The following is a 65,361-nucleotide window of genomic DNA, read 5'->3' as shown; positions in this document are numbered from 1 at the left end:
GTGACTGTAGGAAGAGGAGTAGGGTTAACACTGCTTTCCTTCTATTAATACTGTGACTGTAGGAAGAGGAGTAGGGTTAACACTGCTTTCCTTCTATTAATACTGTGACTGTAGGAAGAGGAGTAGGGTTAACACGGACATAAGGACATGTAAAGACTGCTGCACTATGTGTGTGAGAGAGATGTGCTCATTGGCCATCACTGGGATTTACCCATACGGGACCTTCGATCTGACATCCACAATCAGTTCCGGATATTATTCCTCCTTTGTACTGAATTAATCTCTGCAGAAATGAGATTAGTACCACATAATGCAAACATGATGCATGATGGTCAGTGCAGACAGCCCTCAATATGGTGCTTTGTGCAGGACCCATTGAGGATGTGTGTAGGCGATAGATTGTGTTTTTTATTTCCTCCGGGCTCATGTACCAAGAATAAGTCCTTTTATAGTGGTTCTCTGTAAATAGAGTGGTATTATTGTGGTGTTAAACGCTAACACGTGTCAATAAGTTGGTCTGTCTTGGTGCCAGTGTTGTTTCAGGGTTAAGGGTTAGACGTAACACACGACCCAGCCAGCATGGCTAACGTGACTCCAGCTGTGAAAACACCAACTCCAATTTATAGTTATTAAACACAACACCTTAGGAATGAGGCACGAGACTTCTCCATGGAGAGAAAAAGAGCTTTGTTCCCTCTGCCGGAGTGTGTGAGGAGCGGTGTTTAACAACACTCAGAGGTGTGATAGCATCACAGTGTGAAGGGGACAGAGAGTTCAGATCACAGTAGAGTACAGTACAGTAGCGTAGAATACAGTACAGTAACATTATCAGGCCAGGCCGTTGCTGTTAAAAATGGATGGCACATTTATCCGATTTGTGGCCTTATATAGCTTATGTCCTTCTGTCTCTAGCTTTCTCTATAGTTCTACCAGGTATAACTATACCAGGTAGAACTATACCAGGTAGAACTGGTAGAACTATACCAGGTAGAACTGGTAGAACTATACCAGGTAGAACTGGTAGAACCTATTACCAGGATGAACTGGTGAACAGGATATACCAGTATAGAACCTGATTGAACTATAAGTAGAACTAGTTAGAATTTATCAGGCTAGAACTAGTAAGAAACCTTACCAGGTAAACTAGTACATACCCCCATATACCAGTAGAACTGGTGAACTATACCAGTAAACCTAGCTAGAACTATACCAGAGATATAACTATACCAGTAGAAACAATATCATCCAGGTTAGAAGCCTATCTGCATAGAAACTATTTTTCACCCCTAGGAAACTTAGGTAGAACTAGGATACCAGGTAGAAACTGTAGGAAACTATACCAGTAGAACTAGTAGAACTATACCAGTAAACTAGTAGAAACTATACCAGGTAAACTAGTAAACCTTATACCAGGTTAAACTAGTAAACTATACCCGGTAGAACTAGTAGAACTATACCAGGTAGAACTAGAACTATACCAGTAGAACTAGTAGAACGTATACCAGTAGAACTAGTAAACTATACCAGTAGGAACTATACCAGGTAGGAACTATACCAGGTAGAACTGGTAGAACTATACCAGTTAGAACGTTTAAACTATACCCAGGTATAAACTGGTTAGACCTAAGTGACCACGTTAGAAGCTAGCTAGAAACTAACCCACATGAAGCGGTAGAAACCATAAGCATGACACTTGTAACCAGATAGAACTATAAGAGAAAACGGGTTATTACCCCGGCGAATTAAGGAAACTAGTAAAAACATTTATTCCAGTGGTTCTAGAAGCGTAGTGAAGAAAGAGCGAGGCTATACCAGGTAGAACTAGTAGAACTATACCAGGTAGAACTAGTAGAACTATACCAGGTAGAACTATACCAGGTAGAACTATACCATGTAGAACTATACCAGGTAGTATTTGACTGTGGCTGTTATAACTAGTAGAACTATACCAGGTAGAACTATATCAGGTAGAACTATATCAGGTAAAACTATACCAGGTAGACCTATACCAGGTAGTATTTGATTGTGGCTGTTATAACTAGTAGAACTATACCAGGTAGAACTATACCAGGTAGAACTATACCGGGTAGAACTATACCGGGTAGAACTATACCGAGTAGGACTATACCAGGTAAAACTATACCAGGTAGAACTATACCAGGTAGAACTATACCGGGTAGAACTATACCAGGTAGAACTATACCAGGTAGATCTATATCAGGTAATAGGTCTATTTCAGGCCTGAGGTCTATTTCATGTTAGTCCCGTCTCACTCTCCCTGGCCCTGCCTGCCATGTGTGTCTGTGTGGGAAATGTGGGCCGAGTTAACCACTCTGCTGGGCATCGCCGCGGGCACACTCACTGGGTTGTGGTTAACATGCTGCCATGGCAACTGCTATTCACCAGCCCTCGGACAAAAATGTTTTTATCCCTCTGTGACACAAAAGGCTACGGGATAAACTTTCTGACAACACACAACTGTTGAATGGCCCTGCTCTGATGATAATATATCTGTTTTAATGTCCTTTGTCAGGCCAGAGAAAGAGGATAAACACTAAAGAACTTTCAGGATTCCTGCCTCGTGCAAGAGGTTTGGATTTCAATGCCCCGTCTCTCGATGACAGAGTTTTACATTGGAATAGACTCTAGATTCTAGAACATGCACCAATGGACTTTTAATGTGATGCTGAAATCATGCCTGTGAATGTATTGAACGCCATGTCCTCTACACAGTTACTAAGCCTCCATTCAGATCATATCCAATGGAGGAAACGGTTGTCTGGAACACGATCAAGGGCAATCTATGAATCTATCCGTACAGTTCTACGGAACACACATTATTAAGACCTTCACATACGCACCTCCTCAACCAGGACCAGGTCACGCTATACATCTACAGTCTGCTGTTTGAAATACAGCATCTTTCTAAATGTATGGATCTTATTGCAAACACATTGTGCTCTGTTGACATACTGTCTGTCCTGAGGCTCTGCTAGTTCATCAGTACTACCATGCTACAGGCTACCACGATACAGTCCACCACGATACAGTCCACCACGATACAGTCTACCACGATACAGTCTACCACAATACAGTCTACCACAATACAGTCATGATACAGTCTACCACGATACCGTCTACCACAATACAATCTACCACGATACAGGCTACCACGATACCGTCTACCACGATACAATCTACCACGATACCGTCTACCACGATACCGTCTACCACGATGCCGTCTACCACGATACAGTCTTAGCCACGATATATTCTCTTACCAACGAATTAACAAATCTTACCACGATCCACACCACGAGTCTACCACGATATAGTCTACCACGATACCGTCTACCACGATTACAATCTACCACGATACAGTCTACCACGAATACGTCTACCACGATGACCGTCTACCACATACAGTCTACCACGATATACAGCTCTGACCACGATACAGTCACCACGAAATCTCAGTCATACCACGAGTACCGATTCTTACCACAATACACGTTTATACCACAGATACAGTCTACCACGATACACGTCGACACGATACAGTCTACCACGATACAGTCGACCACGATACAATCTACCACGATACAATTACCACGATACGTCTACCACGATACCGTCTCTACCCACGATACAGTCTACCCACGATACAGTCGACCACGATACCGTCTACCATGATATAGTCTACCACGATACAGTCGACCACGATACAGTCTACCACGATACAGTCGACCACGATACAATCTTACCACAGTACAATCTACCACGATACCGTCTCCACGATACCGTCTACCACGGATACAGTCTACCACGATACAGTCGACCACGATACAGTCTACCATGATACAGTCTACCACGATACAATCTACCACGATACAATCTACCACATATAGTCTACCACGATACCGTCTACACGATACAGTCGACCACGATACAGCTCGACCACGATACAGTCTACCACGATACAGTCTCCACGATACAGTCCCACACGATACAGTCTACCACGATACAGTCTACCACGATACAGTCTACCATGATACAGTCGACGACAATACAGTCTACACAATACAGTCATGATACAGTCTACCACGATACAGTCTACCACGATACAGTCTACCACGATGAAGTCTACCACGATACAGCCTACCACGAATCGTCTACCACGATCAGTCGCGATACAGTCTACCACGATACAATCTACCCGATACCATCTACCACGATACAGTCTACCACAATACAGTCATGGTACAGTCCACCACGATACCAGTCTACACGATACAGTCTACCACGATCTACAATCTACCATGATACATTACCACGTATAGTCTGCCACGATACAGTCTACCACGATACAGTCTAACCACGATACAGTACCCGATACAGTCTACACGATTACAATTACCACGATTACCATCTACCACGATATACAGTCTACCACAATACAGTCATGATACAGTCCACCACGATACAGTCTACCACGATACCGTCTACAATTAAACAGTCTACAATTAAACAGTCTACCACGATACAGTCTACCACGATACAATCTACCACGATACATCTACCACGGTATAGTCTGCCACGATACAGTCTACCACGATACAGTCTACACGATACAGTCTACAAGATACAGTCTACCACGATACAGTCTACCACGATACAGTTTACCACATACAGTCTACCACGATACAGTCTACCACGACACAGTCTACCACACACAGATCTACAATGATACAGTCTACCACGACACAGTCTACCACGACACAGTCTACCACGATACAGTCTACCACGCGATACAGATCGTACCACATACAGTCTACCACGATACAGTCTACCCACGATACAGTCTACCACGATACAGTCTACCACAGATACAGTCTACCACGACACAGTCTACCACGACACAGTGCTACAATGATACAGTCTACCCGACACAGTTCACCACGACACAGTCTACCACGATACAGTCTCCACATACACGATCGACCTACAACGATACAGTCTACACACGAATCAGTCTACCACGACGCAGTACCTGATACAGTCTACCCACGATTTACAATCACGACACAGTCTACCACAACAATCTACACATTACAAGTCTACCCGAACAGGTCTAGCCACGACACAGTCTCACCACACCAGTCTACAATGATACAGTCTACCACGATACAGTCTACCACGATACAGTCGACCACGATACAGTCGACCACGATACAGTCTACCACAATACAGTCTACCACGACACAGTCTACCATGACACAGTCTACCACGACACAGTCTACCATGACACAGTCTACCACGACACAGTCTACCACGACACAGTCTACCATGACACAGTCTACCACGATCCAATCTACCATGATACAATCTAGCACAATACAGTCTATCACAATACAGTCTACCATGACACAGTCTACCACGATACAATCTACCACGATACAGGTACCAGTCCTCATTCTGCCATTATGAATAGCCATTGATTTCCATTAGGGTTTGGCTGGAACCCACAGCACAGTACTGACCTGTCTGCCGCCCATTAGTGCACTTTAATTCTGCCGATGAATAGTCAGGATAGACTGCCCTTCCTGGCTGCACAGACAGACAGACAGACAGACAGACAGACAGACAGACAGACAGACAGACAGACGAACAGACAGACAGACAGACAGACAGACAGACAGACAGACAGACAGACAGACAGACAGACAGACAGACAGACAGACAGACAGACAGACAGACAGACATCAATGCATCAATGCATCCATGCACACACACACAGATAGATGCCCATACCGGATGGCAAGTTAAGTCTCATTCTATCATGATGAATAGTCCACAAGTTCAAGATTTTAACATCATTCACTCAGAAGTCATTAAAATACCACTCCACTGTCCACGCTACATGTGTGTGTACATAGTTTTTGTAGTGTATTGGTAGGTGAGGAGTCTGGGATGATGAGTCATTTAGAGGAGGTTGAGAAAGTCAGTACATGTTCTTACTGAGTTCTGATGAACAGTGAAGAATTAAATTACCTCGACTGTACTGTCATTGGTTATGCAACAGCTCATTTGAATGTTTCAGGGAGTTGAACTTAAAACGTGTCCCTAAGCTCAGCCCATGGACTACTGTAAAGATGGCCATGTACATGATTTAAGTGCTGGACCAATACATCAGCTCTTCTGCGTACGATGGAGTGAAACACAACCCCCTTATGTGGACTTTGCAATGGTTTAAGAAATATCAGGTTGACCAATATGGCCTTTTTGGACACCAGAAGTGGTATTGTTACTCTGCAGCCTACAGTGAAAAGTGAACAGAAGCATAAATACAAATGTATTGTCTCTCTCAAAAGACAACAATTACTGCTTCGACTATTCTGTGATGAAAGATTCAATCTGTTCTCACTATTTCTCTCTCTCTGTGTTTCCATGGAGGTTGCTTCGAGTGCTGCATCAAGTGTCTGGGCGGGGTGCCGTATGCATCGCTGGTGGCCACCATCCTATGTTTCTCCGGCGTGGCCCTGTTCTGTGGCTGCGGCCATGTGGCTCTCACCGGAACCCTCACCATCCTGGAGAACCACTTCTCCAAAGTCACCTCTGACCACGCCATGCTGACCGACGTGTGAGTGACCGAACCTGACCCCATGAGTATGGCTAGGAGTCTTTGACCCTAACCTGTCTATGAAAAGCAATGTTCCCTAGTTATATCCTATAAGCTATAATTAAGGCCTGGCTAACCGTAAGTATCCTACTGAATGGCCAGAGTAGAGGATTATTAAGATACAACTGGTCCCACTGCACCCCCAACCACGTACATGTCGATCCAGGCAGTAGTAGTGGCTATATGTCTACAACGATATCTTGAAACAATAAACTATTCTACCAGTTATACACTACCGTTCAAAAGTTTGGGGTCACTTAGAGATGTCCTTGTTTTTGAAAGAAAGGCACATTTTTTTGTCCATTAAAATAACATCAAATTGATCAGAAATACAGTGTAGACATTGTTAATGTTGTAAATGACTATTGTAGCTGGAAACGGATGATTTTTAATGGAATATCTACATAGGTGTACAGAGGCCCATTATCAGCAACCATCACTCCTGTGTTCCAATGGCACATTGTGTTATCCAACTTTAACATTTTAAAAGGCTAATTGATCATTAGAAAACCCTTTTGAAATTATGTTAGCACAGCTGAAAACTGTTCTTCTGATTAAAGAAGCAATAATACTGGCCTTCTTTAGACTAGTTGAGTATTTGGAGCATCAGCATTTGTGGGTTCGATTACAGGCTCAAAATGGCCGGAAACAAATAATTTTCTTCTGAAACTCATATTCTTGTTTTGAGAAATGAAGGCTATTCCATGCGAGAAATCTCGTACAATGCTTTGTACTACTCCCATCACAGATACAGCGCAAACTGTCTCTAACCAGAATAGAAAGAGGAGTGGGAGGCCCCGGTGCACAACTGAGACGCCTCACAAGTCCTCATCTGGCAGCTTCATTAAATAATACCAGTTAAATACCAGTCTCAACATCAACAGCGAAGAGGCGACTCCGGAATGCTGGCCTTCTATGCCGAGTTCCTCTGTCCAGTGTCTGTGTTCTTTTGCCCATCTTAATCTTTTATTTTTATCTGAGATATGTCTTTTTCTTTGCAACGCTGCCTAGAGGGCCAGCATCCCGGAGTCGCCTCTTCACTGTTGACATTGAGACTGGTGTTTTGCGGGTAGTTGAGGACTTATGAGGCACCTGTTTCTCAAACTAGACACTCTAATGTACTTGTCCTCTTGCTCAGTTGTGCCCCGGGGCCTCCCACTCCTCTTTCTATTCTGTTTAGAGCCAGTTTGCACTGTTCTGTGAAGGGAGTAGTACACAGCGTTGTGCGAGATCTTCAGTTTCTTAGCAATTTCCCGCATGGAATAGCCTTCATTTCTCAGAACAAGAATAGACTGATGCGTTTCAGAAGAAAGTCCTTTGTTTCTGGCCATTTTAAGCCTGTAATCGAACCCAAAAATGCTGATGTTCCAGATACTCAACTTGTCTAAAGAAGGCCAGTTTTATTGCTTCTTTAATCAGCACAACCCTTTTAGTCTTAGTGAGCTGAGCCTCCTAGATAAGCCCTATCAATGAATTACAGGCACTTTTATATAGATATCCTTTCTTCAATGAGCTCATCACAACAGCTATTTTTATCAAATAATAACCTCTGCTTGCACTTTACCCCAGATGAGACCTCTTTTATATCCATTAGTCTAAAGCAAGAGAGGAGAAACATAGAGGAGAGGAAGGACAGGACAAGTGTTTTGTTATGAGGTTTTAAGGGGAGTCTCTGTGAGTGCCCATTTTAATTTCAATTTTCAAGTGTTAATGTCACGTGTACTTAAGTGATAATGCCAGAGAAGCCGGTGTTTGGAAGATATATTGGCACGGGTGTTGTTAGGCCCGAGACGAAGGTTTGATGCCATTCCATTTGCTCCAGCCATCATTATGAGGCGTTCTTCCCCCAGAAGCCTCCACTAGTGTGTATAAAGATAACGAGAGGTTTTACTGGCTGAGAGCCAACACGTTAGTGTGCTAAATATTAGTATAACAAACTACCCATGTCAATCTCTCCTGGCTAAGAGCTGAGGAGAGACTGACTGCATCACTTCTTCTTTTTACAAGAACCATGAATGTGTTGAAAACTCCAAATTGTTTGTATAGTCAACCTACGCACAGCTCTGACACACACTTACCCCATCAGACATGCCACCAGGGGACTTTTCACAGTCCCCAAAATCCAGAACAAATTCAAGAAAGCGTACAGTATTATATAGCGCCATTATTGCATGGAACTCCGTTCCATCTCAAACCGTGCCAATATATCCTCCAAACACCGTCTTCGAGGGCATTATCACATTTATACAATGGGTTATCAACCTTTTCAAATAATGATTGACATATTTTCATTAAAAACATTATTTTAATTTATTTATTCATACTACTTCATCCTTCTACAAGATATAGTCCCGACACAAATCTAGGGTTGCTAGAGTCTTTCAGTCTTTTTATTCTGTATCTATGGACGCGACCCAGTCGTTCAGTCTTTTTGTTCTGTATCTATGGACGCGACCCAGTCGTTTGTTCTAAATGTTCCATTGCCATACTGGCTGTCAACGTTCTTATCCCTTGCTTGCTAGCCAACTATGGCTAACTTACCATCACTTCAAAAAGTGCAGCTAGAATAACAGCAAAGTAGCCACATTTGCATTTGTTTAAGCTGTTTCCTAGTGACATTTATTTGGATACATCCATAACAATGAGCTAATGAGGCGCGATTTCACYTGGCRTAGAAAATGTGCTCACTCGTCAGGACACTGTTGTTCAGAGGAGCTCGCCAACAACACAGCTACAGTAACACAATCACTTCAAACTGTAGCTGGAAAGACTGGATATTGGCTGCTTTTCCTTTGACCTTTTTTCAATTGAAGGGTCGATCGATTTCTCAGAGACATGCATCATCTGTTTACATTTCATCCACCAAAGTTGTTAATGGTTTACATCTTTTTTTTTTTACTCAATGACAGAATGAATGGTTTAGGTTGCAGTTTTATAACCCGAGTTAAATCTAAACGTATAAGCTAGTCTAATACAACCTGTCACGTTTACGGTTTCTCCTCTTGCCTCATGTTGGAGACTGAAACATAACATAGGCATATTGGATTATCCCTAATGGAAACTATTCATGAACAGAACACAGGGAGTGTTTATGTGGGATTTGCTCCTATACAGAATACAGCTGATGCAGTACGTCATCTATGGCATCGCCTCCTTCTTCTTCCTCTACGGAATCATCCTGCTGGCCGAGGGCTTCTACACCACCAGCGCTGTGAAGGAGCTGCACAGCGAGTTCAAGACCACCATCTGCGGACGCTGTATTAGTGGCATGGTACGTCACTATCATCACCACTGGACTGTGTTAACCTTGCACTGCACTTACACCAAACAACCAACTCACTGCACTCTTGATCAGACCAAATTTCGTGCAACAAGCTAGTCTTTGTTTTTATGTACTCAACCCGAACCACATTGACACCTGAGCTCTGTTTGGATTTGATCAATCAAACAAGCTGATGACATAATGACGACGTCTGAGCAAATACTCTTCGCAAACGAGCACAAAAGCATGTCCTCTCTTTTAGGCCTACCGGGTCAAATAGACGCAAACAACAGCTATGAAAATACTAGTTATGATCCAAGTCTTCCTAATGCCAATATGATGCTGTTTTTGTACGTGTGTTTTCTCAGTTTGTGTTCCTGACCTACATCCTGGGTATCGCCTGGCTGGGTGTGTTTGGTTTCTCCGCCGTGCCCGTCTTCCTCTTCTACAACATGTGGTCCACCTGCACCGCCATGAGCTCACCTGTGGCTAACCTCACCAACGTGGACACCATCTGTGTCGACGTTCGTCAGTACGGTAAGGGAAAACCGGAGTTACAGCCAGGGTCATCTTCATTAGGCACCATGTGAAAAAAAACAGACTGAAACTGAGAGGGACTACCTGAACTTTTCCAATAAGAAACGCTTGTTTTGGCTTCCCGTTGCAACATTATCTCTACGCTGTGCCCTAATGAATATGACCAAATCCATCCAAGGTCCCTTCTACCCATAACACAGAGCAGGTGTTCTAATACTTTATGTGTACAGGAGCCTGTTGAGGCTGTGGATCACTGATTTCTATTGGTGTGTATCACAGGAGGTTGGTGGCACCTTAATTGGGGAGGATGGGCTAGTGTTAATGGCTGGAGGGGAATATGTGGAATGGTATCAAATAGATCAAACATTCGTTCGAGACGAAGGTTTGATGCCATTCCATTTGCTCCAGCCATCATTATGAGGCGTTCTCCAAAACTCCAAATTGTTTGTATAGTCAACTTACACACAGCTCTGACACACACACTTACCCCACCAGACATGCCACCAGGGGTCTTTTCACAGTCCCCAAATCCAGGACAAATTCAAGAAAGCGTACAGTATAATATAGAGCCATTAGAGATAAAGCAAAACCTCACGGCACAACGCCTCTCCCCTATTTGACCTAGATAGTTTGTGTGTATGCCTTGATATGAAGGCTACATGTGCCATTTTTAAATGTACAGTTGAACTCGGAAGTTTACATACACCTTAGCCAAATACATTTAAACTCAGTTTTTCACAATTCCTGACATTTAATCTTAGTACAATTTCCCTGTCTTAGGTCAGTTAGGATCACCACTTTCTTTTAAGAATGTGAAATGTCAGAATAATAGTAGAGAGAATGATTTATTTCAGCTTTTATTTCTTTCATTACATTCCCAGTGGGTCAGAAGTTTACATACACTCAATTAGTATTTGGTAGTATTGGCTTTAAATTGTTTAACTTGGGTCAAACGTTTGGAGTAGCCTCCCACAATAAGTTGGGTGAATTTTGTCCCATTCCTCCTGACAGAGCTGGTGTAACTGAGTCAGGTTTGTATGCCTCCTTCCTCGCACACTCTTTTTCAGTTCTGCCCACAAATTTTATTTTGGATTGAGGTCAGGGCTTTGTGATGGCCACTCTAATACCTTGACTTTGTTGTCCTTAAGCCATTTTGCCACAACTTTGGAAGTATGTTTGGGGTCATTGTCCATTTGGAAGACCCATTTGCGTCCAAGCTTTAACTTCCTGACTGATGTCTTGAGATGTTGCTTCAATATATCCACATAATTTTCCTTCTCATGATGCGCCATCTATTTTGTGAAGTGCACCATTCCCTCCTGCAGCAAAGCACCCTCACAACATTATGCTGCCACCCCGAGCTTCACGGTTGGGATGGTGATCTTCGGCTTGCAAGCCTCCCCCTTTTTCCTCCAAACATGACGATGGTCATCATGGCCAAACAGTTCTATTTTTGTTTCATCAGACCAGCGGACATTTCTCCAAAAAGTACGATCTTTGTCCCCATGTGCAGTTGCAAACCGTAGTCAGGCTTTTTTATGGCGGTTTTGGAGCAGTGGCTTCTTCCTTGCTGAGCGGCCTTTCAGGTTATGTCGATATAGGACTCGTTCTACTGTGAATATAGATACTTTTGTACCTGTTTCCTCCAGCATCTTCACAAGGTCCTTTGCTGTTGTTCTGGGATTGATTTGCACATTTCGCACCAAAGTCCGTTCATCTCTAGGAAACAGAACGCGTCTCCTTCCTGAGTGGCATGAAGGCTGTGTGGTCCCATGGTGTTTATACTTGCGTACTATTGTCTGTACAGATGAATGTGGTGCCTTCAGGCATTTGGAAATTGCTCCCAAGGATGAACCAGACTTTATTTATCTTTTTTCTATGGTCTTGGCTGATTTCTTTTGATTTTCCCATGATGTCAATTAAAGAGGCACTGACTTTGAAGGTAGGCCTTGAAATACATCCACAGGTACACCTCCAATTGACTCAAATGATGTCAGAACTTCTCAAGCCATGACATCATTTTCTGGAATTTTCCAATCTGTTTAAAGTCACAGTCAACTTAGGGTATGTAAGCTTCTGACCCACTGGAATTGTAATACAGTGAATTATAAGTTAAATAATCTGTCTGTAAACAATTGTTGGAAAATGACTTGTGTTATGCACAAAGTAGATGTCCTAACCGACTTGCCAAAACTATTGTTTGTTAACAAGAAATTTGTGGCGTGGTTGAAAAATGAGTTTTAATGACTCCAACCTAAGTGTATGTAAACCTACGACTTCAACTGTATGTAGTTCTGCCTTTGAGCTGTTCTTGTTCATTAATGTTCTGTGTTATGTCATGTTTCATGTTTTGTGTGGAACCCAGGAAGAGTAGCTGCGGCTTTCACAACAGCTAATGGGGTTCCTAATAAAATATCAAATACCACTTGTGGCATCTTTTCTCTGGCTCGATATCCTCCGTCTCCTCTCAGGCCAGGTTTTATAGCAGCAATAAGACATTATAACAGCCTGAAATGATCAGTGTGTCACCTTGTACAGGTTTGATACACTCCACTCTACAAGCATGACATTTTAATGGAGATTCCGTCTAAGTTAAAACCATTCCGTAAATTCTAATGTGATATGGCCAAATAAGGATGGTTCCTTTACTGCGTATCTATATGAATTCTATGAATACTGATGACATGATGTGAGGAATTTGCTGTGTCAATATTAACCTTTGAATTGAACGACTGTCTGCAGGTATCATCCCCTGGAACGCTTCTCCAGGCAAGGCTTGTGGGTCCACACTTGGAGACATCTGTAATACCAGTGAGGTAAGGCGTCTATCCTCCCATCCTCAGTCATTCTTTGACCAGTGACATACTGTACTGTCTATTATGTGGGTGCCATTACTTTGAGATGCATGCTCACAATAACAGTGCAAGGGCCACAGAAAAACATACATTTGTATTCACAATGAGTTACTGTACTACGGTACTGTGTTCAATCACATGAATGTCTTTTTCAGTTCTACCTGTCCTACCACCTGTACATCATAGCATGTGCTGGAGCTGGGGCCACAGTCATTGCTCTGGTAAGTTCAACTCTCTCTCTCTCTCTCTCTCTCTCTCTCTCTCTCTCTCCTCTCTCCTCTCTCCTCTCTCATCCTCTCCTTCAGTCCATCCTTGCAGTTTGTATCTGACTGTAGATCATGAATCCAGTGCTCCTCTCCTCATTTCCCATATGGTTTATGTAACCTGTAAGGCAGAATACCAGTAGACTTTTCCACAACGCCAATCCCATTCTCTGTAAACCATCTGCTTAGATGCCCCGGGCCCCAGACTTATTTTAGGAAAGTGGGAACAGGGTGGACGTTTGTCCTGGATCGGGACACATGGCTATGTTTATACAGTATGAAGGAGAATATCTGTAAGGATATAAACATGTGTAGACTGCATCAGAGTTCTTTGAACTAAGGGCGCCCCATTTCCGAAGAGTATAGAGTCCCGTCTTGTGTGTTTTGAAAACAATGAGTATGATAGAAGAGGGAAATTCTCTGTCAAGGCCATGCAGTCCGTTTTTTCCTCTCTGATTGCTTCCAAAGAGTGTTTCATAAGGTTCCATTTAACTCACATATATAGGTGACAAACATATTAATATTTTACTAATACTTGTGCTTTTTTTTACAAGTAAAAAGTTGAAACATCAGTTGTTGCCAATATGGCAGCCATGCTCCTGGGAAGTTCTCTTACCGCCTGTATTCTGTTCTCTTCCACCAGCTGATCTACATGATGGCTACCACTTATAACTTTGCCGTTTTGAAGTTTAAGAGTCGAGAAGACTGCTGCACTAAGTTTTAACTGGTGTTCAGAGACACAGAGACACAGTCTATGACACTGCTCTGAGTAGACAGCAGCGACTTTACTACATGGACTAAAAATAGACAGCAACATATCTCCATTAGTCTTCACCTAAAGTGTAAATAGCTGATTGTATGCATCATTTAGCATGTGTTATCCAGAGATAGGTCAGCCTGAAGGACCAACGCTACCTGAAGAGAATTGTCTTCAGAATGGGGTTATGCTTTTCTCCATATCTTGTTTAAGATCTGATTAGGACAATAAATCAGTAATGACTCCCTTAAATGAATAGCACTCTGGCTAATAAACAGTAGGCTTGGAAGAGGAAGACAAAAAACACAATCTGAGAACAATACTGTATTATGAAGGAGTTCTCAGTCAGTTGCCATGACCATCGTGCTTAGCCAGGCTTGGAAAAGTGCCTTTTCCCCCATTAATGTTTTAGGATTGATCATGTGTACTTTTGTATTTTCTTGGCGCAAGACACAAAGTGTTACACAGTGAATTGTCAGTATTACAAGCTTCTGTTACAAACTATTTCCTCAGTCGTATATAGATACAGACAGTCTTCATCTGTAAGATGACGCAGACGAGATGAACAGCATTTCAAAAACAAATAACTGCACATATACCTAGTATTGTGAAGGGTAATCCCAGTACCAAGGGTATATTTTCCATCAAGGTATATATAGCCTCAGTTTATGACTTCCTATATTTTATAAAGGACGTTTTCTTATTTTAGAGGAGTAATGTAATTGCTATGTGACCTGATGCCTTCATAGCTTCAGCTGATAGTTTTGATTTGTTTAATCTATCATCCAGAAACATGACATTGTTTAAAGAGCCACTGTTGGTTGTTTTTTTAACACTGAGCCTGCATGCTTACTTTATTTTATTTTGATTTCTTAATCTCTTTATGATTACTTATATTCCATATTTCCATAAATATTTAATTATTTCCTAAGATTTTTGAAGACTGTAGTTATTATTTTTCTCTTTCTATACAAAATAAACAATCTTTGTGTACAAAATATCCCCAATGGTTTATATTTCTTGTCAAATGAAAAAGGGACACTAACTGAGAACAGTACCAGTGACAGAAAACAAGAAGATAGTGCCTGTTCCATCTCACACCACAATCTAATGCCCCTCTAACCTCTACTAACCACCTTCATCATCAAGCTCGCATGCAAAACCTAAAACCCCACTACCCTTCCTCTCCCTCTCCCCTTTTTAAATGTCTCTGTAATATTCTTTAATAATCATGTTAGTAGTGTTGAGGATAATGACATTACTTTGCAAGTGTGTCTGTTGTCTGCTTAACATTGTGTGTGTGTGTGTGTGTGTGTGTGTGTGTGTGTNTAAATATTTAATTATTTCCTAAGATTTTTGAAGACTGTAGTTATTATTTTTCTCTTTCTATACAAAATAAACAATCTTTGTGTACAAAATATCCCTATTGGTCTATGTTATTGTCAAATGAAAGACAGACACTAACTAAGAACAGTACCAGTGACAGAACACAGGAAGATAAGGTTGACTCCATCTCATGTCTCAATCTAATTTCCCACTAACCTCTAACCTTCACTAACCACCATCCTCATCAAGCTTGCACGCAAAACCTCAAACCCCACTCCCCTTCCTCTCCCCTTTAAAATGTCTCTTCTGTAGTATGGTTTGTTCATGGTGTAATAGTAATGTTAGTTGCGTTGATAATGATATAACGTTACTGTGCAGGTTTGTCTGTTGTCAGCTTAACGTTGTGTTATATGTGTGTGTGACGTAGCTCTGACTCTTGTAGCCTGCTTTGCATCTTGACATGCTCACCGGCCATCCACCCTCACCCTTCTCTTCCAGATCCACTTCCTCATGATTCTCTCAGCAAACTGGGCCTACCTAAAGGATGCCAGTCACATGCATGCCTATCAAGACATCAAACTGAAGGAGGAGCAGGAGCTGCATGACATCACGTCTCGTTCAAAGGAACGCCTCAATTCCTACACATAAGGATTACGCTCTGGTCCCCCCTCACACCTCTATGGTCACACACACACACACACCCCCAGGCCATCTCAGGCGGTCTGACCAAGAGAACACTCTTCTCCCATAACCTGCCAGCTGCCCTCATTCAGCGCAGTACTAACACGGCTCCTAACAAACTAATGCATCGATGTCTCTTTCTACAACTAACTGATCAAGATGTCTGTCAGAACCTCTGTTTTGTGTTTCGTGTGTGACTATACTTTTGTTTTTATTTTTCACATTTGTCTAGGACTTTTTTGTAGCTATTATTATTTTGATTTTTGATTTTTTTCTAACCAGTGATTGCTGGTGAACTTGAAACATTGCACTATTCTAAAACATGAAGGAAATAAATAGTGAAACTTGTTTTAGAGTGTTCTGTTATGATTCTGGTCTGACTGTCGGCCATTATGAATAAGGAAGAGCGGGAAGTTCTTGTCAGCGAGAAGAGAATCATTTTTTAATTTTAAAAAAAAATCAAAGATGCAGTTTTGATTACACCTCATAGCACAACATGAAACGCCTTACAACATCACAGATACATAAAAGTGGTGCAATGTGCTGTTGCTAATTGCAAACAAGTTTGGTCCTCCTGGCTCTGAATGGAGAGCATATGAAGAGGAGGAATGTGAAGGCAAAACAACATTCTATTGTGCAACAGAACATGCATGTGTTGGCTTCTTTGACAAAGTGTTTACGTTACCCCTCTGCCCATTTGAAACTGTTTGGGATTAGAATACTTTTTTCTCTTGCTAGCAGTTTGAGTTGAAATAGGTATGATCATTCTGATTCTAGAATTTCATAAGTTACATTCATCACATACATTCCAAATAAAATGTTAATATTTTAATTGAAACGGTAATAATGATGTAAAATCCTAATTCCCTAAAAGAGGAACTACCTCATGCCTACGCAGCTACACTTACTGAACATGCACAGGTATTTTAGTTGAGATAACCACTTGCCCATGTAACTGTACCCAAACCTGTGGGGGTTGGGGTTTTTAATTTTAGTCCTTTTAGGAGGAATCCTTTACATTTTTAGTCCTTACGCCTTTGGTCTTTAAACTTTGAGTCCTTACACCATTAGTCCTTACAATTTTAGTTTATTTCTTTTTATTTCTTTTACTCTGGCAAGTGAATGGTGCCAATAAGAATTATACAGTTAGACTGACCAAAATATTTAATCTTAATACATGGCCATTGTGTGATGCCATGGTTAATAATTAGTATCGTTTTAGTTTTTCAAATGCAGCATTTTTATTGACAGTCTACATATAATAAAAAATGTCTTGTTTAATGTCTTTGTGAGATGAAAAATAAGGTCAAATTTGACTATTGAACATGAGGATGGTATACTACCTTGTTGCACAGAAGGGCTTGTATGTCCAAAGTATTGTTGGGATGTATAAATGCTTCTTATTGTATAGTGTATGATCTTCCACAGTTCATTCCAAATTCCAATGTGTGACTTGAAATTCCCATTTGCGATTGTCAAATCTTCATCCCTATAACTACAAGATACAACATGCTTACATTTGACTTGGTTGAGAGACAACTGGTGATCTGAAACTAAATGTTAATGTGCTGTGTTACCATGGCAGACCTTATGACTTAGACAGTGCAAGTAAGATGTGTGAACGTTAACCGTTCTACATTCAAGCTGAGATAACTCAGCTGTTAGGGTGTTGATCTGTACAATTTAAAGATGTTACAAGTCAGAGTTTTTTTGTGATGTTTCAATCTTGTTTTTTATTGAAGATATAACCACTTAAAGAAGAAAAACCCGTTTCTAAATCTCTTGAAATGTATTTCAGTATTGTTTTTTTTTAACGTGCAGTTGTTAAATTACTGACATAATTACTGATGCAATCTTTATCTGTTATTTAGAGGACTTACAGGAATTTTGATGTTTATTCATTAGTGCATTAAGGAGAAACTGTTTCTGCAGTGATACAGGTGATGTGTAGTCATTTGTACTGACAACTATGGTAGGCAGTGTTTGCCGGTTTCCAGAGAACAATTTAGTCCAGGGTGTTTCTTAATTCTGAAGTATATAATTCCTCTATAGTATTTTCTATTAGTGTCAAGGACTTCCTTGGGAATTTATTTCAGGTGATACTTAACTCGTCACAGTATTCTGAATATTGATCATCACTCCTCACCCTACGATTGAAAATGCCAATCTGACCATGAATGGAATACGGTTCGGCCAGAGTTTATAAGCCACTGAATGTCTTGATTGTTTTGTAAACAAAGTGGCCTCTGAAATATTGTACAACAGATTCAAAAGGTTTGTAGTGGCCTGCAGGAATATGACTACGATGTGAATTGAATGACATACCGTCCCATCATACAGTGTTTCCTGTGTATAATGTACCAAAAAATAATAGTAATCAAAATGGCTACCGATCAAACACCAGGAGGACACCAATCCAACGTCCTGTCTGGCTGGAATCCCCTTTGACATTTCTAACCTCTCTAATTGTTTTTATGAAAATAAAAAATACAAATATGTACTCGTCAATTATGTACTGCATTAATTTTCCATGTCAATGGGCATAAAACCTAATGTCATGGTACACACACACACACACACACACACACACACCACACACACACACACACACACACCACACACACACACACACACACACACACACACACACACACACACCACACACACACACACACACACACACACACACACACACATACACACACACACACACACACACAGTAGTTCTTCAACTTGTGTGTGTGTGTCACACCTGTACACGCTGACTCCGTCTGTTGCTCCATGCCCATCTTATTTTTCTTCTGGAGAGATCTTGTCGAGGACGGGGCCTTCTCTTCTTCAGGCTCCTCTGCCTCCTTCTGTTTCTGGGGGGAGCAGTGAGGCCACCTCAGGGCCTGTAGTGTCCAGAGAGTTAGCTCTGGAATGTGCTGGGCTCTGGAGGAGAGTTAGAGAGACACAAAATGAGGCTCTTTATGCTCTTGTCATAAATCAGTGAGGGTAGGAGGACACAGCATACATCATCAGACAGGATGACCAACTCAGAAATACATCATCAGACAGGATGACCAACCACAGAATACATCATCAGACGGGATGAACCAACACAGAATACATCATCAGACAGGATGACCAAACAGAATACATCATCAGACAGGATGACCAACACAGAATACATCCTCAGACAGGATGACCAACACAGTATAATCATCAGACAGGATGACCAACACAGAATACATCAATCAGACAGGATGGCCAACACAGAATACATCATCAGACAGGATAACCAACACAGAATACATCATCAGACAGGAAACAACACAGAATACATCATCAGACAGGATGACCAACACAGAATACATCATCAGACAGGATGACCAACACAGAATACATCATCAGACAGGATGACCAACACCAGACTTACATCTCAGACAGGATGACTAACACAAGAATACATCATCAGAAGATGACCAACACAGAATACATCATCAGACAGGATGACCAAACACAGAATACATCATCAGACAGGATAACCAAACACAGAATACATCATCAGACAGGATGACCAACAGAGAATACATCAATCAGACAGGGACCAAACACAGGAAAATCATCAACAGGATACAACACAGATACATCATCAAAGAGCAGGCAAGCAGCCATAATATAATGACCAACACAGAATACATTCATCAGACAGGATAACCAACACGAATACATCATCAGACAGGATGACCAACACAGAATACATCATCAGACAGGATGACCAACACAGAATACATCATCAGACAGGATGACCAACACAGAATACATCATCAGAACAGGATGACCAACACAGAATACATCATCAGACAGGAATGACCAACACAGAATACATCATCAGACAGGATAACAACACAAATACATCATCAGACAGGATGACCAACACAGAATACATCATCAGACAGGATGACCAACACAGAATACATATCAGAACAGGATGACCAACACAGAATACATCATCAGACAGGAATGACCAACACAGAATACATCATCAGACAGGATGACCAACACAGTAACATCAGCAGGATGACCAACACAGAATACATCATCAAGACAGGATGACCAACACAGAATACATAATCAGACAGGATGACCAACACAGAATACAATCATCAGACAGGCATGACCAACACAGAATAATCACAGACAGGATGACCAACACAGTATACATCAGCAAACAGGATGACCAACACAGAATACATCATCAGACAGGAATGACCAACACATATACATCAGCCAGGTGTGGCCAACACAGAATTACATTTCACAGACAGGATGACCAACAGCAGATACACATCAGCCAGGATGGCCAACACAGAATACATTCATCAGACAGGATGACCACACAGTATACATAAGCCAGGATGGCCAAACACAGAATACATCATCAACAGGGATGACCAAACAGTATAACATCAGCCAGGATGGCCAACAAGAATAACATTCATCAGACAGGAATGACAACACCAGTTATAATCAGCCAGGATGCGCCAACACCAGGAATACGATCGGACAGCTGTCCACTTCTGAGAGGGCCACTCATGGAGGCAGGTGCACCACAGCCCATTAAAACACAGAGACAGTTTGGAAACAGCCGATTGCAGTTTAGTAGTATGTGTTCGTTGTTACCAGTGATTTTATAGACAACCTTGTGTACATTTTATAGAAAGCATAAAATCTGACTGCAAATTCGTAATAAAGGACACCTTGCATATTTTAAAAACAGATATTTAATTACTATATAGTATTTATTACTAGATTCATTACTAGATGTATTACTATATAGTATTTATTACTAGATTCATTACTAGATGTATTACTATATAGCATTTATTACTATATGTCTAGCGGTCATTGTTTTTTGTCTTGTTTTCTTTATTAATCATTTCTTTACAACACATACAACATATCACACTAACCAAACAACAACACAAAATACACCACATGTAAACACATAATTTAAAAAAATTTTTTTTTTATATATATATATTTTTCTGTATTACTTTGTAACCCTACCAGCCCTCCCTTACTTGGAGTAAACTAGTGAACAACAACTTTTAAGCCTCTACTTCCAGCTTGTACATACTATAGACATTTTACTTTCCTTTTCTTTGCATATCACAATGTCATTCCAACAAAATAATGTACTACACATGTTGCACATATGGGAGGGCTGCAACTAAATTTCAAGAACAAGAAATAAATAGGTAATTAATATGATGAAATGTCTAGCAGTCATTCTAAACAGGAGCCACAGTAAAAGTATGGGAATAAATGCAAAAATTGGGGGTTAGGAGGAACATTTGGTGTGGGCAGACAGATGGCATACTGTATGTACTGTACCCTCTGTTGGTTGGCACTGATTCAGCACTGAGCTCTTAAGATGCTTCACATTCATGGGTGGAAACATGCCTGGATTTGCAAACACTCCCACATCGACTATGGATCTGTCGATCTACTGCACCGGATACAGACAGCCTTTGATGCATCTTGTATAATGAAATGCCACTGGTCAGCAACAATAACAAATACTCTAACAGCATTCCTGCAGTGCTGGAGGTGTTTGCTCCCACTGCTCCACTCCCCTCTTCCAAGGCATGGTTACAATGTGTTCAGGAAGCAAAGCATGCTGGGATCACATAGGGCTGTGTCACCTCTGATCATCTCCCATCCACAGCAGATACACTACATGGCCAAAGGTATGTGGGCATCTTCTCATCGAACATCTCATTCCAAAATCAAAACTAATATGAGTTGGTCCCCTGCTTTGCTGCTTCACAGCCTCCACTCTTCTGGGAAGGCTTTCCACTAGATGTTGGAACATTGCTGCAATAACAGCCTCCACTCTTCTGGGAAGGCTTTCCACTAGATGTTGGAACATTGCTGCTTCACAGCCTCCACTCTTCTGGGAAGGCTTTCCACTAGATGTTGGAACTATTGCTGCTTCACAGCCTCCACTCTTCTGGGAAGGCTTTCCACTAGATGTTGGAACATTGCTGCTATAACAGCCTCACTCTTCTGGAAGGCTTTCCATAATGTTGGGAACATTGCTGCTATAACAGCCTCCACTCTTTCTGGGAAGGCTTTCCACTAGATGTTGGAACATTGCTGCTATAACAGCCTCCACTCTTCGGGAAGGCTTTCCACTAGATGTTGGAACATTGCTGCTATAACAGCCTCCACTTTCTGGGAAGGCTTTCCACTAGATGTTGGAACATTGCTGCTATAACAGCCTCCACTTTTCTGGAAGGCTTTCCACTAGATGTTGGAACATTGCTGCTATAACAGCTCCACTCTTCTGGGAAGGCTTTCACTGTGTTGGAACATTGCTGCTATAACAGCCTCCACTCTTTCTGGGAAGGCTTTCCACTAGATGTTGGAACATTGCTGCTATAACAGCCCCCACTCTTCTGGAAAAGGCTTTCCACTAGATGTTGGAACATTGCTCCAGGGGCTTGCTTCATCAGCCACGAGCATTAGTGAGGTTGGGCACTGATGTTGGTTGATTAGGCCTGGCCTCGCAGTCATGCGTTTCCAATTCATCCAAAGGGTGTTGATGGGGATGAGGTCAGGGCTCTGTGCAGCCAGTCAAGTTCTTCCACGCCAACTCAACAAACATGAAGTAAACAGTAAGATATTTGTATAATATGTTCCCGTGGTGAACCTGGTGCTACCTGCTCTGTTTTCTCGTGCGGAGCTCCTGAGCGCAGGACAGCGAGTGGGAAGGAAATTGAAAGTAAGTCCCGTCGAGGTCGCCACCTTTCGCCGGGTCAGGGCGAGTGGGGAAACACCTCTCAGGAGACAGCACAGAAACGCCACAGTCGATACCTCCTCAGCCTTGAGATGACAGGAGTACAACTGTTAACTAGAGGAATACAGCAAACGACAGCAGATACAGATCTCTCTAACTGTCACTGTCACATGATGTTTCTAAGACATGAAACGATCAAAGAGAGAAATAGGAAGACGACTACACATAACTTAAAACCACTTACTGTGTATAATTATATAATGGTAGGGCTGACTCAATTAATCAACATTATGAATGGTAGGGGCTGACTCAATTAATCACCATTATGAATGGTAGGGGCTGACTCAATTAATCACACATTATGAATGGTAGGGCTGACTCAATTAATCACACATTATGAATGGTAGGGCTGACTCAATTAATCACACATTATGAATTGTAGGGCTGACTCAATTAATCACACATTATGAATGGTAGGGGCTGACTCAATTAATCACACATTATGAATTGTAGGGCTGACTCAATTAATCACACATTATGAATGGTGCTGACTCAATTAATCACACATGAATTGTAGGTGCTGACTCAATTAATCAGACATGAATTTTAGGGGCTGACTCAATTAATCAAACATTATGAATTGTAGGTGTTGACTCAATTAATCAGAACATTATGAATGTAGGGCTGACTCAATTAATCAGACATTATGAATGTAGGGCTGACTCAATTAATCAACATTATGAATGTAGGTGTTGACTCAATTAATCAGACATTATGAATTGTAGTGCGACTCAATTAATCAGACATGAATGTTAGAGGGCTGATCTTCAATTAAATCAAACATTATGAATTGTAGGTGTTGACTCAATTAATCAGACATTATGAATGGTAGGAGCTGACTCAATTAATCAGACATTATGAATGGTATGTGCTTACTCAATTAATCAGACATTATGAATGGGAAATGAAATACTGACGTAAACACCTTAATCGGCGTTCCAGCGGTGTATTTGATCTGCACATGTGCCAGCACCGGTAGTGTGAGCCTCCCTGTTTAGCTTGAGTGAAGTGAGTTCAGACCAACTGAATGTATGCATCTTTGAAGTAGTTTTCACATACAAACTTTATACTCTATGTCCGAACTCAGAATTAAATATACTTCCCAAAAATGACATGGTCGTTGTGGTGTCACGACTTCTGACGAAGTCGGTCCCTCTCCTTGTTCGGGCGGCGTTCGGCGGTCGACACCACCGGCCTTCTAGCCCCCGCCGATCCACTTTTCATTTTCCATTTGTTTTGTCTTTGTTTTACACACCTGATTTCAATCCCACAATTACTTGTTCATTATTTAACCCTCTGTTCCCCCATGGTTTGTGATTGTTTATTGTATTTTCGGTCTGTCATGGTGTGCGTGTATTTGTTACTTTGTATATTTGACATTGTGAGTAAAAGTACGTTGATTACTCATATCTGCTGTCCTGCGCCTGGCTTTCTACACCAGCTACACCTAGGACCCATTACATCTGGTAGAATGTATATATTGATTGGTGATTTTCTGCATTTATCAGGTATAAGGTAGCCTGCTTTCAGATGTGTCCATGTAAACAGGATTATTAAGGTAATCGTTCTTCTTGCAAAGCATTATATTAATCTGAATATCCACAATAATCCCACTATTGTGTGCATGTAACTGTAATCAGTGAAACACATTTACAGACTTGGCAGTAAAGCACTTGGGACATTAAATCCGTTTGAAGTGAATCAACCCATTAAAACAGAGTGGAGACTCCTACCTTCCACAGGATCTGTGCAAAGCTGCCTCCTGGAGAGGGAGAGGGGGGTGGACAACAGGATTCTGGGGGAGAGGAGCTGCCTTCCTGAGGGATTCTGTCTCCCAAGAACAGAGCCTCACTGAGTAGTGTGGAAGTCCAGTATGCTCCTTGGACCAAGGTACTGATGCTGGGGCTGGTTTTCAACAGAGGTCATATTGGGCTGAGGGGAGGTTGGGCTTCCGTTTCTGGGCTAGGGGGAGGTGGGGCTTCTGGTTCTGGGGAGAGGTGGGGATCTGGTTCTGGGCTTCTGGTTCTGGGCTGGGGGAGGTGGGGCTTCGGGTTCTGGGCGTCTGGGTCTGGGCTGGGGGTGTGTGTGTTGTTTGTGTGGGTTTTCTTGTGCTGGGCTGGGGAGAGGTGGGGCTTCTGGTTCTGGGCTTCTGGTTATGGGGAGAGGTGGGGCTTCTGGTTCCGGGCTGGGGAGAGGTGGGGCTTGTGGTTATGGGTTTCTGGTTCTGGAGAGTGGTGGGGCTTCTGGTTCTAGGGAGAGGTGGGTGTTTTGGTTCTGGACTGGTGGGGGTTCTGCTACTCTGGGGGAGGAGGGGCTCTGGTTCTGGGGGGAGGTGGGGGTTCTGCTACTCTTGGGAGGGGGTTGTCGTTGGGGTGAGAGAGGTCTGTGGATGCTGGAGTGAGTGGGAGCAAGGGTGTTGGGTTACATGTTGTTTTCGAGGCGAGCGACGGCGTTGGTGGGTGTTGCCTCTGAGGTGAGTGAGGGTGGAGTGATACCAGTGTTCGTTGTGGTGAGAGGGGTCGAGGGGGAAGCATGTGTAACACGATGGCGTGCACGGCCCTCTGCTGGTAGTTCCTTTAGGCTTCCTCCAGCGTCTCTGCCTCCTTCTCCAGCTCTCTGATTCTGGCCTTGGCCCCGTCCACCAGCTCAGCGTCAGAGTCTGGAGAGCTGCTGCGCCCGAATGGGGGAGCAGTTTCTTCACACCTTCACACTTTCTTCACACCTTCTAGCCCACAGCACACCTCTGTCCACATAGATATCAGGAGGCAGTAGTTTATCAGGGCTGATCTCCAGCACTGAGAGGACCACCAAGTAAGGGTTACGCAGTGCATCATTCTCCAGAGTTGCACACTGCAATCACACACATCACACACATCACAAACAGATACAGATCACGCACATGACACACATCACACACAGATTACACATCACACAAAACACCACATCACACAGAACCAAGAGGTTGAAGAACAAGGAAAAAGAAAGGATAGAAAGAAGAGAAGATGAGGACCAAGACAATCAACCACCAGAAGGACTTAGATAAGATGAGGACCAAAACGATCAACCGCCAGAAGGACTTAGAGAAGATGAGGACCAAGACGATCAACCAGCAGAAGGACTTAGAGAAGATGTTGGCCACTTGCACACACACACACACACGCGCGCGCACACGCACACACACACCTCCAACAGGTGGACACGGCCAACAAGGGGTTACAGAGAAGAAGACAAGTGCAAGATCAAATCAAATGTATTTATATWGCCCTTCKTASATCARCTGATATCTCAAAGTGCTGTACAGAAACCCAGCCTAAAACCCCAAACAGCAAGCAATGCAGGTGTAGAAGCACGGTGGCTAGGAAAAACTCCCTAGAAAGGCCAAACCCTAGGAAGAAACCTAGAGAGGAACCAGGCTATGAGGGGTGGCCAGTCCTCTTCTGGCTGTGCCGGGTGGAGATTATAACAGAACATGGCCAAGATGTTTAAATGTTCATAAATGACCAGCATGGTGAAATAATAATAATCACAGTAGTTGTCGAGGGTGCAGCACCTCAGGAGTAAATGTCAGTTGGCTTTTCATAGCCGATCATTACGAGTATCTCTACCGCTCCTGCGGTCTCTAGAGATGACCTACAGGCTCCCAAATGTACTGCGACCCAGATATAAGGCCTTATGGCTTTACCGTAACCATGAAGAAATAAACGTTAGAGCAGATGTGTGTTAAAGAAAAGTCATCTCGCTACACTCCACATTGTTTCCCACATTATCAGAGAAGCAGTGTCACTGACCTAACTCTGAAGCTGGGCCTTCAGCACCTGTCTGTGTCTGTCAGACTCCTCTTTCGACAGCATCCTGGCGCTCTCCAGCCTTCTCAGCTCTGTCTGCAGCGCCAGCTGCTCTGCCGATAGCCTGCACAGATCTACAGGGAGACAATCGGATATGAGTCACAACATCCAAGCTAACAGCTTACATACTAGAGCATTATGGCACTCATTGTACAGCATATCCAGTTACCAATCTTTACTTTTTCAACTACGGACACGTAATACTGGATTTAGGTTGGGTATTTTAGTTAAAGGTATTGTGACAATGCTCAAACAATATTAAGGAGACGTTTTGTGCCAAAAATGTTAATGTCAGTTGAAGTTAAACGATTCATTGTTTGTGATACAATCCAGTTAATCTCCTCAACTAGCTACAGGACATTGGTTTGACTGAGCCGGTGCTGGGAGGTTGTTTAGCATATGGTACTAGCCTAGCACATGGTACTAGCCTAGCCTAGCGCATGGTACTAGCCTAACTCTGTGGGTGGTTAATGAAGTCTAGTGTTAGTAAGGACGAGAGAGAGAGAGAGAGAGTAAATTAGAAAGTGACTCAAGGATATCCCCTCCTCCTCTCTGACAGGAAGATCATTGTGTCCCTCAGAGAGGGGTGAAGCATTGGCACTCTGCCTCCTCCCTCCACCCTCTCAGTCCCTTGGCCCCTCCACCCCAACATCCCCCTGCTTTCACTTCCCAGAGCCATCTGTAAAGCCACAAACACTGCAACGATTCCCTGCATTGACAGTCAGCTGGGGCACGTCCAAAAAGACCCAACCACAGTGCCAAGGCCAGTTGGGTGACTAGAATTAATTATTCACAGTGGCTATATAGTCATTTAAGTTTACACTGAAAAGTTTTTCCATCCCCCGAAAATATATACTGTATATTTTACAAAATACATAATGATATTGTTTGGACATAGCTGGCCCGAAAAAAAACACTTAGGCGGCCCATCCAAGACTTTTGTGTGCTGAAAAACCCTGAACTAGCGACAGTGAAAAAACAAACTTTCCCCGTTAAGAGAAAAGGACTGGTCAGAGAGGCTAAAATGTGAGAAAAAAGGGAAGCAAATACTTAACTGGTTTCCCACACACATCCAGGAGTAGGCTAATGCTTGACCGTGCCATGTTTCGGCCACCGTTCCTTTAGGCCCTGGTTCTCCTCCTGAGCCACCGTTCCTCCCCTGCCTGTAGACCCTGGTTCTGCTCCTGAGCCACCGTTCCTCCCCTGCCCGTAGACCCTGGTTCTGCTCCTGAGCCACCGTTCCTCCCCTGCCCGTAGACCCTGGTTCACCTCCTGAGCCACCGTTCCTCCCCTGCCCGCAGACCCTGGTTCTCCTCCTGAGCCACTGTTCCTCCCCTGCCCGTAGACCCTGGTTCTCCGCCCCTGCCCGTAGACCCTGGTTCTCCGCCGTGCTTGTTGTACAGCCTCTGTGATCAGTCCTCACACATGTTATACTAATGCTAACTGACCGCTGGCTATACTCGCCAGCTTTACAATCTAAAAATAAATAGCCTCCTGTGTGTTTGTAGGGTTGAAGAGGTGATAGAAGTGGTGAGAGTCAAACTTATTAACATTCAAAGTTACTAACTCCCCTTTATTTTATCCTATACATTACTGAGACAGCAACAATTTGTCCAAACCAACAACAGAATCACAATAGCTCTTTAAAAATTGAATCAGAAGGTGAAGAAATTGTTCTGATAAACTGGATCCAAAGCACACAATACATCACAACAAACAAGACAAAGAGGATATGAATATTCATATTTTTTCCCTACACAAGAGTGCCACCTTCTGGAGGCAGAGCGGAATAGATATAATGAAACGATGAGGCCTCCTCTGTGCTGGAAGTGAAGTGATATCAAGCTGAAAGAGCGAGCAACTATCTAAAAAAAAGTACAGAACAGTCCAATTAGGCTAAATCTGGCATAATAATATCATAATACCTTGAAACACATTTTTCGTCTTTTGGTCATAAGTGTCCTCTATAGTATTATTATGCCAGATTTAACCTAATTGGACTGTTCTGTACTTTTTTTTAGATACTAGTTGCTCGCTCTTTCAGCTTGATATCACTTCACCTGTATTTTTCAGGTCCTGTGGTCAACACACAGTCTGCGAGTAAGCCGCTAAACCAACCCTGATAAAGGATGACTAAGGATGACAATGACTTAGCATGAGGATGGTAACATGACTTATTCTTCCTTTCCAAAAGCCTTCGTCGTTAACCTCTGTTCTGCTTCTCTATTTCGCACGGTTTCTATTTCTTTCAACACAGCTCGGCTCCGCATATACACATCCTTTTCCTCAATCTGAGTAACGGTGTTACTGCTCCAAAGCAATAGTGCTCCGGAACTTTTCCCACATTCAGGGTAGAACACAGACAGGGCAGAACACATTCAGGGTAGAACACAGACAGGGCAGAACACATTCAGGGTAGAACACAGACAGGGCGAAACATATCAGGTAGAACACAGACAGGGCAGAACACATTCAGGGTAGAACACAGACAGGGCAGAACACATTCAGGGTAGAACACAGACAGGGAAGAACACAAACAGGGTAGAACACATTCTGGTTAGAACACAGACAGGGCAGAACACATTCAGGTTAGAACACAGACAGGGCAGAACACAGACAGGGCAGAACACATTCATGGTAGAACACAGACAGGGTAGAACACAGACAGGGCAGAACACAGACAGGGCAGAACACAGACAGAGTAGAACACAGACAGGGCAGAACACATTTAGGGTAGAACACAGACAGGGTAGAACACATTCCGGTTAGAACACAGACAGGGTATACTCAGATGCAGAGTTTTGCAGGTGATCTGCCACCAGTCAGGACAGAGTCAGACTTCATAGGGACTGGCCTGGGAACAGTTTCTCCACCCAAGGCGGTAGTACAACTTTAACTAATGCAATCTAACAGGCAAAATGCTCATGTAAATAGTTATTTTAAGTGCGTCAAGCACTCGTCGATTCTTAAAGATTTGGTAAAGCCTCTTCCTCAGCTCATCTGGGGATAAAGCCTCCAGGGGAAGAGAGGGTCAATCAACGAATACTAGCTGCAGGTTTTTCTTGCTGAAGGCAAAAACCTAATACTCTGTAAAGAGACTAACATTTATATTGTGTTTACAGCACTGATATATAGGGATTTGGGTTGAAATGACCTGCTTAGTAACCAATGGCCTGCTTTCCAGAAAAACGGTTAGCAGGTGGGGAGGACGAAGTGTGATGACGAGGAAGCGTAAGAATGGCACTGTTAATATCAGAGATTTGTCTCCTGAGTATACACATTAATTCGAGGTGTACATACCCACGTCTCCCGATTACAAACCAATTAATCTTACTTATAGAACTTCAAGCATCAAGCATCAAGCACCTTGATGATCTCTAAATGGAGTCTGTCGACAGTAGTGAGCGCGCTGAAGTTGAGCCAGTCCAGTGTGTAGTGGGCCTGCCTATCACGACAGGTGTGGTAGAGTCTTCCACCGTTTGACCTAAGAGTCCTACCAGAGATGATTTTGGACCGGTAGGAGTGAGATTTTTGGAAAGAGTGGGTTCCTGCTTTTTGGCCGACCCATACGTTGTGTCAAGTTGTGGAGAGGACAAACTGAGAATGGTTACATCTGTGAAAGTTTTGAGAAGTGGAATTGGGGTTGTTCTGAAGGGATTTGTGGGATGGGGAGCGTATTTTAGAAATGTGTAGGGCTCTTTTTTTTCTCAGAAGTACTGAGTTAGGTAGGAGGATTTAGAATTGTGGAGCTAATGTTGTAAACCATGATTGACCAAACACTCCAGCACAGTAGGTGGCAGCATGCATCTTAAACATTTGTTTGCAATACGCCATTATGTCGAAGAAAAAGAAGAAGAAGAAGCGGAAAAAGAAGTCCTCTCCAAGTGCGAACAGTTTTGAATTTAACGAACTTACAATGTTATTGTTTATTTCCAGTCGCACATTTATGACCTTCATATTCTTTCTTTGAAATTAGAGCTAAATACAGATAAATTAATCAACTAATATATACTATTAAATATAAATGAACTAAATATAATCTAACATACACAAAGTTAAAAACTAGTTGCAAATGTTTCACTTGTTGCAAATGTATTTTAGTGGTCGATTGCACCTTTTCATGTCGTCATCAAAAAGTGACGGTATTCCCCGGCAAGAAGGAGAGTTTTTTAAATTTTTATTGCAGGTAAACAAACTTTTGTTTTATCAAATTAAAACTATTGCTTCACAGGTACATTTTGGATCTAAACATCTATATGTAAATTAAGACATGTTCAGTTTGCTTCGTTATGTTTATCTTGATGATAATAATGCATTTGGAAGCGTGCTGGCTACATAGCTACCTAACGTTAGTTACGTAACTTAGTTAGCTATATAACGTTAGCTAGCTAACCAATTTACATCACAAGTTACAGAAATAGCCAATGTATATTCATGTTCACACAGAACCGTGTTGATTGCTGGAAAGAAACATGTCTGGCAGATTCTATTACGTCATGGTTGGTCATCATGACAACCCAGTCTTTGAAATGGAGTTTTTGCCTGTTGGTAAAGCTGAGTCAAAGGTATATATCTTTACGGTATTCTCAACATAATATAAATTCAGCAAAAAAAGAAACGTCTTCTCACTGTCAACTGCCTCTCACTGTCAACAGTTACCCCACTCTTCCACAAAGGCACCCTCACCCTCCGATCCAACAGGTCCCAGACGTGCTCAATGGGATTAAGATCCGGGCTCTTCGCTGGCCATGGCAGAACACTGACATTTCTGTCTTGCAGGAAATCATGCACAGAACGAGCAGTATGGCTGGTGGCATTGTCATGCTGGAGGGTCATGTCAGGATGAGCCTGCAGGAAAGGTACCACATGAGGGAGGAGGATGTCTTCCCTGTAACACACAGCGTTGAGATTACCTGCAATGACAACAAGCTCAGTCTGATGATTTTGTGACACACCACCCCAGACCATGACGAACCCTCCACCTCCAAATCGATCCCGCTCCAGAGTACAGGCCTCGGTGTAATGCTCATCCCTTCGACGATAAACGTGAATCCGACCATCACCACTGGTGAGACAAAACCGAGACTCGTCAGTGAAGAGCACTTTTTGCCAGTCCTGTCTGGTACAGTGACGGTGAGTTTGTGCCCATAGGCGACGTTGCCGGTGATGTCTGGTGAGGACCTGCCTTACAACAGGCCTACAAGCACTCAGTCCAGCCTCTCTCAGCCTATTGAGGACAGTCTGAGCACTGATGGAGGGATTATGCATTCCTGGTGTAACTCGGGCAGTTGTTGTTGCCATCCTGTACTGTCCCGCAGGTGTGATGTTCGGATGTACCGATCCTGTGCAGGTGTTACACATGGTCTGCAACTGCGAGGATGATCAGCTGTCTGTCCTGTCTCCCTGTAGCGCTGTCTTAGGCTTCTCACAGTACGGACATAGCAATTTATTTCCCTGGCCACATCTGCAGTCTTCATGTCTCCTTGCAGCATGCCTAAAGCACGTTCAAGCAGATTACCTACAGATTACCTACTGTTAGCTGTTAGTGTCTTAACAACCGTTCCACAGGTGCATGTTCATTAACTGTTTATGGTTCATTGAACAAGCATGGGAAACGATGTTTAAACCCTTTACAATGAAGATCTTTGAAGTAATTTGGATTTTTACGAATTATCGTTGAAAGACAGTGTCCTGAAAAAGGGACGTTTCTTTTTTTGCTGAGTTTAGATAGGTCTCTGCTCCTGACAACTGTCTAAATTGGTAGCTAGCTTCATCACTACCTATGTATTGAGATCTCTATCTACATCCACTCAAAATAAGAGGTTACTGTAATGCTCACTCAATTACATAGCTTAAAGCAGATCCAGAAGGTTTTTTTGGTCACTGTGTGTTGATCATTTGAAGTAATGTTTGAGAGCAAGTAGAAATATTTTGTGTATTCGTATGCCTTTTTCATAGAGGAATAAACACTCTTGATATGTCATTGTTTTATCCATTCTGTCTATATGTAAACAGGATGACCACCGGCATCTGAACCAGTTCATTGCACATGCAGCTCTCGACTTGGTGGATGAAAACATGTGGCTGTCCAATAACATGTACCTGAAAACTGTGGATAAGTTCAATGAGTGGTTTGTCTCTGCCTTTGTCACCGCAGGACATATCCTTTTTTGACTACTACCCAAGACCTACACGTAACTAAATAGCAGTGTCTGAGGCAGAAGGGCCCATAGGACACGATCTGGCCTTAATGGCCATGTACTCTTATAATCTCCACCTGGCAAGCCAGTAGAGGACTGGTCACCCCTCAGAGCCTGGTTCCTCTAGGTTTCTTCCTAGGTTCCTGCCTTTCTAGGGAGTTTTTCTAGCCATCATGCTTCTACATCTGCATTACTTACTGTTTGGGGTTTTAGGATGGGTTTCTGTAAAAGCACTTTGTGACATCTGCTTATTTAAAAAGGGCTTTATAAATACATTTGATTGATTTAACAGGAGCATATCTCCTGTTTCTGTAGCGAGGCAGCTTGATGTACAAGCGCAACCCCTGGACAGGACACTAGTCTATTGCAGGGACATACCCCTAATCCATCACCTTAATGCTGAGTGCCAAGCAGAGGCATCGGGTCCCATTTTTAGAGTCTTTGGCATGAATCGCCCAGGGATCCAACCTTACCCAACCTTCCAATCTCAGAGACGACACTTACCACGAGGCCATTGAGACCTATATAGCCCTGGAAACGTTGCAACAAAAAATGGGAATAATGTATTCCTGAAATATTATGTCTACAATTCAACAAATAGTAATTGTTTCCTTGGCCAAAGGGCCTAGAGAAATATGGGTAGTGTCTGTGCTCCATTTTTTCCCCCTTAACCATCTCCATCACATATGAGATTCATCATGCTTCATGATGCACGACAAGAAGACGGAATCAAAAACTTCTTTAATGATGTGTATGATTTATACATTAAGGTGAGTTGCCCTTTCTGTGCAGGTCATATACACCTAACTTAAATTAACATTCTGATGATTGATCATTGTTCAGTAATCTGTGCTCTTTTCCAGTTTGCAATGAATCCTTTCTATGAAACCAATGCTCCAATCCGGTCAACGGCATTTGACAGAAAAGTGCAGTTCCTTGGAAAGAAGCACCTCTTGAGCTAATGAACCAACCTGAGTTCTGCACCTTTTTTTTATTTTCTTCATTGTGTTTATCATACACATCATTGGTCAACGATCACCTGTTGGTTGTGTTTTGATAAGTTCACTATGGTTTACTTTCTTTATTCTTACCAACCACAGTATAAAAGATAGCATTGGGCAGTGTTTTATAATGAATTAATGGCATGTTTGAGTGTCACCAGCTTTTTGTTGCCTAGTTTGAAAATGGTCTGTATGAGGTCTCTAGTTTAATAATAGTGACATGGTCTCTGAGGTCTAGTTTGATAATAGTGACATGGTCTGTATGAGGTCTAGTTTTGATAATAGTGACATGGCTTTATGAGGTCTAGTTTGATAATAGTGACATGGTCTCTGAGGTCTAGTTTGATAATAGTGACATGGTCTGTATGAGGTCTAGTTTGATAATAGTGACATGGCTCTGAGTCTAGTTTGATAATAGTGACATGGTCTGTATGAGGTCTCTAGTTTAGATAATAGTGACATGGTCTGAGGTCTAGTTTGATAATAGTGACATGGTCTGTATGAGGTCTAGTTTGATAATAGTGACAGGTGGCTCTTGAGGTCTAGTTTGATAATAGTGACATGGTCTCTGAGGTCTAGTTTGATAATAGTGACATGGTCTCTGAGGCTAGTTTGATAATAGTGACATGGTCTTCTGAGGTTAGTTTAATAATAGTGACATGGTCTTGAGGTCTAGTTTGATAATAGTGACATGGTCTTATGAGGTCTAGTTGGTAATAGTGACATGGTCTCTATGAGGTCTAGTTTGATAATAGTGACATGGTCTTATGAGGTCTAGTTTAATAATAGTGACATTGGTCCTGAGGTCTAGTTTGATAATAGTGAACATGGTCTCTATGAGGTCTAGTTTGATAATAGTGACATGGTCTGTATGAGGTCTAGTTTGATAATAGTGACATGGTCTGTATGAGCTTGGTTAAAACATGTATATTTAATTTCTGATGTTTGTGAAATGTTCTATGTCTTACTGACCAGATTCTCTCATCAAAACACTTTGGAAATAATTCACTAGCGTGCATGTGTGTGCCTTTGCCATACAAACTAATGGCAGAACATTTCACTTATCATTAAGCATGTACAAAGACCAGCCGATGCAAACAAACACTCACATTCTGCGTGTAATAGATCCTGTATATATGCAGTAATAATCACTACACCAGAAAACATTTCCCAAATGACTTACTGCGGAAGTCTAACTGATATCTTTTTCACATTTAACAAAGTGTTTCCCCCCCCCCCCCTGTGTAACAGTGGAGACTAAAAACAAACGTCTTCAGGGAAGATCATTCATTCAAGGACTGTTTTTATTCAAATAGCATTTTTCATTCAACTTGCATKCCAGTCATTCTGGACAACACTGCTGTAGCAAAATGATATAAAAGCTGAGCAAGGAAAACTGTTCTCAGCACTCTTATTTTGTGAGGATGTACAATACTGTAAAATCAATAAGCAATGATTGTTGAAATCAAAGTTTAGTATTAAAACTATACTAGTGTGTAAGAAAATGAAATTGATCTCCATAAATGTAAAGAAAATACATGTTAGATAAGACGCCCATAGAAGAAAAAAAAATGGACAGGTACATACATTAACCATGGTTTATCATATCCACCACCATCTCCAAGTTCATAATGTATCACCCATCTGTTAATTACAGTTAACCATCTGTAATTCTGTAATGGTAAAAACAAGGTTCTGTACTAACTTATTGGTAGAGAGCAGAATGTCATGCAGCATAAGAACTCTTTATTCATTTAATATTTATAATTTCASCTCGTCCTGTGCAAGTGTTGAACATTGTGTCCATTGCATAATGATAAGTCATTCATTATGGTATGTTGTGCAGATATCGCAAGGCCAGGAAATTCAGCTACCAGCACCAATAATATTATATGATAAAGTAAGAGTAAGTAAGTAATAGAGTAAGAAATCCTCAACCTTCATTTCTGCTTAGATTTCTCTCTGTACTATAAAGTAGTGATGCTAGATTAGTGCTTCAACTTTTTCAAATGAAGACTGCATAAATTACTCTGCTTTGTATTAACATTTGTTGTAATAAATATTAATATATTATGTTTGGATTTTTTTTTTTTACCTAATCCCATTTCAACTCAATTGATGATTAAAAGTGACTTGCTTCTACTGTATCACATTTGGGTGGGATTATATTTACATATGGTCCGCAATATKTTTTGAATGGAATCAATTATGATACTTTCACTGGTAAGGCCGCTCATCTCAACCTTGGTTTCAGTCACAGTGTAAGAAAACCTTTCTACAAAAAAATKAACTTCTTTCTGGCTGTGTAATATGAACAGGAAGCAATGCTTGTGTGAATGTATTTCTGGCAACCACATTGATGGCGTAATATAAATGTGATATTTTAAGACAATATGTATAATTCAAAGATTGCACTGATTTAAATTATAATGCATTTCTTGGTGGAATCTGACAAAAATAATACTCTTCTTCAGTACCCACTTTACATTCAATGAGTCCCAAGACCAACAAACCCATTGGAATATCATCCACGGACACTAGCCAGTGCTTGCTTACTGTACTTGAGAGCATGAGTGTTAATAAATACGCCTGTGTGTCCTCCTAGCTCCAGTTCTTTATAAGTTGTATAACCAGTGTTTGACTTGGGCAGGAGCTCAACAGAACGGAGTACCGGCACCTCAAAATGTTCTACTGCTTGGGCTCCTGTTCCACTTTTATAGAATATTAGTTCAAAAGTATTGTGGAGCTCCTGYACCTAAATGTAAACAGTACCGGCACCCAAAATGAATACTGGCACCTCTTTCAGTCCAAGTCAAGCACTGGGTAAGCCCTACACGTTGTCAACAGCAGGAAGTGCTGGAGCGGGGCTGTCTGTGGAGGTTGACTGTRTCCGTGGGGATGAGGTGGTCTGCCCTCTCCTCCATGGCCAGCACTCTCCTCACTGCCTCCTCAAAGGCTATGGTTACGTTGGTGGAATCCTTGGCACTGGTTTCATAGTAAGGGTGATTGCCATTTTCCCGACACCACTGTTGGGCATCTTCAGCAGAAACTTGCCGTTCCGACACATCCACCTTGTTCCCCAGCACCACGAAGGGGAACTTCTCGGGCTCCTTGACATCGGCATAGTAGATGAACTCCTTCTTCCAGTTGGCCAGGTTGTGGAAGCTCTGGTTGTCGTCCACGCTGAATGTGAGCAGACAGCAGTCGGAGCCGCGGTAGAAGGGAGTCCTGAGGCTGCGGAAACGCTCCTGTCCCGCCGTGTCCCAGATCTGCATGGTGACCAGACGACCGTCCACCTCCAGGTCCTTGTTGAGGAACTCCACTCCGATGGTGTGGAAGAGGTGCGTGTCAAACTTGTTGGTGACGTAGCGGTTCATGAGGGAGCTCTTCCCCACTCCTCCGTCTCCTAGCAGGATGACTTTCAGCAGGGATGACTTGGTGGCCATGGCTCTTAACAAAACGTGGTCTCTTCCTCTGGAAAATAGGACCTAGGGGACAGGATGTAATGTGTAACTAACAACTGTCACACAATAGCCTTCAGGTTTTATAAATCTGTTTCAACTAACAAAAAATAATTTTTAGGAGCCAGACTTACCTTTACTACTCAGTGTAGATATTCTGAAACCTAAGAAAAACACTTGAATGTTAGCACTTTTATCTTACAGTGGCATTCACAGCAAATCAACCCCCCACTCAAACAGGGGGAAGGGGACTTACCCGTGAATTATTGAAGCCTCCAGCTGGCCAGGATCATGTGCTATAGACATTAGCTGCTTGGTCACATGTGTCTATGTTTCGTGTCGGTCATTATCTTAACCGTGGTCAACATTCAACGAGCTGGAACGAAATAGCAAACAATGTGTTGACTGAACCTGCAAGCATATATACAGTACAGTGACTGCACAGCTGTCTGTAACCAGCCTTTTACAAAACATTACCGATACATAAACTGTCACGTCATAGCTAGCTAACAAGTGACATTGCTCAAGCATAGTTATCTAGAAAATGATACGAACAAATGCCTATTACCCGCGGAATAATGTTTGAAACTTAGCGTGGATAGTTAGCTATAAGAAATAGGGAAAACATACGCCCGCACAACAGTCTGAAGTTGGATGACAGTCGATATTTAGCTAACTTACCTAGCTGATTTAGCTAGCGTTGTTACTACCTAACGTAGATGCCACATTGTCTTCTCCTATTGACTAGCTAACAAGCCTGCTGAAAAAGATTACGCCAGCTAGCTAAACCATAAGACACTGATAATGRGACTTAGTTATTCATTTACCGTTGCCAAGTTTTGAACGACTGTGATAGTTTATAGCTTTTTTTGTAGCTGTCCCCCTAGGATGGTCTTCAACAGCAGTTAGCTAGCCTAGCAGCTTCTCCCTCGAACAACATCTGATAGGTGCGTCTGCGGGCTAACATTAGCTTCTGTTTCCACTCATGTGACCTAAGAAGTCTCGAATTGTTCTCGAGTCACATCACTCAGTTTGAATTGCAGATTATTTATGATACAATGAATTATAAACAAATACAACAATACTGTTGACTAAGTTTTTGCCAGTATATAGCTATCTCCAGTATTCAATCGAACCTACAACAGAGAACACATCTTATTCTTACAGAAACAGAGCCACCAGAGGACGACAAAACACACGGTAGATAGTACCAAACCAGAAACCACACGGTAGATAGTACCAAACCAGAAACCACACGGTAGATAGTACCAAACCAGAAACCACACGGTCCAGACACCACACGGTAGATAGGACCAGACACCACACGGTAGATAGGACCAGTCCAGACACCACACAGTAGGACCAGACCAGACACCACACGGTAGATAGGACCATACCAGACACCACACGGTAGAACCAGTCCAGACACCACACAGTAGTACCAATCAATCAAATCTATTTATAATGCCCTTTTTACATCAGCCAATGTCACAAAGTGCTATACAGAAACCCAGCCGAAAACCCCAAATAGCAAGCAATGCAGATGTAGAAGCACGGTGGCTAGGAAAAACTCCCTAGAATGGCTGGAACCTAGAAAGAAACCTAGAGAGGAACCAGGCTCTGAGGGGTGGCCAGTCCTCTTCTGGCTGTCCCGGGTAGAGATTATAACAGAACATGGCCAAGATGTTCAAACGTTCATAGATGACCAGCAGGGTCAGATAATAATAGTTACAGTGGTTATAGAGGGTGTAACAGGTCAGCACCTCAGGAGTAAATGTCAGTTGCCTTTTCATAGCCGATCATTAAGAGTTAGAGACAGCAGGTGCGGTAGAGAGTCCAAAACAGTAGGTCCGGGACAAGGTAGCACGTCCAGTGAACAGGTCAGGGTTTCATAGCCGCAGGCACAAAAGTTGAAACTGGAGCAGCAGCATGACCAGGTGGACTGGGGACAGCAAGGAGTCATCAGGCCAAGTAGTCCTGAGGCATGGTCCTAGGGCTCAGGTCCTTTTTTGAAAATCTTCCTCTGATTTGCCATCCAAAGGGTCCAAGCTATAACATGTAGTGTTGTTTTGTTAGATACAATTCTTCTTTACATCCCAAAAAGTCAGTTTAGTTGGCGCCATTGATTTTAGTAATCCACTCGTTCAACATGCAGAGAAAGGAATCCAAAAATCTACTGCTAAACTTTGTAAAAACAAGTAAAAAAAAGTTTCTATTGACCCTAAAATGTAATCAAACTATAATATTTCATACGGAAAGAAGTATGTTCAATAGGAAAACGATATTAGCAGGTGCACCTCGTATTCATCGCACGCGAATACACACATTTCCAATAGTGTGTCCCTGTAGTACAACTTATTATTCTTACTTGTATAGGACCAGACCAGAGACCACACGGTAGAACCAGTCCAGACAACATGGTAGGACCAGTCCAGACAACACAGTAGGACCANCCAGACACCACACGGTAGGACCAGTCCAGACACCACACAGTAGGACCAGACCAGACACCACACGGTAGATAGGACCAGACCAGACACCACACGGTAGGACCAGACCAGACATCACACGGTAGGACCAGAACAGACACCACACGGTAGGACCAGACCGGACACCACAAGGTAGATAGGACCAGTCCAGACACCACACGGTAGTACCAGACCAGACACCACACAATAGATAGGACCAGTCCAGACACCACACAATAGATAGGACCAGTCCAGACACTACACGGTAGTACCAATCAATCAAATCTATTTATAATGCCCTTTTTACATCAGCCGATGTCACAAAGTGCTATACAGAAACCCAGCCGAAAACCCCAAATAGCAAGCAATGCAGATGTAGAAGCACGGTGGCTAGGAAAAACTCCATAGAATGGCTGGACCCTAGAAAGAAACCTAGAGAGGAACCAGGCTCTGAGGGGTGGCCAGTCCTCTTCTGGCTGTCCCGGGTGGAGATTATAACAGAACATGGCCAAGATGTTCAAACGTTCATAGATGACCAGCAGCGTCAGATAATAATAATTACAGTGGTTATAGAGGGTGTAACAGGTCAGCACCTCAGGAGTAAATGTCAGTTGCCTTTTCATAGCCGATCATTCAGAGTTAGAGACAGCAGGTGCGGTAGAGAGTCCAAAACAGTAGGTCCGGGACAAGGTAGCACGTCCAGTGAACAGGTCAGGGTTCCATAGCCGCAGGCACAAAAGTTGAAACTGGAGCAGCAGCATGACCAGGTGGACTGGGGACAGCAAGGAGTCATCAGGCCAAGTAGTCCTTTTTTGAAAATCTTCCTCTGATTTGCCATCCAAAGGGTCCCAGCTATAACATGTAGTGTTGTTTTGTTAGATACAATTCTTCTTTACATCCCAAAAAGTCAGTTTAGTTGGCGCCATCGATTTGAGTAATCCACTCGTTCAACATGCAGAGAAAGGAATCCAAAAATCTACCGCTAAACTTTGTAAAAACAAGTCAAAAAAAGTTTCTATTGACCCTAAAATGTAGTCAAACTATAATATTTCATACGGAAAGAAGTATGTTCAATAGGAAAACGATATTAGCAGGTGCACCTTGTATTCATCGCACGCGAATACACACATTTCCAATAGTGTGTCCCTGTAGTACAACTCATTATTCTTACTTGTATAGGACCAGACCAGAGACCACACGGTAGAACCAGTCCAGACAACATGGTAGGACCAGTCCAGACAACACAGTAGGACCAAACCAGACAGACAACCACCACGAGGATAGGACAGACACCACAGCGGTAGATAGGACGGACCAGACACCACACGGTAGATAGGACCGGACCAGACACCACACGGTAGATAGGACCGGACCAGACACCACACGGTAGATAGGACCAGACATCACACGGTAGGACCAGACCAGACACCACACGGTAAGACCAGACCAGACACCACACGGTAGGACCAGACCAGACACCACACGGTGGGACTAGTCCAGACCAGACCACACGGTAGGATCAGACCAGACACCACACGGTAGGAAGTGTCCAGACCAGACAACACACGGTGGGACCAGACCAGACACCACACGGTGGGACCAGTCCAGACACCACACGGTAGGACCAGACCAGACACCACACGGTAGGATGACCAGACCAGACCACAAGGTAGAGGACCAGACCAGACACCACATGGTAGATAGGACCAGACCAAACCACACGGTAGGACCAGACCAGACACCACACGGTAGGACACGACCAGACACTACAAGGTAGATGGGACCAGACCAGACACCACATGGTAGATAGGACCAGACCAGACACCACACGGTAGGACCAGACCAGACACCACATGGTAGGACAAGACCAGACACCACACGGTAGATGGGACAGACCATACACCACACGGGATGGGACCAGATCAGACACCACACGGTAGATGGGACCAGACCAGAACACCACAGGTAGATGGGACCAGACCATACACCACATGGTGCGACCAGACCAGACACCACATGGGAGATAGGACCAGACACCAAACGGTAGGTAGGACCAAACCAGACACCAGAGAGACAACCAAATCTAGATACCTTTGGTAGAATCTTAGACCAGAGACCATAGGATAGACAAAGTTAAAGATWAAGCATTACCTTGGTAAATTGTTTATGATTAAAACATTTGTGTGAGTGCACAAAAGCTCCTTTTTAACATTTTTCCTCCATGAACTGTAAGCCCCATAGTTTCCATTGTCTGGTAGTTGATTTCATGCCTGTAGGCCCAATCTTTTCATTGTCTGTTGTGGTCTATTTGAGTCCTCCTGGCCAAGTAAATAGCWTTCTTCTTTTGCAATGTCCATGTAACACATGCCCTACAAAAGGCTTTTCCACCACWGTTTTTTTCTAAGTGAACATGTGTGACTTTCTGTGGGAATAGAGATTGGGGGAACAGCAACATCCTAGCAGCTATGACAAGGTCAAGATTGAAGGTGTGTGAGTGGTTGTATACAGTTTCAGTATACAGGGCCCCATAGACTCCGTGACAAGCAGCAGCTAGTGACCACGGGCAAAGACCATGAGAAAAAAAATATGAACAGAGCCCTTATAAAAACCTTTTTTAATGTAACACAATATAAAAGCGCAATTTACAGCAGTTATGCTTTGTTACATACACATACTATGATTATAAAACGTGTAGGCTTCAAGGGAAGACTTCTTGATGAATCTAATATTAATATTACAAGTCTTAGTCTATCTTATTTTTATATATTGCAGCTAACTGCAATATTTCACTTAGAAAAAGAAGAAGCAACATAATCGAATTTTCTTTTTTGTAGATAAGCCTGCCGTATCCTGCCACTTATGTGAAAATAATTGAAGATATTTAAAAACATTTGTGAACATTATTGAAAAACTGAAGTGTATGTAGTGGATCATTTATGTGTGGACACTACTCTTTGTCTTGGTGGCTCAAGTGAAAGGAAAAGCTTKAAAACTTGCAGATGAAATCCCTGCACATACCAATAATGCTCAAACGCTTTCCTATGTGGACGGCTGAACTGCCAAACATTCTGCAAATACACATTTTTCTTAATACTTGTTGTACTGTACAGCAAAAAAAATACACCCTTAGTTTGGGATTAGGAAGATGTGTCTGCTCTCCAAAAAGAGTAGACTAAAGGGAGAGACTGATGCTAGCTCTGCCTCTGAGGTCTGTGTCAAACACAGTGGACTGATTTCTACAGGTTCAGAGTTCACAGTTTAAAAGATGGCCGTGTCTTCCTCTTGACAGTAGCCTGACGTCAGCACCACGTTGTCCAGCCCAATCTCTCCCCCAACTCCATTCCCACGTTCAGCTTCAAAGATGATCTGCAGAATGACAGCAAAGATGTTGATTAGATGTTTTGGAAATTGGGACTTGTGTGGTGTATTTTGTTCCCTTTGACAGTGGCCATATTGGCAAGTGTGGTGATTAAATTAAACCACATTGAGTTGGTAAATCCGRTATTCACAGAACATACACCGGCGCCATTCTATGAGTCCTTTATCATTCTAGGTGTTTGGAATGGAATGATGACTCACAGATTCTGGGGCCTGGTTCTTCCAGGCCACAGTGAGCAGTTCTGTCTGCCAATCCTGACCCCGGCTGCGGCTCCGCAACCACACAAGTTCGGTGCTATTGTTCAACAGCACCCGCAGCGTGCCCACCTGGCTGCCCATCACRCGGTAGTTGAAGGTGAGGCAGAAGCCTCCCTGCTGGGCCCGGTCACTGAGGAGCAGCTTTAGCCTGGCCTGGTCCTGCTTCTCTCCCAGAAGACCACTCATAGCCATGTAGTACTCCATACCTGGGGGTTAGGGACCAGGGAGTGGACACAGGCTGATCACTGATAGTCCTTAACGTATGACCAACAGCTATTTGGGAATACATAGATTAAGCACAGCAAAGAGCAACTTCTGGAAGATAGATTCAGATGATCATGTGGATAATAAAATATTTACCTTATCGGTCATTGTATAAACATATATGCATCTACAAGGCAAATATAGGAGGTAGAAATACTATTAATGCCCCATTAGCATTATGCTATGTACCGTTTTCATGGTAGGACACGCTCCAGTCAAARCTATCGTCCTTGTCTTGCACCCACTCACACACGCCCTGATCGAAGTTGCAGTCCATGAAGAACTCTGGAAGGCACAGTCAGATGTCAACAATTCACAGGGATTATGAAGGTATGGTTACCCACATTATGTTAACAAGTAAAGCAAGGATTACCTTCCTGTCCTGGAGCTATTTCGATCTCTTTGACATCCGTTGCAGGACCAAATACTGACTCAAAGTCCTCTGAAACTGATTTGGGAGACAGATAAGTCTTTTAAGATAAGGTACATAAAATGTCAAAATAATGTACTTAACTTTTGRAAAAAAAACACCAAAAAAAATCAAGACATGACATTCAAACAGGATATCAACAGCCTTGATTATTTAATTTACTTAATAATATAGCTCTATTTTAGTTACAAGCATTCTTCTGAAGATATGTGATTCCTGAACATCTTCCAGATGATTATGCAGYTGAGAGATTTCCCCTCATAAAACAAAAGCCAGTAAGGGGCTTTTTACCTGCAAGTGGAAGCCTGCCCTGCTGCCATTCATCTGTCAGAATGGTGCCTTTTAACCGTAGGATATTAMAACTGAAGCATCTTAAAGCTCTYCCAACAAACTTCCCCCTTCACCGAGTTGCCCTAGACAACCAGATGTATGCAACTTTGTTAATTGAACCCTGACCAGCCAGAGGGGGCTGGTGTTTGAGGAGCTGATGACAGACTCTCTCTTTCAAGGACTCTGTTTGCTGAACAGCTGTTCTGAGGGATGATAATACAAGTCTCTGCAAGCACAGGGAGAGCTGTGTGTATCCTGAGGCGCTCACATGGCGGCGGACTAAAATTCCTCCCTGGAGCTGATGGATGTCTCAGGGCCTGTCTCCTCTTGCYTTCTGWGTCGTCCTGCCGAAAGCTCAGGCTACTGTCAGACTTGCTTCCTTATAAAGAGATCAACAGTAGTGGCGAGCGGTATCCTTGTTACTGTCTCACTGAGAGGTATACCATCGCACCAGTGATCCTTTGCCTACTCTCGTATGGGTTTTGATCGTAAGATSCAGAGCCAATAATTCAAGCTATTTTGGCCCAAATCTCCGTTTAGGAGAAATAAGTAGACCTGTGCCAACATCGCGAYGACCAGATGCTCTCGGACTATGAGAGAAAACCTAGTCAGATGAAGTTCTCTGGGGTGATCCATGTCTCCGTCAGGGCCAAAACGTTAGACTGCAGAGACACCTTTATGTGTACGTGTGTTTTATACCAAGAGCTAAGCGTCTTCTTCTTCCTAAACAAAATGACTGATTTGACATGAGAGGCTTATTTTATTGCTTTTATACATGCTTGCCTGATTATACTCATCTCTATGCAATGTCTTCATGCTTGCCTGATTATACTAATCTCTATGCAATGTCTTCATGCTTGCTTTTCAACCTTCCGTTTCAGCGCATGGCCAGACAAGGAGAAGGTTAGAGAAGTGGTCATGTGTGACGGTTTGACTGATGGCCTCAGTGCGTCCACCTCTTTCCCAGGCCTGGTTGTGTGGGATTGTCACACTGGTAGTCAGCACTTATGTTTCAACAGCAGTTTTTCCTGTCTTTAGTCTCCCTTTAAAAGGTCAATGGCAAATGACAGGGGCAAAACAGAATACTGTTTCAAACACTAGAACCAGATCTGTTTGATTACATCAACCAAAATGCATAGAGCGTATTGAACTACATGCAGCATTAAACTGTATGTTAGTTCAACTTCCTCTTGCTACATCTTATTTAGAACAGGAAGAAACACAGTAACAACTCTTCTAATGTGTTGATGGCTCGTCATCTAACCAAATTAGCTATTTATACCTCTACAAGTTTTGATGTATTTACAGAATGTGAAACATAGGCCGTTCTCTGCTTACTGATAATGAGTCTTTCATTTTGAGCCATAGAGCTACTCAGTGCATAGAACATGAAGCAACAGGCTGAATCATGACACACAGGTCCAGGGCTTAAAACTGACTTTTTATTGTGAAATGGTTCTCCTCAAGCTAATGCTGCCTGACAGTCTGACACCATGTTACAGCTTTGATAGAAGTAAGGGACTCAATCCAGGCCATTAGTCCAGCTAACCAAACCAGCCTGATGGTCTGGGGATAGAAGCTATTGACCAGTCTGTTAGTTTTAGCCATGATGCTCCTGTACTGCCCGTGTCTGAATGATGTAAACAGGGAGAACAGGCTGAGGTCCCTGATGATCTTCTTGGCCTTCCTGTGACACCTGGTGTTGTAGGTGTCCTGGAGAGCAGACAGTGAGCGGCTGAGCGTACCGCCTTCTGTAGAGCCTTGCGGTCAGCGGTGGTGGAGTGGCTGTACCAGCTTGTGATGCAGCCCTACAGCATGCTCTCGATGGTGCTCCTGTAGACTACTGTGACGGCCCTCGGGACAGGGCAAATTTCTTCAGCCTCCTGGGGTTAGAGAGTCGCTGTTGTGCCTTCTTCACCACGGTGTCCGTATGATTTGACAATTTCAGCTCCTTGGAGATCTGTACACCGAGGAACTTGACGTCTTTACGGCGGCCCCTGTTGATGAGGATGAGGGCATGCCTAGCCTGGTTCTTCCTGGAGTCCTCAATCAGCTCCTTTGTTTTGCCGACATTGAGGGAGAGGTTGTTTACAGTGGCTTGCAAAAGTATTCACCCCCCTTGGAATTTTTCCTATTTTGTTGCCTTACAACCTGGAATTAAAATAGATTTTTTGGGGCTATGTATCATTTGACTTTTACAACATGCCTACCACTTTGAAGATGCAAAATATTTTTTATTGTGAAACAAATGAGAAATAAGACAAAAAAAAGAACTTGAGCGTGCATAACTATTCACCCCACCCAAAGTCAATACTTTGTAGAGCCACCTTTTGCAGCAATTACAGCTGCAAGTCTCTTGGGGTATGTCTCTATAAGCTTGGCACATCTAGCAACTGGGATTTTTTCCCATTCTTCAAGGCAGAACTGCTCCAGCTCCTTCAAGTTGGATGGGTTCTGCTGGTTTACAGCAATCTTTAAGTCACACCACAGATTCTCAATTGGATTGAGGTCTGGGCTTTGACCAGGCCATTCCAAGACATTTAAATGTTTCCCCTTAAATCACTCGAGTGTTGCTTTAGCAGTATGCTTAGGGTCATTATCCTGCTGGAAGGTGAACCTCCGTCCCAGTCTCAAATCTCTGGAAGACTGAAACAGGTTTCCCTCAAGAATTTCCCTGTATTTAGCACCAGCCATCATTCCTTCAATTCTGACCAGTTTCCCAGTCCCTGCTGATGAAAACATCCCCACAGCATGATGCTGCCACCACCATGGTGGGATGGCAGCATCAGGGATGGTATTCTCGGGGTGGCGAGAGGTGTTGGGTTTTTGCCAGACATAGCGTTTTCCTTGATGGCCAAATAGCTACATTTTAGTCTCATCTGACCAGAGTACCTTCTTCCATATGTTTGGGGAGTCTCCCACATGCCTTTTGGTGAACAACAAATGTGTTTGCTTATTTTTGTCATTACGCAATGGCCTTTTTCTGGCCACTCTTCCGTAAAGCCCAGCTCTGTGGATTGTACGGCTTAAAGTGGTCCTATGGGCAGATATTCCAATCTCCGCTGTGAAGCTTTGCAGCTCCTCCAGGGTTATCTTTGGTCTCTTTGTTGCCTCTCTGATTAAYGCTCTCCTTGCCTKGTCTGTGCGATTTGGTGGGCGGCCCTCTCTTGGCAGGTTTGTTGTGGTGCCATATTCTTTTCATTTTTTAATAATGGATTTAATTGTGCTCTGTGGGATGTTCAAAGTTTCAGATATTTTTTTAAACCCCAACCCTGATCTGTACTTCTCCACAACTTTGTCCATGACCTGTTTGGAGAGCTCCTTGGTCTTCATGGTGCCGCTTGCTTGGTGGTGCCCCTTGCTTAGTGGTGTTGCAGACTCTGGGGCCTTTCAGAACAGGTGTATACAGGTGTATATACACTGAGATCATGTGACACTTAGATTGCACACRGGTGGACTTTATTTAACTAATTATGTGACTTCTGAAGGTAATTGGTTGCACCAGATCTTATTTAGGGGCTTCACAGTAAAGGGGGTGAATGCATATGCACGCACCACTTTTCWGTTTTTTATTTTATTWAATRTTTTGAAATAAGTGATTTTTTCCATTTCACTTCACCAATTTAGACTATTTTGTGTATTGGAACTGTGTGAGGCCACGTAGTCATGGGTATACAKGAGGGRACTGAGTAAGMACCCTTGTGGGGCACCCGTGTTGAGGATCAGCATGGAGGAGGTAATGTTGCCTACCTTCACCACCTGGGGGCGGMCCGTCAGGAAGTCCAGGACAAAGTTGCATAGGGAGGAGTTCAGTCCCAGGGCTATGAGCTTCGTGGTGAGCTTAGAGGGCACTATGGTATTGAAGGCTGAGCTGTAGTCTATGAACAGCATCCTYACATATGCATTTCTCTTGTCCAGGTGGGTGAAGTCAGTKGGCAGTGCAATGGCGATTGMGTCGTCCGTGGATCTTTGACTAGCCTCACGAAKCACTTCATGATGACGGAAGTGTTGGTCGGTAGTCATTCAGTTCAGTTACTTTCCCTTTCTTGGGCACAGGGATGATAATGGACATCTTGAAGCAGGTTTGGAATAATGGCCTGAGCTAGAAAATGTCTGAACACAAAAGCTAGCTGGTCTGCACATRTTCTGAGGGTGCAGCTAGGGATATCATCTGGGCCTGCAGCCCTGTGAGGTTCTTTCCTCGGCAGCTCAGAGTCATTTTGCTCGAAGTGTGAGAAAAAAATGTKTTTTTCTCCTCGTCCGGTAGGGCAGCGTTGGTGACCTCAATTTGACTGTGATAGTTAGAAGCCCCTGCCACATACGCCTCGTATCCGACCTGCTGAATTGCTCCTCCACTTTGTCCCTATACTTGTGCCTCGCCATCTTGATCGATCTGCGTAGCTATTATTTGTACCGTTTAACCATACAATTGTCCCCGGTCACCTTGGCGTGTTTAGAAGCAGCATCTCTCTCCTTTAGTTTCCTGACAAGGCTGCCATCAATCCATGGGTTTTTGATTTGGATCGTTTTTGAAAGACACCATCGGAATTACATCATGCTTTTTTAGATGAATCCAGTGACTGTGTCGGCTTATTCATTGATGTTATCCCCAGAGGYGRCCTGGAACATATTCCAGTCCACATGATCAAAACAGTCAATATGTTTATAGTAATTCAGGAGCATGGTTCTCAAATTCTAAACTTAATGCTGCCTCCAGGTACTCAGTTTCCAGTTTGTTCTGGGTCCAATGAAGATCTTTGAGAGCATTTTTGCTGTCGGTGGGATGTACACAGCCATGGCGATAATCCCTGAGAACTCTCTTGGAAGGTAAAAATGGCTGCAATAAACTACCAAGTATTTCAAGTCGGGAGAGCAGAAACTCACAAGTTCCTGTCTGTGTTCCYCGTCACACCACTTATTATTGGTCATAAAGCAGAGCCCCCGCCTTTGTTCTTGCCAGAGAGAACTCTCTTCCTATCCTCTTGATGAACTGTATAACCCGCTGGTTGTATTCATGGGTTGCATGTTTCGTCACAATATTGTTTTGAACATTTGCTTTGGACTGATGCCCAACTGAGCATTCTACTCAACACATCATTAGGGTCAGTGCTGATGAAGATGTAATCAAAAGTGCATTACATTGTCATGGAAATACAATGGCATTCAAAAGGAGGCAAATAAATAGCAGAAAAACCTTTTRTCATCATTTTAATACCACCAGATTGACTGTATATGCAGTATAACGTTAGCTAGCTAGCTAAGATTGAGGGGAAGCCACTGGATTTTAGCTAGTTAACGTTAGCATAAAAAACTATTTTTGACAAACTTTGCTAGCTAATGACAACATTGCCATCTGTCATTTGACAACATGATAAGGTTTGTAAAGTTGTTTCCTACTAAATATTTCACTACTTTAGCAATGTCATCGCACTAACCCTGTGACCATCCATCTCCGAACTTTGCGTAGTTATGTGTTTGAAGTTGTCCTGTATAGTGTCATTTGGGGGCATAGAAAATGTGTAACCATCCTAAATTTAACAGGGTGAAGAGAACAGTATGTATCACAAATTCTTGAAACAAATGAGGGATTTTATTTCTGAATAACTACGAGCGCTGCACATTACCACAGCAGTAATGGTGTACGAACTTCCATAGTATCAGTGTTGGAATAATCAGATTTGGGACCACCCACGATGGCAATAAAAAGGTAGATTAGTGGGAAAGAGTTAGAGGGAAATAAGGCTTACTGAAAACATCTCCTCTTGAATTAAGCTTGTTGTCCACATCTGTCTCCTCCTCATCKTCCTCTTCTTCCTCCTCCCCTACATCAGTAAAGCCCACCTGKCCCACCTCCTCTGAGCCACCCATATAGGTCTCCCCGTCATAGTCGAAGGGCTGCAAGCGGATCTGAGGGGGGACGGTCACCTTGGGCTCGGGGATGACRTTCTTGATCTGCTCTTTGTCCAGCTTTCCTGGCAGCCTCACTGGGGACTCTGGGATAGCTGCAGGAAGAAGGACCATGTCACACATCTGGAACTACAGAGGTGGAATCTGATGCAATTATACAAGAGTTTAGGTGTACATTCTGGGGTTACACCGCCATTCTAGATTATAAAGCCATTCTAGATTATAAAAACATTATGGATTATAAAACCATTATAGATTACAAAGACATTATGGATTATAAAGACATTATAGATTATAAAGACATTATAGATTATAAACCATTATAGATTATAAAGCCATTTTAGAATATAAAGCCATTATAGATTATGAAACTATTATAGATCATAAAGACATTATAGATTATAAAGACGACATAGGATATAAAGACAATTGACAAAACATATGTCAGACAGTATATCACTGTAATTTGTTCTTAATAACTTACCTTGTTCATTGAAATACATGCATTTGCTTATGTGTAAACATGTTTTCATAGACAGATGAGCATAGAGGGTAGGACGACAAACAGGAATATCATACTCCATGCATGGGAAGCATGACAGCCAGACTCAGCTATATACAGTGCATTTGGAAATTATTCAGACCCCTTGACTTTTTCCACATCAATCGACACACAATGCCCCATAATGACAAAGCAAAAACAGGTTTTTAGACATTTTTGCTAATGTATAAAAAAAAAACGGAAATACCTTATTTACGTCAGTATTCAGACATTTTGCTATGAGACTCAATTGAGCTCAGGTACATCCTGTTTCCATTGATCATCCTTGAGATGTTTCTACAACTTGATTGAAGTCCAAATGTGGTAAATTCAATTGATTGGACATGAACACAGTGGCCTCCATCATTCTTAAATGGAAGAAGTTTGGAACCACCAATACTCGTCTTAGAGCTGGCTGCCCGGCCAAACTGAGCAATCGGGGGAGAAGGGCCTTTGTCAGGGAGGTGACCAAGAACCCGATGGTCACTCTGACAGAGCTCCAGAGTTCCTCTGTAGAGATGGGAGAAACTTCCAGAAGGACAACTATCTCTGCAGCACTCCACCAATCAGGCCTTTATGGTAGATTTGCCAGACGGAAGCCACTCCTCAGTAAAAGGCCCGCTTGGAGTTTGCCAAAAGGCACCTAAAGACTCTCAGACCATGAGAAACAAGATTCTCTGGACTGATGAAACCAAGATTGAACTATTTGGCCTGAATGCCAAGCGTCACGTCTGGAGGAAACCTGGCACCATCCCTATGGTGAAGCATGGTGGTGGCAGCATCATGCTGTGGGGATGTTTTTCAGCGGCACGGACTGGGAGTCTAGTCAGGAACGGAGCAAAGTACAGAGAGATTGTTAATGAAAACCTGCTCCAGAGAGCTCACCTTCCAACAGGACAAAAACCCTAAGCACACAGCCAAGACAACGCAGGAGTGGCTTCGGGACAAGTCTTTTAATGTCCTTGAGTGGCCCAGCCAGAGCCCGGACTTGAACCCGATTGAACATCTCTGGAGAGACCTGAAAATAGCTGTGCAGCGATACTCGCCATCCAACCTGACAGAGCTTGACAGGATCTGCGGAGAAGAATGGGAGAAACTCCCCAAATACAGGTGTGCCAAGCTTGTAGCGTCATACCCAAGAAGCCTCAAGGCTGTAATTGCTGCCAAAGGTGCTTCAACAAAGTACTGAGTAAAGGGTCTGAATACTTATGTAAATGTGATATTTCAGTTTAATTTGTTATACATTTGCAAAAAAAAAAGTAAAACCGTTTTTTGCCTTGTCATTATGGGGTATTATGGTGTAGATCGATGAGGAACAAAAACAATGTCATATATTTTAGAATAAGGCTGTAACGTAACAAAATGTGGAAAAAGTCAAGGGATCTGAATACTTTCCGAATGCATTGTATTCTGTATCTAACTTACTGCTCTATGTTCATAATTTAAAAGTCTGAAATGGTTTCATGCTGAGTTCTACATGGCAGAACAAGCTGTGTGGGGTGGGGACAGAACCTAGTCTTGACCCATGGGAGAGGGAGGGGAGGGGGTTTCACAAAGCAAAATGGAAGGCGGCGAACAGATGAAGTGGAAAACCTTGTTGCATTCCATACACATCTCACCATTTAGGAAATTATCATCTGCACTGCCTTTGTCTCCCTGGTCCCACGAGCTTTGATAAAAGGGGTTGACTACAAAAAACATAAAGACATATTCGTTTACACAAAGCCCTGAGGCCTTGTTGCACCTATCATGTCACCTAGGCAACATCATCTACTGCCTGGTTCAGAGAGTGCACTGTGGCTCCCCTGTTCCCAGGCAGACATACAGACACACATGCCTCTCCTTTCCTCTGTCCTTCAGATGGCTGGGTTCAGATATTTACACAGGTGTGATTTGAATCAGGGCCTCTCCCTAAGTAACATCTGTAGAGTGCAGAGGTTCTCTGCAAATGGGAAACTGGCTTTGGCAGTGCTCATGTTTGCCGATGCTGTTAAGAGCACAGATGAAATATGCAATTGTAAAATCACTAAGAGGGATTTATTTCAACCTTTATTTAACTAGGCAAGTCAGTTTAAAGAACACATTCTTATTTACATTGACGGTCTACATATACGAGCTGAATATAGTGTATGCAGTCTGGAAAATGAACACTGTCCGGTTCTGGCCCCCCATTGCACATCAACTTTTCTAGGAAATAGATTTCACTCTCAGAATGTTTTGATGATGGATGAATAGTAAATCTTTTCAGGTCTCACCAGAGCATTCGAAACCACTGCCACGGAAGCCATGCTTGCACTTGCACTTGTAGGATCCCTGAGTGTTCAGACAGACTGCACGGTGGCTGCACTGGTGTGTGTTGGCGACACACTCGTCATTGTCTGGAAAATTAAATGAGATGATTTGATTAGCTGATCTCCTCACAGAATTATTAATACCAAAATGTGTTGTATATATTAAATTATTGTATACCTTACCTACACAGTCATATTTGCCATTGACATACTTCAGGTCGTAGCCATTCTGACACTTGCAGTAGTAGCTGCCAAACGTGTTGACACACTGCCTGTTGTATGGGCACAGGTTCTTCCCTGTTACACATTCATCAATATCTAAAGGCAAAGGAAGGGAAGAAAGAGGCTGAACATGAAATGAATGACGTCACTTATTTATTCTCCATTGTAGTGAAGGGTTAATATTTGGATCAGTGTAATCTAATTCCTTACTGACACTTAAGTTTAGCAAAACAATGGAAGTGTGTTTGAAGACTGGCTCCTCCCACTCAAATCAAGCAGTGTTGTGGGAAGAAACACTACCCCATTTTAACCCACATCACTACCCCGTTTTAACCCACATCACTACCCCATTTTAACCCACATCACTACCCCATTTTAACCTACATCACTACCCCATTTTAACCCACATCACTACCCAGTTTTAACCTAAATCAATACCCCAATTTTAACCCACATCAATACCCCCATTTTAACCCACATCACTACCCCGTTTTAACCGACATCAATACCCCATTTTAACCCACATCACTACCCCATTTCAACCCACATCACTACCCCATTTTAACCCACATCACTACCCCATTTTAACCTACATCACAACCCCATTTTAACCTACATCACTACCCCATTTTAACCTACATCACAACCCCATTTTAACCCACATCACTACCCCATTTTAACCCACATCACTACCCCATTTTAACCTACATCACTACCCCATTTTAACTACATCACCAAAACCCCAGTTTTAACGCTACACACCAACGGCCCTCATGTTTCAACCCACATCACTACCCCATTTTAACCCACATCCTCACCCCTCCATTTTAACCTACCATCAACAACCCCTTTTAAGCCCACACACAAAACCCCATTTTCAACCTCACATGCACCAACCCCATTTCAACCTCTCACAACTAACCCCATTTTTAACCCACATCAATACCCCATTTTAACCCTACATCACTACCCCATTTTAACCCACAACTCACTACCCCATTTTAAACCCACATCACTACCCATTTCCACAACTTACCCCACTTTTAACCCACATCCACTACCCCATTTAACCTACACACAACCCATTTAACCCACCACACTACCCCTTTCAAGACCCAACATCACTACCCCATTAACCCACAACACTACCCCTTTTAAACCCACATCCAATACCCCCCATTTTAACCTACAACTACCCCCATTTGTAACCCACAACACTACCCCATTTTAACCCACATCACTTACCCATTTCACCACACACAACTCCCCATTTTAACCCACATCACTACCCCATTTGTAACCTACACACTACCACCCTTTAACCACATCAATACCCCATTTTAACCTACGATCACACCCCCATTTTAACCCACATCACTAACCGCATTTTAACCCACATCACTACCCCATTTGCTACAGATGATTAGTTCTATGCGAGAGCCTTGAGACAGAGCAGGATGTAAACCAGAATGGAGTCTTTTCAGAGCTTTACAACATCTCCAAGAAGTCTACACCTTCTATGTGTGCAGAACTATGAGGTGGCGAGATCCAGTAAGAACCGGTATGAACTCCTCACGAAGTGATATGGTGTCAGGGTCGGTGGTCCAAGGTAGTGGTACTCACCCACACAGGTCCGTGGTCTGGCCCTAGCCTGCAGCCCCGCAGACGGGCAGAGACAACGGATCTCCCCCTGTACATCCTCACAGCCATATTGACAGTGTGGCCAGGGAGCACGTCCTGGAGTCTACACACACACACACACACACACACACACACACACCACACACACACACACACACACACACACACACACACACACAACACACACACCACACACACAACACACACACACACACACACACAACACACACACACACACACACAGTCAGGGTTACAGGTTCCTCTAGCAGGTACAGTCAGGGTTACAGTTTTCCCTAGCGTGTACAGTCAGGGTTTACAGTTTCCCCTTGCGCGGGTACAGTCAGGGTTACAGTTTCCCCTAGCCGGGTACAGTCAGGGTTACAGTTTCCCCTGAGCAGGGTTACTCAGCAAGACAGTGTACCCTTACAGGTACAGTCAGGGTTACAGTTTCCCCTAGCAGGTACAGTCAGGGTTACAGTTTCCCCTAGCAGGTACAGTCAGGGTTACAGTTTCCACTCACTGGTACAGGAGCCATCCGGCATCAGAGTGTATCCGTTGAGGCAGTAACACATGTAGCTGCCGTAGGTGTTCATACAACGATGCTCACAGGGGCGGGGCTTCAGGCCACACTCATTCAGGTCTGAACAGAGAGACAGTCATCCTCCGTTATGTACTTCAGGGACATGTATGTATGGCTATAGATATCATCTTTACATCAGAAATGAGGCAGTAACACATGTAGCTGCCGTAAGTGTTCATACAACGATGCTCACAGGGGCGGGGCTTCAGGCCACACTCATTCAGGTCTGAACAGAGAGACAGTCATCCTCCGTTATGTACTTCAGGGACATGTATGTATGGCTATAGATATCATCTTTACATCAGAAATGAGGCAGTAACACATGTAGCTGCCGTACGTGTTCATACAACGATGCTCACAGGGGCGGGGCTTCAGGCCACACTCATTCAGGTCTGAACAGAGAGACAGTCATCCTCCGTTATGTACTTCAGGGACATGTATGTATGGCTATAGATATCATCAGAGGGCTTCTACAAGTCTATGATGGTTTCCCTGAAACATAATACTTGAATATTGTCCCACAGACATCATACCTTACGTAGTGCCAGGGGCAACATATTATATACTGTTTGGGTTTATGTTATTATGTTATTATATACTGTTTGGGTTTCTCCAGATCAACTATTCTACATTGGCAGAAAATGAATAGTTTTGATATCTAAATATTGAGGTATCAAGTGATCTATCAGGGGCTTGTGAAATAGAGAGGGAAAACGACAGAGACAGGCTGCAAATCTGAGCTTCAAGTTGCTCTCTATCAAGAGACCACTTTGACTCGCATTCCCATTGTCCCTAGTCACCCTACTGACCTTGATTGCACATCTTTCCGGTGTATCCTGGGTAACACTTGCATTTGTTGGGGCCAGCACACTCTCCGTGCTTGCAACCATGTTCACACTGAGCTGATAAAGTATTTAAAGGAGAGACATAGAGGCAGCAGCGGGAACAATAAGAGGGTTAAACTGGATACCTGACGCAACATAGTGCATATGCCAGTTTTACTTTAGTTTTTCATTCATTGAATACTGTATCTATTTACAGTATGTGATATTTTCAATCGGAGAAAGTTACATAGAACAAGTTAAATTGATGACCAGAGCAATAGAAAGACAATTCCAATCATAAACAACTAAGAACATGACAAGGTCACATACAGAATATCTGAACCAAACGTAACCACATACAGAATATCTGAACCAAACGTAACCACATACAGAATATCTGAACCAAACGTAACCACATACAGAATATCTTAACCAAATGTAAACACAAGTTGTTTTGTTGAAATACTTACCTTCACACTGTCCCTTGCTGTTCTTTCTCCAGCCATAGCAACACGCCAGTCTCCTGCCATAGCCACACACACCTGGTTGGCCACCGGTGGGGACTTGTCTGCGGTGCCTATACAGTTAAAGGACAGGTGACACACAACTCTATCTACCCTGTTAAATCTCTGCATGAACTGGTCTCCATTCCTTGATGGACAGTTGAATGTTAGTTGATTGACTACAGCTACTTGATTAGGAATAATACAATTAGTGAGTATAATGTTATCATAATACGTTGTTGATCATTATTTTACAAGTGATCGTAGAAGAAAACAAATGCCCAAATGAATGTATAAAAGTTGCAGACATCCTAGCTAATTACACCATGGCAAGTTCTCCTTGGCTCCCACATATTGGGAGAAAAGAGCTCCTCCTATTGGGAGAAAAGGGAGGCTCCCTCCTATTGGGAGAAAGGGAGGTAAATAGCATGTTACGCTCTATACTTCTACTTCATCAGTTACTCCTTAGAGTCCTTACAGTGTCACATGAATACCTCAAGCTGGAACCTATTTCCTCCAATTTCATGACCCCCCCCCCCCCCACCCCCCCCCCCATCTGATTACACCTAACGTTATCCCCACTGACTGTCAACAAGTCAACACTTTGGAAATAATCTCCATATGATTGCATTGCACGTGTGTTTTAAACTGTAAATTAGATTGGGATGAGATGTCAATCTGTTACTTCCCTTTTCATAGCAGAAAAACTTTAGCTTTTGACAAGCAGATCTGTCTGGGGAAACCTTTCTGATCTGAATCAAATCTATACCTTTTATAGTAGCTACACATTATCTGGTGAGACCTCTAACCTCTAACCTCTAGCGCAGTGCCAAACTCAAATGTTCCAGATGTTTGCATGGCTTCCTAAAAGTGTCCCTGGCTCCAAGAGGTCTGGAGAAATCTGAGACCTGTTAGAAATCAATCAGAACCGCCCACAGGAGGAGGGGTTCGCTAAGTGTGACAGCTGTCCTTCAGTGATTAACAGTTACCAGGAGCAACATTTAGCTGACACAGCCTCCATACTTCACAGAGTCCCTGGCCAAGGCACAGACAGCCTGACAGTACTTGCATGGCAACAAAACAACCCCTTTTCCCCGTGTACATATTGAAACATAACATTTTAGTAGGATGCAATAGTAGAATTTAAACAATGACATGTCTGTGATTGTCATGAGCTAAACTCAGTCTCTCTGGATAGTGTTTGCTAAACGACTAACGTGTGTGTGTCATATGTCTTATGAGCAGGGCTACTGGTGATGGGGATTCAGTATGAGCCGACTGCTTTTACTGTAAAAGTAAACACCTATAATGCATTTACAACACGTACAACACTCAGCTGTGTCTGGCCAGAGTGTTAGCTAGTAGCTGTTAGGAGAGTTAGCTAGGGATGCAATAATTGCTTTTGCAGTGCTGTTCCCTTGAAACTGCAATGAAATGTCCAGACTGAATCCTTTACTATCTAGAATGTATCCTATCAATAAACACTGAGCTTTACACCTGCTGCAGGCTTCAAAGTGAATGGATACAATAACAAAAGCATGAACTACAGTACATTGCTTGACCATTACTTTATACAGTATGTCTTTGAGGATAATTTCCTACAGCAGTCTTGATTGATTGCTCACTAACCTGTTGACGTCGGCACTCCCAGAGGAAGCGTAGAACAGGAAGAGAAGTACACCGATCCAGCTGAGGGGATGCATGTCTCTGACTGGGTACAGCTCACGTTCTCTCTCTCTCTCTCTCTCTCTCTCTCTCTCTCTCTCTCTCTCTCTCTCTCTCTCACTCACTCACTGTGTTTCTGGCTCTGTAGTGTTCTGCTCCTCCCAAGGGCTTGCTCCTATGTACTCAATGCATCACATAGGGGTCACAGGAACCAGTCTCAATCCTCACCAAGCCTTTCTTAGTTAATACGTTTTCCCACCACACACTCCCCTCTAGTATGTAGACTTCTCTCTCTTTCTCTCTCTCTCTTTTCACTCTCCTGATAGCCGTGTTGATCTGAGGCCCATATGTCAGCCCCCCCCCCCCCCCCCTCTCTCTCATTCCTCCCACTCTCGCTCTCTTTCTCTCTCTTGGCTGAAATTCCAGAGGTAGGTTGCCATTACAATGAGTGACACTGGGGTCTGAGCATGGGAAGAAGGCAAGGGACGGGAGGGTCTGGTGGCTGTACGTTGAGGGTACACCAGACATCTCCACAGGGCCATTTGATTGATGATTGTTTTCCAGCAATAGTTCACCAGCAGGGACAGATCTGTGATCACCATTGCAGCTATACTTAAAGCATATAGGTGCTTTAATAAGATGCATAGTGTAATACTGCTAGCTTATTTAACACCATATATGTCAAGACTTAAAAGCCCTTAATGAGTTTGCAAACTTTTCAAAGTGAACTCTAACATCTGGTCTAGCTCTGTCTCTGCACCCAGGGCTACAATGGTGCTGTTGGAATATTTGGTTGTCAGGTTTAGCATTAAATTCAGTGAACCACAGCCGTGTGCTATTAACTTTTCTTATTGGACGGCTTTGTCCTAAAAGTTTACAATGACTTTTGTAAACATATTTTGTGGCTTTAGATGGAATATATCTAAACTTGTCCATAAATTGTTGATATTTCTCAGTGCTCTTTTCATCCATTTAAAACCTATCTGGAGTTATCACTATCCCATCTGCACCCCCCTCCTGTTCTTTCCCTCTCTGCTAATGATTTATGGAGCAGTGACATTTTATGTTCGAAAGCTTTGTGCGGTATTGCCTAAACCCCGGAACCACACCTTCAAAAGAGTCAGTCTACCTCCAAGCTTTCAAACAAGGACTTGGGAGGTACAAGGGAAATTGCTTTCACATGAGGAGAAGAAGGCTTTTTCACGGTCAGATAGTGTAGTTCAGCTGTAAAATACGGCCCTGTGATTTCTCTGACATTCTAGGATATATACAGTGCTGTAGCTAACCACAACCAAAGCTGGGAGAGGCGGAGTTTGTGGGGAGCTCCCTTTAACTTCGGAAATCTTAGAAAGGGAATGCCAGAAAAGTGGTTCATGTTTCCTCATTAATTCAGTAGTCCAGTAGCCAAAGGGGTATCAACAATAACATTGTATCAGATGATATGTTAAATTGACCTGATCATAACTATTTGATTCACATTTTGGTAGAAAAGTTTAAGGAAAAACTCTATACCCTCCAGTAACATAAGCCTCCAGTAACATAGGCCTCCAGTAACATAGGCCTCCAGTAACATAGGCCTCCAGTAACATAGGCCTCCAGTAACAGGCCTCCAGTACCAGGCCTCCAGTAACAGGCCTCCAGTAACATAGGCCTCCAGTAACATAGGCCTCCAGTAACATAGGCCTCCAGTAACATAGGCCTCCAGTAACATAGGCCTCCAGTAACAAGCCTCCAGTAACATAGGCCTCCAGTAACAGGCCTCCAGTAACATAGGCCTCCAGTAACATAGGCCTCCAGTACCACAGGCCTCCAGTACCACAGGCCTCCAGTACCACAGGCCTTCAGTACCACAGGCCTCCAGTAACATAGGCCTCCAGTAACATAGGCCTCCCAGTTACTGCCTCCAGTAACAGGCCTCCAGTAACATAGGCCTCCAGTAACATAGGCCTCCAGTAACAGGCCTCCAGTAACATAGGCCTCCAGTAACAGGTCTCCAGTAACACAGGCCTCCAGTAACATAGGCCTCCAGTAACAGGTCTCCAGTAACACAGGCCTCCAGTAACACAGGCCTCCAGTAACATAGGCCTCCAGTAACATGATTCAACATGGCACAGTCCTGATGTACACCATTACCTTGACTTGAGCATAAATCTCAGTCTCTGAGTTCAAAGCAAAAGAGGCTTATTCTGTTTCAGAGATAATCGGTAAAAGCAATCCTGTGACGGTCTACAGAGCTGACTGCTGAGAAGGAGGGACATGGCTTAGCAAGTCTGCGAAAGGAAAACGAGACGACCCCAGATCTTGGCTAGGAATAATAATCTAATCAGACCTCTGAGATGTTCTGTATGACTGCCTGCTTTAGGAATGTGTCCTGTCCTCTGGCTTGCAAGGATAACGTTCTATGAAGTCTTATACATGTACATGGTTGTAATACATTAAGGAAGGAAACTGAAGTCAAATATAGGCCTATGGCAGACACACATGATACAGTATATGTGAAATTTGGAAGTCTGGGAGCAAAGATTCTGGCCAGTGTCTTAAGAAAAATACAAAAAATAATCTATGACACTTCCTCTTATTCTTATCATCGCTGAGATGAAAGTGAGATCGTAAATCTGCCACCTTTCAGAAACTACTGCCTTGTTTGGCCCCAGGTGTTTCTACCAAGTCCTCTCATCTTTCACACGTCAGCCTCTATCTCTGGAATGTTTGACTGAGGACATGTATTTGATATGTGAAAAAGTAATAATGTCCGGGATGGATAAAGTCTAGATACTTGAAGGAGACGACCCTACATTACTAAATCACTTTGTTCAGCTTGTATAAGTGAAGTTAGAGAACACGATTCTAACTGCTAGTGCAACCCTATCAACGTATTGATGTACAACTGACTGTGTCTGTAACAAGTACCTTTTGAGAATATTGGAATCACCCTTTCATATTCTGGAATGGTTTCAAATCCTTATTTTCAATGTTTTTCTCCCCCCCCCAGAGGTAAGATATGTAATTGCAGAAATTCAACTGAACTCAGTTGAGACGTTGGCCTTCTCCTTGCACTGTTTCACGATCAGCTACAGTACATACTGCACTTTGACATTGACATTGATAAGGAGGACATTTTGGGTTTCATAAATTCTCACATGACAAGAATGTGAGTAGGAATACAGTATCTCTATGACTCACACTCTGCTACCGACACCCTGTATGCCAGTGTCCACATGCCTTCATCTTGTCAGTGCCACCGTATGGTGAACATCTCAGGCATATGGGTTATGTCGGTCATGCAGGCAGTGGACACTGGAGCTGTTTCCTGGTGTCCAGGCTCTGGGCAATCCAGGCTGACAGGTGATGGAGCCTGCTTTCTTTGTCTGCATGTCTGACTGGCTCACAGCTGGCTGTGATGAAGGGATTATTCCCACAACAACATCACCCTCCTCTGTCCTCAGGGCCAATCTGGGGCTTTGTCCGAGGAAACACCAGGGGGTTTCCCACTGGACACGGGCCCTTCTGGCCCCCTTCTGGCCCCCATGACTTTGATCCAGGGAGGTGTCTGTTTCATCTGAGTGTCTTTAAGCCGTCTGGACAGATGGTGACTCTCTATTGACCATTCTGCTCTTCAGTCCACTGTTCAATAGTTAGTGCATGTGCTTTAGACCTTTATTGTATGTTGTCCATCTGGCAGATGTCTGGACTGTGTTCTTCATTTTGAAGGTGATGCGACTGTATGAAGTGTTGCTGCCGTATGCATCAGAAAAGGGAAATATGAAAATGAATTGAGTGAAATTAGTTTTTGATCCTCTCATCCTTCATGTAACCTGGGAAATACCAAATTAAGTCTAAAAATCTTACAGAGAATTACGATATCAATGTCTTACAGTACCAAGGGAGCTAATGAAACAACAGAATAGTCTATATGATACAGTATGTAGCTACATGAGTCAAACCAACAATGACTATGTTTTGGTGCTGTTCGATGAAAGTATGGGCCAAAACAACTTGATTTGCAAACTTGCCTCTTCTTATTTTCCTGTGACAGTTTTCTCCACATGGGGGAGTCCTGAGCTAGTCAAACTCAGAGCTTCTCATTACGCTGCTGCAACAGGATTGGATTGTATGGGCTGAAATGAAAAGATAGACCTATCTATCACATGGACCAAATCCTGTTGTTTATAGACAGATTTCTCATCGCAGGCTGAAACTCTATTCATGATAACCTAATGAAAAAGATAACTTCAAATGTAATTTGTCTGGAGATGGACATTCTATTCGTTGTATTCAGTGAGAGACATTCTATTCATTGTATTCAGTGAGATGCTCATCATTCAATAAGTCTAGTTTTGTTTCTCTAATTCCTGGTAAATTATGTTCTATGCTGTCTTATCCTACTGCCTGACCTCGGGGTAGAAATGTCAGTTCTTTGAGAGTGGAATTTTACCAGGTGGAGCTAACTTATTCAACCATCTGAAAATGTCTATCACCAGAGGTCTCTGTCTGCTTCTTTTTCAGTCTGCCAAGATGAAGTTGGATATTTTCCTGTATGAGAATACAACATGAAACATTACAAAGAGAAGTGCTGACCATTCCTGACTTTGGCTGTCCATGTGATGCCGACACTAGCAGACTTTACACAGTAACAGCATCATTTGTCAGATCGTTCAGTATGTTGAAAGTGAACCCATTTCACCATCATACTTCCTTCTCCCTGCCCCTACAAACAAAACAATGTAATTGTTTGTTTATGCAATTAAGTGAATTTTTGATCATATCAGTTTCAGAGAAGAGAGCTGTTACATAAGGCCTAAAGTGGTATCATATTGCATGATACTTTTTACTCCAGTGAGGTCTTTTACAATACTGTGGAGTCATTGCCAACTTCTTTCAGGATGTTTTTCAGACTACTTCCTGGAATTCACATGTAGGCCTACATTACTTCTATTTTTCAGTTTAGCTTCTCACAACAATTAACGCCAGGCCTGCAGATCTTAGTAGAATCAGAACACTGCTGTATGTTCCATGGATCTATATGGGTGTTCCTGTCTTAGTAGAATCAGAACACTGCTGTATGTTCCATGGATCATAATTGGGTGTTTCCTGTCTTAGTAGAATCAGAACACTGCGTATGTTCCATGGATCTATATGGGTGTTCCTGTCTTAGTAGAATCAGAACACTGCTGATGTTCCATGGATCTATATGGGTGTTCCTGTCTTAGTAGAATCAGAACACTGCTGTATGTTCCATGGATCTATATGGGTGTTCCTGTCTTAGTAGAATCAGAACACTGCTGCATGTTCATGGATCTATATGGGTGTTCCTGTCTTAGTAGAAATCGAACACTGCTGTATGTTCCATGGATCTATATGGGTGTTCCTGTCTTAGTAGAATCAGAACACTGCTGTATGTTCCATGGATCTATATGGGTGTTCCTGTCTTAGTAGAATCAGAACACTGCTGTATGTGTCACGGATCTATATGGGTGTTCCTGTCTTAGTAGAATCAGAACACTGCTGTATGTTCCATGGATCTATATGGGTGTTCCTGTGCATAGGCAGCGGGGTAAACCTCTGCTAGTACACTGAATGGAGGGTTCATCACCTCACACGTTCTGTCAGGTGTCCCACACTGTGACATGGCCTGTGACGTTGACATGGTGAACATGTCTTTGACTATAAAAGGAAAAGAAGACTGCTGAGGAGTTATTTTGAAAGTAGAGTCGACATGACCACATCCTGCCATGTGGGAGATGAGATGAGTAGTGTGTGTGAGCGTGTGAGCATGTGTGTGCGTGTGTGTGTGGTGTGTGTGTGTGTGTGTGTGTGTGTGTGTGTTGTGTGTGTGTGTGTGGTGTGTGTGTGTTGTGTGTGTGTGTGTGTGTGTGAGCGTGTGTGTGTGTGTGTGAGCGTGTGTGTGGTGTGTGCGAGCGTGTGTGTGTGTGTGTGTGTGTGTGTGTGTGTGTGTGTGTGTGTGTGTGTGTGTGTGTGTGTGTGTGTGTGTGTGTGTGTGTGTGTGGTGTGTGTGTGTGTGGTGTGTGTGTGTGTGGGTGTGTGCTGTGTGTGGTGCGTGTGTGTGTGCGTGTGTGTGAGCGTGTGTGTGTGTGTGGGTGTGTGGTGTGTGTGTGTGTGTGTGTGTGTGTGTGTGTGTGTTGTGTGTGTGTGTGTGTGTGTGTGTGTGTGTGTGTGTGTGTGTGATTGTAGAAGGCCATAGAGGCATAGACCATAGAGGATGAAATAGTTCAACAGTACTCAGTTACGGCTCGAGTGTTGGGATCAAACACTAAATAAAACACTGCTGAATTATTTATTTCCGTTCAGCTCATTGTCTACAATTGGCATAGCTTTTTGGTT

At 43.0% G+C, this 65,361-nt stretch overlaps 3 protein-coding genes and 2 pseudogenes across 5 annotated transcripts; 2 read left to right on the top strand and 3 right to left on the bottom strand.

Annotated features, from left to right (window-relative positions):
• Nucleotides 1-6,458: 6,458 nt before the first annotated feature.
• Nucleotides 6,459-16,427, top strand: LOC112074043 (proteolipid protein DM gamma-like). 2 transcript variants are annotated; one of them, XM_070440366.1, is made up of 6 exons: nucleotides 6,459-6,640; nucleotides 9,794-9,950; nucleotides 10,310-10,478; nucleotides 13,221-13,294; nucleotides 13,489-13,554; nucleotides 16,178-16,427. In XM_070440366.1, the coding sequence occupies exons 1-6, from the start codon at nucleotides 6,627-6,629 to the stop codon at nucleotides 16,325-16,327; spliced, it is 630 nt and encodes a 209-aa protein (XP_070296467.1). In that variant the 5' UTR covers nucleotides 6,459-6,626; the 3' UTR covers nucleotides 16,328-16,427. The 2 variants fall into 2 exon arrangements, with proteins under 2 accessions (XP_070296467.1, XP_070296468.1); XM_070440367.1 differs by lacking the exon at nucleotides 16,178-16,427 and adding an exon at nucleotides 14,240-14,964.
• An 8,695-nt stretch (nucleotides 16,428-25,122) lies between these two features.
• On the bottom strand, nucleotides 25,123-30,889 carry LOC139025289 (centriole and centriolar satellite protein ofd1-like; annotated as a pseudogene).
• Nucleotides 30,890-30,919: 30 nt separating this feature from the next.
• LOC112074042 (trafficking protein particle complex subunit 2-like) lies at nucleotides 30,920-36,329 on the top strand. Its single transcript, XM_024141264.2, has 10 exons — nucleotides 30,920-31,241; nucleotides 31,502-31,620; nucleotides 33,071-33,215; nucleotides 33,940-34,025; nucleotides 34,119-34,523; nucleotides 34,559-34,692; nucleotides 34,727-34,761; nucleotides 34,797-34,829; nucleotides 34,927-35,010; nucleotides 35,079-36,329. Exons 2-5 carry the CDS (start codon nucleotides 31,528-31,530, stop codon nucleotides 34,215-34,217), a joined length of 423 nt encoding a protein of 140 aa, XP_023997032.1. The 5' UTR covers nucleotides 30,920-31,241; nucleotides 31,502-31,527; the 3' UTR covers nucleotides 34,218-34,523; nucleotides 34,559-34,692; nucleotides 34,727-34,761; nucleotides 34,797-34,829; nucleotides 34,927-35,010; nucleotides 35,079-36,329.
• LOC112074041 (ras-related protein Rab-9A) lies at nucleotides 35,543-39,255 on the bottom strand. 2 transcript variants are annotated; one of them, XM_024141262.2, is made up of 4 exons: nucleotides 38,545-39,255; nucleotides 37,974-38,093; nucleotides 37,852-37,881; nucleotides 35,543-37,744 (listed from the first exon to the last, which is right to left on the bottom strand). In XM_024141262.2, the coding sequence occupies exon 4, from the start codon at nucleotides 37,700-37,702 to the stop codon at nucleotides 37,097-37,099; it is 606 nt and encodes a 201-aa protein (XP_023997030.1). In that variant the 5' UTR covers nucleotides 37,703-37,744; nucleotides 37,852-37,881; nucleotides 37,974-38,093; nucleotides 38,545-39,255; the 3' UTR covers nucleotides 35,543-37,096. The 2 variants fall into 2 exon arrangements, with proteins under 2 accessions (XP_023997030.1, XP_023997031.1); XM_024141263.2 differs by lacking the exon at nucleotides 38,545-39,255 and adding an exon at nucleotides 38,399-38,534.
• A 3,529-nt stretch (nucleotides 39,256-42,784) lies between these two features.
• On the bottom strand, nucleotides 42,785-59,137 carry LOC112074040 (epidermal growth factor-like protein 6; annotated as a pseudogene).
• Between the last annotated feature and the right edge of the window lie 6,224 nt (nucleotides 59,138-65,361).

This window comes from Salvelinus sp. IW2-2015, unplaced genomic scaffold (genome assembly GCF_002910315.2).
Source record: "Salvelinus sp. IW2-2015 unplaced genomic scaffold, ASM291031v2 Un_scaffold2471, whole genome shotgun sequence".
Classification (NCBI taxonomy): Eukaryota; Metazoa; Chordata; class Actinopteri; order Salmoniformes; family Salmonidae; genus Salvelinus; species Salvelinus sp. IW2-2015.
This window is presented reverse-complemented; position numbering and strand designations above follow the sequence as displayed.

Bases quoted from the DNA above. Each gene is read 5' to 3' on its own strand.
- LOC112074042 (XM_024141264.2), top strand. From the start codon at position 31,528: ATGTCTGGCAGATTCTATTACGTCATGGTTGGTCATCATGACAACCCA. The intron at 31,621-33,070 runs GTATATATCTTT...ATATGTAAACAG, and splicing joins TTGGTAAAGCTGAGTCAAAG to GATGACCACCGGCATCTGAA. The intron at 33,216-33,939 runs ATATCCTTTTTT...CATCTCCATCAC, and splicing joins TGCCTTTGTCACCGCAGGAC to ATATGAGATTCATCATGCTT.
- LOC112074043 (XM_070440366.1), top strand. The intron at 9,951-10,309 runs GTACGTCACTAT...GTGTTTTCTCAG, and splicing joins GACGCTGTATTAGTGGCATG to TTTGTGTTCCTGACCTACAT. The intron at 13,295-13,488 runs GTAAGGCGTCTA...TGTCTTTTTCAG, and splicing joins ACATCTGTAATACCAGTGAG to TTCTACCTGTCCTACCACCT.